Here is a 72,089-nt window from a genome sequence, read left to right on the forward strand (position 1 = left end):
CTTAAACGACGAGATTTGATCCATTCATAGGTAATAAAATCAATAAAGGATTGCAACCAACATTCTCTGAAAGTGAAATAGAGGTCATGGCAGGGTAGCTTGGTTGGGTTAAACTCTAACCGTTAGAGCATCGTCCCAATGCACCAAGGTAGTGGGTTCCATCCCTGGTCAGAGCAAATACAAGAATCCTCCAATAAATGCGTAAATAAGTGGAACAACAAGTCAAAGTTCCTCTCTCTCTCTCAATTAGCATTTTTCTCTTTTATTAGTGTAGGTAGATATTGAAATCAGTACAAAATGTAATGCTTACTGTGGGTTACTTTGTGGGGTTTTTTTCTTCGTTGTTTTGTTTGTTTGTTTGTTTGTTTGTCTTTTTAATTCAAAACATGCTGTGTTGAGTTTTCAAGGCCAGTAGCAGAGTCAGACCAATCAATACGTCCATACTACTCCTTGACTAATGGTCACTTTCCCAGTGTTTGCCTGAGGACTTGTGATCATGTGTGTACACACACACATACACACACACACACACACACACACACACATCCAAAGGGAATCTATCCAAAGGGAATGCACCCAGACACCTGCACCGCTGTCCCTCCTCCCCAAACGGCATGGCTTTCCTGGCCTGACATGTCCGTCCGCTGTGCTTGTTTTCTGAACTTTGTGTGAGTGGCTCCGGAGCAGGAACTCTAACTGTGGACACAGTGACCCAGAAAAAGGAAATGCTCAGTGCTGCGTTTATTGTCCAACATGACCTCAGCCAGAAAGCATTGCGAAAATAATAACATTATGATGATTGGCTGCGGGCCTGTTGCGGGCCAGACACTGGGGTTGAGTTCCTTCTCACCGAGGGCATGCGATTCAAGGTGTGCGTTTGTTATCCCATTTCTCAGGAAGGAAACTGAGGCACGGAGAAGCTGTGATGCGCCGGCCCAGGGTCCCGGGCCCTGTGAACGGCTCAGCAAGGGTGGCATGGTCAGCCACCCGCCCCCGGAGGCCTTTCCGTGACAAGCTTTTTCCACGGGCTCAGAGGCTTCACAGCAAAGTGGCTGTGAAATAGCAGTTCGCTCCAGCTGTGGCAGAACCAGCCCGCGTTGTACCGGGGACCGAGTCCGCCCCTGCCTGGCCTGCACCCACTCTCGGTGGAATCGGAGTTGGTTTACATTTCTAAGGAAGCAATCAAACTCCTCTTCCCGGGGCCAGCGGGTTCCAGAAGGCCTGAATTAAGCTGCGAGGTCTAATTTGGGGACATTCTTACTACACTAAATTTCTTCCAGAACATTTGGTCCTTGGGGATTTCCCCAACTTGCCAACCATTAGATAGAAAATTCCATCTCCCTCTCCCTGGTTGCTTCATCGTAGCCAATGTTTTTTCCCTGGACCTTACCTAGGAGTAGAGTTTCTCCTTGGGCTACTTTGGCAAATCCTTGCTATCCAGAGTGATGGAGGGGGTTTTGTGTGTTTGTTTAACAAATAGAACTACAGGTCACATCCCTGGTGAAGCCACCACGTCTAACCCATGACACTGGTAACTTGTTCAGTGGACTCAAAATGAGAGGATAGAGGGGACCCCATGAATCAATTCTCTTCAAATTAGAAAATTTAGAGGTTTTATAGTCGCCATCCAGATTACAACATACCTACTGCCCCCCTGGAGTGCCAAGGAAATTAGTCAGGCCTTAAATTAAACTTTAACCTTGTTTCGAATTAAAAATACAACTTGCCACATTAGTTTCATATGTTTCTATTTCCTGGCCTCAAAAAACACTAACAGCTCTTGACTAACAGTTGAAATCCTACTTAGCACTCAATAAACCACACAACTTCCCTAAAGCCAGGCGAGCCTGCTCGAAGGGGTCCCTTTGCTTCCACAATGCTTTGCAAAATTCTAGAGGCCTGTTCCTCCCTCCCTTCCCAGCCCCCTCGCCCCGCCCCAAGTAGGTCTTGACTATACCTAGTTGCATTGAATTAATGCTAAAGTATTCATTGAAGTATAAAATGCATACAGACAGGTGCACAATAGTAAGTGTTTCTGAAGGTTCACAAATTGAAAGAGGATATATCCAGCACCTCATAAGGCCTGCACTGTGACCCTGCCTCCTCAAATGACGTGACTTCCTGACTTTTAACGCTGTACATTAGCTTCGCTTGGTTTTTGAACTTCGTATAAATGGAATCCCAGTGTGAACTCTCTTGGTTTGGCTTATTGTACTAAACGTCATTCTTGTGAGATTTAACCATGCCGTTTTGTGTGGCACTGGTTGGTTTACTCTCTTTTGCTGCTCAGCATTCCATTCTGACTGTGCAGTTATTTATTTATCCACTCTGTTGATGGGCATTTGGGTTGTTTCTAATTGGGGGCTCTTATGAATAGAGTTGCTATGGGCATTCTTTGATAACTCTTTCTATTAAGTATTTACACAGGAGTACAATTGTTCAGGTTTAGTGAATACTGCCAAACTGTTTTTAAGATCATTGACGAGTTGATTCTAAAATGTAAAGGGCCACAGAATATTCAAGACAATCTTGAACAAAGCTGGAGGTCTAACACTACTACATATTATAAAACTATAATGATTAAGGTCAGGTGTTTGGGCACAAATAGTGCATTAGATTGAAAGAGAGAATTCAGAAACAGATTCAATAAATATAGGTTACTTGATTTATGATGTAGGTGACAATTGTAATGCAGAGGGAGAAAGAGTGATGTTTTCAATAAATGGTGCCAGATCAATTGGATAAACACACACACAAAAAGTCACCCCACATTAAAATCAATTCCAGATGGATTATATTGTAGATCTAAATGTTAAAAGTAAAACAGCATGACTTGGTGTAAAAAAAAAAAAAAAAAAAAAAAAAAATTTAAGTATATACATATATATATATATATATATATATATATATATATATATATATATATATATATAATATACTCACACAGAGAGAGAGAGAAACATATGTATATGAATATTACTTAGGGCATGCAAAATTTCATTTAAATAGTATAGAAAAAAACACTAACCATAAAAGAAAAATTTGCTCTAGCTTGTTTGGCCCAGTGGATAGAGCGTCGGCCTGTGGACTGAAGGGTCCCAGGTTTGATTCTGGTCAAGGGCACAAGCCCAGGTTGCAAGCTGGATCCCCACTTCGGGGCATGCAGGAGGCAGCCAATCAATGATTCTCTCTCATCATTGATGTTTCTATCTCTCTCTCCCTCTCCCTTCCTCCCTGAAGTCAATAAAAAATAAGAAAAATGGGATAAATTGGATATTTTAAAAATATAAATAATAAACATTTTAATATTTTAAAATAAAAAACTGTTCCTCAAAAGACACTGCTAAGTGATTGAAAACACAGAGCACAGACAGAGAAAAGGTATTTGCAAAAACACATCTAACAAATGACTTATAAACAGAATATATAAAACTCCTACACACCAGTTACAAAGAGATAGACAACCCAACAGAAAAAAAATGTGCACTTCTCTCTCTCTCTCTCTCTCTCTCTCTCTCTCTCTCTCTCACACACACACACACACACACACACACACACACACACTATGCACATATGAAAGGTGCATAAGGGAAATACAAATTAAAGCTACCATGGACAGGCAGGAGAATGACTTCAGTGAAGAAGTCAGGTAGTACCCAGTGTAGGCAAGAAGGTGGAGTAGCCAGCCCTCATACGCTGCTGGGTGGTGAATATTGATACGGCCACTGCATGTTCTTAAACAGGATCTGCCCCAATTTTTCTCTCTCCCCACCTCCCAGGGGAATGGACAGCAGTGGGAGGATGGTGGCTGGGACACCTCCACAGTTAACACCAAGCACGCACACACCTCTATTTATTCATTTTCTTCTTTCTACTCATTCACCCACACCCCACGCACTCCCTGAGCCATTGTCTCCCCTGGGCCCATTTGCTAACACCTGTGCACACCATTGGGCATAAGACTCATTCCTGGCCAGGCTGGCCTCACAGCTCCTAGGGAAACAAATGATAGATACTATGCTATAAACGACGAAGACCCCAGGCTTCCTCACTGTTCTTAAATATGTTCTCAAACTGAATTCCTAGAATTCAAGGTTAGGCTTGAATACTAGGAATGCAAGTTGCAAAATTCGGGTTCAAGTTGTAAAATGTATTTGTTGGCCGTTTTTATTTCTTCTTTTGTAATTGGCAATTCACATGTTTTGTCCAACTGGCCATTGAAGTTTTCTTGGAAAGAAGGCTCTATGTGGCAAAGATATTAACACTTTTCACTTATTACATACATTGCAAATATTTTCCCCAATATTTGTTCTTTTCCTCTTTAATTTTACTGTGGGGTTCCCCACCTCCAGCCCCCCCCCCCCCGCCCTCCTCCGCGCGCACACACACGAATTTTAAATGTTTGTATAGTAGAATCTGTCCATCTGTTAAAACTACTGCATTTTTCAAAGTTCTTCAGAAAGCTCTTTCCATTTCAAACTTATAAAACTGGTTATACTTTTTTCTATATGGTTTCCTTTGTCATTTTTTAATATTTAAATTGCTGGGAGTTTATTTTTCATAAGGTGTGAGGTATATGGTGTGTGTGTGTTTGGGTGTGTGTGTGTATAAATATTTTTTCCTGAATGGTAGTCAGGTGTTCCAGCACCATTTATTGAAGAACCTTTATGTCCCCTACGTGTTGGTGTATTTTTAGATGGTATAGTTGAACAGTGAGACTTGGTATCAGAGAGATCTCCCTGGCTGTCTAGGTTGGCAGGTTGACCAGACAGGAGGTATGGACCAACAGGAGGTTCGGTTGTTGCAACAGGGGGAAGAAAGGTGAATGCCTGAATTACCACAGGCTCATGTGAGGTGAGGAGGGAGGACGGACAACCCTCATCTCTCCCCTCTGCTCCACTATGCTCACCTCATCTGGCTGCCTTTCCCAGGCCGTGAACTTCACCCACTGTCAAGATAGGAAAGCCTCATAGTACATCTCAGAGAATCTGGAATCCGGTCATTGCCTTTATATCCTGACACACCCCAACCTCCCCCCACCCTACCCCCCGACACACACACACCCCACACACACACACCCGCCATCAGCCTTGTGATCTCAAGCAAGTACTTTGGTATTTCTGCTCCTCGGTTCTTCCCCCCCCAACCCCCCCCCTCACCCCCCCCGTGAAGTGGAGATGATAGTGGCATCTCTGGCAGAGCATAACAAGGAGAATTTACGGAACTAACGCATAGGAGTCTTTATGCTGTGCCTGTGAGGAGTCGCTAAAAAAGGGCAGTGGTGGGGAAGGATTCCAAATCACAGGCTTGAAGGCACTGGTCTAGAAAATTATTTATTTAGGGAGCCTCTAGTTTTTTTGTTGTTGTTGTTTGTTTGTTTGTTTTAAATCCTCACTTGAGGATATTTTTCCATTGATTTTTAGAGACAGTGGAAAAAAGAGGGAAAGTCAGAGAAATACTGATATATTTGGTTGCCTCCTGCACTCGCCCCAACCAGAGCTCAAGCCAGGCAGGAGCCTGCAACCGAGGTACATGGCCTGCAAACTAGGAATATGCCCTTGACCAGAATCAAATCCAGAACCTTTCAGTCTCTAGGCTTCCAGTCTGACGCTCTATTCACTGAGCCAAACCGGCTAGGGCAGGAATCTTTATTCTCTAAGATGTACTTAGGCAATATGGCCTAAGAGCTAAGAACTGCCATTAGTAAAATAAATTAATATACTAACCAATGATGTATTGTATTCCCCTTCACCCCACTCTACTTTTAAACATTGTTGTTGTTGTTGTTGTTTTTGTTGTTGTTGTTGTTTAGGAAAAGTTTTGGTCAAAAGTGGAGCCACTGGTATCTTTCTTTCCTTCTCCTGGGTTTTGGAGAATGAGGTAATAGCTACAATTGATTGACTCCATCATGGGCACAGTGCTAAGCCCTTTAAGAATGAGCTCAGTTAATACAGCCTCTGTAATAACTTTCAGGTTGTGATTATCACCCCCAATGAGGAAAGAAAGTCCCCCAGCAATGAGAAAGCAACTCGCACGCAGCCACCATGACTAGGACCTAGATCCAGCCTCGGGTCTCTGAGGTTCCAACACCGGAGCTCTGAACCCAACACACAGATGAACACACAGATGTTGAGTTGGTATTTTGGAGGCTTGGGGAGTCCAGGCTGGCAGCTGGGAGAAATTACTTTCTGAAGGATTTCGCGCCTTCTATTTATTTGTAAAGTGGTCAAGCCTGGAAGGACTTCAGAAGTCTCCTAACCCGGCTTCCTCACTGCACAGAAGGAGAACCTGGAGCCCAGAACAAAGAGCTGTGCCCGAGCCGACTACACACTGAGCCCCCTGTGAGTCCTGGGTCTCCTCACCCTGGCAGTGCTGGTAATCCCCACCCAGCCCCAAGGTCAAAGGTCCCGGGATGGAGGGGAGTCACGCTCGGTGCTGCACAGCCTGAACAGTGATAAAGACATCCTCCGGCCTAAGGAAGCTTACAAATCAGCAAGGGGGAGGACTCAGGCCTACAAACGACAAACACCAGGAATAAACAGGGGAAAGCAGGGGATCTTTGAAGGTTCCACCCCTCTGGCCAGAATCAGAGAAGACTGCTTGGAGGAGGTGCAGGAGAGCTGGGTGTGCAGGAGCAATGACAGGGAGCACATTCAAGTGAAGAAGGCGCCCCTGGAAAGGACTATTAACAAAAATAGCATTTATTCAGTTTGGAACACGCAGATTCTATGCTCAATGGTGTATATGCATTAACTCCTTTAAATCCCACATCGGCCCTAAAGTGGCTAGAATAATTATCCCCATTTCAAAGAATGAGAAATCAAGACACATAATAGACAAGTGACTTGTCCCCGACGCTCACTGGAGAAGTCCCTTCAGCTGTGGCATTCAGACTTGTGGGTCTAACCACTACTACCCTCACCAACCACGGTTAGCTCCCAGCTGCTCCACTGGAATTCAATTCTGGTAAGTAAGCTTTGACCTTAACAGAAATGAATGTCAAGGACAAAACACTCCCCAGACGACCCACCACGGCCCCGGAATTGCTACCTCAGACACGCCTGCTCCCTGTTATTCAGTGCTCCTCTTCTCACCGTCCTCCCCCACCTTCGTTCCAGAACTCTCCAATCCACCGTGCCCCTTCTTCAGCCGCTTCCCACACAGAGAGGGCTGATGGTGGAAAGTCAGAGGGCCGGACTCCAATGTGGCAGCCATCCACTCACCTGGGCTAGAGTTAGAGGTGACAGTGAGATGCCCTCAAGCTCTAGGGCAAAGATGTGCAAAACTGAAAAGAGAAAGAGTCGCCCAGAACCAAGCTAAACCTGACTTAAGATGGAGGAATCTAAAGAAGGAATGTGTCCCTCAGAAATGGCCAGAGGCAAGAAGAGAAGAAATGTCTTGACCCAGAACGCCAAAAAAGCAGTCACTTTTCATTCATTCATTCATTCATTCATTCATTCATTCAACAAATAGTTCCTGAGCCTCCACGGTATGCCAGGCACTGTTGTAGGTATGAGGACATAGAGTGAATGAAACGTAAGATTCCTTTTTTTTTTTTTTTTTTTTTTTCCCTAACAGGCTTGGCTCAGTGGATAGAATGTCGGCCTGTGGACTCAAGGGTCCCAGGTTCAATTTTGGTCAAGGGCACATACCTTGGTTGCAGTAACATCCCCGGTAGGAAGTGTGCAGGAGGCAGCTGATTGATGATTCTCTCCCATCAGTGTTTCTAACTCTCTATCCCTCTCCCTTCCTCTCTGTAAAAAAAAAAAATCAATAAAATATATGAGGTGTTTTTTGTTTTGTTTTTTGCCAAAACCGGTTTGGCTCAGTGGATAGAGCATTGGCCTGAGGACTGAAAGGTCCCCAGGTCAAGGGCATGTATCTTAGCTGTGGGCGCATCCCCAGTGGGGGTTGTGCAAGAGGCAGCTGATCAATGATTCTCTCTCATCAATGTTTCTAATTCTCTATCCCTTTCTCTTCCTCTCTGTTAAAAATCAATAAAATACATTTTTTAAAAGAGAGAGAGAGAGAGAGAGAGAGAGAGAAGCAGCCTTTAAAATATATATATATATATATGTGTGTGTGTGTGTGTGTGTGTGTGTGTGTGTGTGTGTGTTTAAAAGATTCCTGTTTTTTGTGGCTTATATACAAGGGAGGAAGTCAGACAACAAAAAAAGATAACTGAAAAATAAATGACACTGCAGTGGGTGACAAGTGATTCAAGGAAAATAAAGCCAATAAGAGGAGTAGAGATTTCCAGGTTTGGGAAGGGAGGGTTGCAATAGTTTAAAGGCTGGTTATGCGGAGAAGCTGGTACTTGAGCCAAGGCTTGAAATGAGAGAATCTGCCATGTGGATGTCTGAGGAGGATAGTCCCCTGATGAGGCGATTACAGATGCAAAAGACCGGAGGTGGGAAGTGCCAGGCGTGTTGAAGAAGCCTGGTGCTAGAAGGGTGTTTGCAAGTGGGGAGTGGGAGATGAGGAAGGAAGCAGGGAGCTAGCCATCTAGGGCCTTGTAGGTCACTGCAAAGACTTGGTGAGACATAGAGGTAAATCCCAGCACTGTTCAGGGAAACAGGGTCCTCAACAATGGAGTGTGGGCCTTCCATCCGCTCCCGGTGGCAGAATGGGTGCACCCAGCTGTCAGGGACTGAATCATTTAAAGAGAAACAGACCGTGACTGACCTCCTGCTTGGATTCCAGGCCCACAAGGGGGGCAATCAGTCCTTCTGGTCATACCCTTGCTTCTCACGGAAAGGTCTGCAAGAGGGAGAGGATGCTGGAAACTGGAGCACTGTCCTCTCTGTGACACTTCTACTTTTCATCGTAAATCAGTATATAATATGATGTGGCATGGCATGGCATGGCATGGCATGGTATGATATGGCATAAACCAATATATATATAAAAGGCTAAGTGACCATCCCACCGTCCAGTACATTTGATGTGCACTGACCACCAGGGGGCAGTCGCTCAACGCAAGGGCTACCAAGCTGCGGTGACTTGGCAGCAGCGGTTCTCTGGTGATGCACCTGGAACCAGAGAGGAGGGAGCCCCATTCCCCACAAGGTCGCCCAATTCGACCTTTCGCCAGGGGTTACATTGTTGCTGGGACACTGTCAGCCCCGAATCTGGTTTACTGCCGAGCTGTGGTGACTTGGCAGCGGCAGTTCTTGGGTGACGCGCATCCCGGAACCAGAGAGGAGGGAGGTGGCCCCGCTTCCTTCCAGTGTGCACAAATCCATGCACCAGGCCACTAGTATAATATGATATAATATACATCCATGCCTCAGAGTTTATACAGTGTGACTCCAGCCTCCAGAGCTAAAGCAGCCCTGGGTGGGAGGACTAAGCCAGTCCCTAAGCCTGCCCAGCCCCTGGACTAGGCCCCAAGGCCACAGTATCTTCTCCTCCACAGCTTTCCCACCATGTGAGGTCATTCAACAGCCAGTCAGCTGCCCATCCCTTGGACTATTCTGACCTCACCACTCAACTTTTGATCCAAACCACTGCGCCTCATCCAGCCTCAGTTTACTCAACTATAAGATGGGCATTCTACTTCCAACCTCCAAGGTTGCCTGTGGAAACATCTGACAGCCACCAGGTATCTGGTTTCTGGTCTCACCCTTCCTTCCCTGAGACAGACCCTCGCTCCTCCTTTGTCTGACCATCCCCAGCAGGGCCTCCCCGGCCTCCCAGCAATCCTCCTCAGCCACCTGGCACATTGCATGCAGAGACCTTTCTGAAGCATAGGCCTGGTCATGCCCCTTGCCCGAATAAAACCAAACCCCCTGAGCATGCATCTGGGAGCCCCTGCTCTCTGATCCTGACCTAGAAACAGACTGTTCATCCTTTCCCCGGGGCTGTGCAGCCTCGCCTTTGCCTTTGAGCATCTGCCTCTGGTTAGAATGCCCTCCTCTTCTCCACCCGAGGAACTGCCAGGCATCCTTCGTGTTCTAGAGCCACGGCCTCCTCCCCCTAGAAGCCTTCCCAGACCCTGTCTGCCAGGCCAGTTCTCCCTCCTGTCTGCCCACAGCACCCCCTGCTTTCTTCTCTCATAGCACTTACTACTACACTGTCTTTAACCACTTGGGTGTGGTTTTTTTCCTACTAAAACATGAGCTCCTTGCCCTGGTCAGTGTGCTCAATGGTTAGAGCATCACCCCCCCCCCACACACACACACACACACACACACACACACACTCAACAAAGAGTCATGGGTTTGATTCCCAGTCAAGGGCACATACGTGAGTTGCAGGTTTGATCTCCGGTCCTGGTTGGGGCACATGTGGGAGGCAACTGATCAATGTGTCTCACTCACATCAATGTTTCTCTCCTTCTCCTCCACTGTCTCTAAAAAAAAAAAAAAAAAAAAAAAAAAAAAAAAATCCATGGAAAAAATATCCTCAGGTGAGGATTAACAAAAATAAAAATAAAATAAAACATGAGCTCCTTGAGGACAAAGGGGAATCATTTTCTCAAATGCCATATTTCATCATTTTATGAACCACGAAGAAAAAAGGTGCTGCCAATTACACCATGACACATTGCCTCCTTATCACTGGGAATTTCCATTTAGCAAAAGGGCTCTTCTGAACTTACTTAGAAACAGCTTTTGAGATCATTTCTCGCTCTGTGCATATTATATATATTTAAGTAGGGAATCAATCGATTAAGGCAAGAACATTTCATGACTAGCAACCCCAAAGGCAATTATAAAAGCCATCGATTATTATGCCTATCTCCATTTTAAAGATGTTAAAATAGGGGGGAGATGGGGGAGAGTATCTGAAAGTCAAGGAAACACAGATGATTGGCCTGCAGAAGCTGCTGAATCACTTCCTGCCGGCTTGCTATGGGTTTTATGACCTGCCCTGGGCCACTTCTACATTGCCCTGGTGTCTCACAGGTTCAAGACTTCCGGAGGGACAGGTTGGTACCAAGCCCAGGGCAGTAGAGGCTCATTCAGAAACTCCCCTAGAGGCAGGGCAGTAGTACGGGCCTCCTTGGAGTAAGTCCTGGTTCCCTGGTGGGCGGGAGGGCCAGGAATGGGGTGTTGTAGGATAGGTAGGAGGTGAATAGGAAGTCCTTCAAAACGGGGGATGTTCGGCAAAGTCGGCTGAAACTATGAGCTTTGGAGCACAAAGCCTTAGGCCTTGGAAGGATGTTTTTATTTCTGTGTAAACTTTTGGACCCCATGTCCAGAAACAGCAATGAATATTGTGCTCTGTGCTCTGTCTCCAGCTGCCCCACTGTCCCTCGGTACGGGCTGAAAAGGGAACTCTGTATTTTTGGAAAGCAAGAAACAGGGAAACAGTTATAACCTAGGGAAAATAATTACGCGTTCAGGCCAGAAATGCCCCACGGTGTCTCCATGTGAATGCAATTTTGTTTGAGCGAGTTGAACTAAATTTAATGTGGCTGATCTTGAATTTGCAACACACACCATTGCTTAGTGTTATATTTTAAGCTTAGATAATTTGGGGCAGCCATTCTCAAGCTTCTAACAGTAGGTTACCTTGAGCCTCACTCTGCGCACAGAGGAATTTGTCCAAGCTCAAGGGGGCTCGGGGGTTCGGCCAGCCCAGATGCTTGACAACACACAGACTGGAAGAGGCAGGAGCAGGAGGCCTGCCTGTGTCCTGGGAGGAGCCTTGCACTCAGAGGCTGGGGCATCACATACCTGCTAGGTGAATGGGGCTTCTGTGACATGGGACAGCATGACCCCTGTGCCCCAGACATCAGTGATAGAACACCATCCCTTAACAACTATATGAGTTCCTGGGCCCCCTGCAGTGCCTGGAGTTAACCCTTTGGTTGCTGGATTGAAGGGAGCACCAGGGGACTCCAAGGGAGGAACCAGTGGAGTGGGGTGCGGGGATTCACTCAGGACAGTTGCTATTTATTTACCAACCTCTACAATATTGATACAGCATGATAACAGCCCATTTGACCACACCCAGTATATACCATATAAATGCCCATGGGCAAAGATTAAATGAGATCATATAAGATGAATGCCTGAGTGAATGGCGTTGTCAAATCCATTGTTTATGAGTCATGGATATTCTCATTAGGTAATTTTTTTTTTTTTTTGTCATCCAATAAATATTTATAAGACATCTAAAATGTGCCTGTTTTTGTATGTCAGGTGCTGAGACTAAAGGCTGATTTAGAACTTCCTTCTTCAAAGAGTCCCCCTGGGGGTAATAAGTGATGGGCAGGAAGGGCATCCCCAGTGGAGGGAACAGGATAAGCAAAGGTACAGAGGCAAAAACAAAAGAAAGCAAAAGCAAGCAAACAAAAGAATCCAAGAAAGCAAGCCAACAGAAAGAAGCTTCCCTTGTTCTGGAAGCTTGTGGTCAGTGCAAAGTGAGAGGTTGGAAGCAGCAAGAGATGGGGCTTGTGCCCTAGCCTGTTTGGCTCAGTGGATAGAGCATTGGCCTGCGGATTGAAAGGTCCCAGGTTCGATTCCAGTCAAGGGCACATGCCCAGGTTGCGGGCTCGATCCCCAGTAGGGGCATGCAGAAGGCAGCTGATCAATGATTCCCTCTCATCATGGATGCTTCTCTCTCTCTCCCATTCCCTTTCTCTCTGAAATCAATAAAAAAAAATAAAAATTTAAAAAATACAGATAGGGCTCATGGAAGCCCAAGTGATGGCCTCTCTTGTGAGAGTTGAAACTGCTCCGCAGGACAGTGAAGGATGGGCAGCAGCAAGACATTTCTGCACTAAAATAGCCACTCCAGCGGCTCATGGATAATGGTTTCCCAGGGCCAGGAGTGGACTCAGGGCCACTCTAGAGAGCCGTTGCACTAATCCAGGCAACTAATAACGTGGCAAAATGTGAATCGGTAGAAGAAATTGAAAATATAAAGTGGGGGGGGTTTTTTGCTTGTTTAAGTGAGTGAGAAAGAGATAAATTGTACCAAAACCATGACTCTAGGGTTGAAGAGAGAGTGACATGCTGAAGAAATATTTAGAAGTAGGACTGGGAAGTTACCTAAATGAGAGTGGTGAGGGAGAAAGAGTAGTCAGGAGGAACTCTGAGGTTTCTGGGTTGAGTGACTCAGAGGTGACAGGGTCACTAAGATCAGAAACTGAGGGTCAAGAGCATGTTTAGGGGAAGACACTGGGGGTGTGTTAAGCTGAAGGACTCTCTAGATTAGGGGTGTCGAACTCAATCAGAGAAGGGGCCAAAATCTAAAATCCAGCCTAAATCGCGGGCCGAATGGTTTACTGAACAGTCATAAACTGACAATGTCATAAACTGACAGCGGAGTGCAGTGATGACAGCGCGGTGCGGGCCACATTGCAAGGCCTGGCGGGCTGGATTTGGCCCGTGGGGCCTTGTGTTTGACACATGTGCTCTAGATTCTAGAATTGAGGGTCTAGTGGAGGTGTGTATCAGGCAGGTTTTCCTCCTATCCTCACTGGTTTTCCTCTGGAATTAGAAAGATAATTCTGCAGATTCCAATTACTTTACCATAATCTTTGCCTTAATGAGCAGATTCCTTATAGTTTAAAAAGTGTAAAGATCCTACCCAGCATATCATTTATTTCCTTTGTTATTGAGAGTTAGCCTACAGACAGAAAAGGACATACATCCCAAGTATATAGCTCAATGAGCATGGTCCACACACCAATAATAATCATAAAACATGTAAAAAATCTTTCAGAACCCTCTTTAAGAACTTTCATTTCAGAAGGATGGACTTTGAGCAGTCATGGATTTGACAACGCCATGAAACCCAACCACCCTAATTACATGGAATACAAGACCCCTGAGACTGGCTCCTGCCCACTTCTCCTCCCTCATCCAATGGCGCCGCCACCTCCATCCCCTTCCCCAAGTCAGCCCTGGCCTCAGGGAGCCTCAGTCTCCCAGGTCCCCACTGCTCACCCGTCCGACCAAACCCACCACGCTCCTCACGCCTTTCCCCACTTGCTCACAGGTCCAGCCTGCAAATGGCCTCCTGGGCTTCCTCTTCTGTGGGGCCTTCCTCAATTACTCTCTTACCTTCCGTCTCTATTGCACCCTGTTTCAGTGGCTGCTTCTTTTTTTATTTCTAAACTCTGTAACAGCAGTTACATGGCAGCTTCTCCAGACTGAGCTTGAGTTTTAACTATCTTTGGAGCTGATTGCCATTTGAGCACTCAAAATGTCTGCAAGGAAGGAAAGAAGGAAAGAGGAGGGGGGGGAGAAAGGAGGGAGGAAAGGAGAGAGGGAGGAAGGAAGGAAGGGAGGGAAGAAGGAAGGAAGGAAGAACAGAAGGAAGGGAGGAAGGAAGAAAGGAAGGAAGGAAGGAAGGAAGGAAGGAAGGAAGGAAGGAAGGAAGAGAGGGAGGGAGGAAGAAAGAGAGGGAGGGAGGAAGGGAGAAAAGGAGGGAGGATGGATACCTCAGAGAATTCACTTTTATCTCAGCTCCTGAGCCCGGCAAAATTTTGTTTGCTATGAAAAAACAGGAATCAGAAACCCAGGCTTGCTTGTGTCTGAATTCCACAACCAGCCATGGACCACGGGCAAGTCAGCCAGCCTCTCCAGGCCTGATTTCTTCCACTTTTCACATGCCCGTGATCCCTAAGCCAAGAGTTTAGCATTATAATAAACAGTCCGCTAACGATCTCATTCTTCTATTTCCACCATCTCTCATTTGGTCTCCACTCATGTGAATACAGACTGATGCAAAACATATTGCTTTTCATTTTCACAGTCTGAAATGTAAATCTGAGAGACAGAGAGGGGGAGAAATGAGAGATGCTGGATTCTTTCTGCACATAATACAATGAAGTTAAATAAAATGGGGTTTTAATTGTTCTGCAAGGGAGCAAGAGCAATGGCTCAGTTAGGGACACCACAGTGGCCCTCTCCCTCGCTCTGCACTCTGCGGGGCACTGAGCTGTGTACCTCCTCAGGGGCAGCCTGGCTAACCGCCCCACATCAGTCATTGTCTTTAATGAGGCCCCTCCACTCAGACCCCATTTTCTTGTACACAATTCATTTCATTAAGCGGCTGCAGCTGCAATTAGGAGTGGGAGAATCCAGCATGTGTTTGGGTTCGAGATGTGTCTTGTGTGATTTTTCAAATACTTTGGGTTTGGCAGAAGCCAAGACGCATTCTGTCAAGTTCTTGTTCCCCTTCATTTTTTTAAGCCCATGTGTATTCTCGAGAAATGTGGTCCATCTGATTCTCATTCATTTTCCCTTAACTCAACAAAAAAGTTGTCTCGGAAGAGCTAGAAAATACCCAAGCAGCAAATCCAGTCTCTTTCATGGAAGCCTTCTTAGAATCTTCCTCTCAAACCCCCCTCACTCCGTCCCCTCCCCAGTTTGACCATCTCCATACAAAGCCAAGCATTTTCTTTGTTGTCTTTGCACTAGCTCTGGGATGGCCCTCACTTTGACCCTTTCCTCTGCCTTTGGACTCCTTTTCTCCATGGCAGAACTGTAAATAAGGTCGCCCCCCTCTTACCCACAGTTTGTTACCTACAGTCAACAGCTGTCCAAAAACGTTGAAACTCTAGATATAAGCGCTTCCTAAGTTTTAAATTGCACACGTTCAGAATAGTGTGATGAAATCTCGTGATGTTGTGCTTTTCACACAGAGACCTGGCTCGTCCCTTTCACTGTACATGCTCCCCGCCTATTAGTGAACAGCTAGTAGCCATGGAGGTTATCACATCCACTACCCTGGCATCTCCATGCTTGTCTTCAAACCACCCTCACTTTGCTTATGAATGGCCCCGATGGCCACGAGTAGTGATGCCAGCAATTCGGATATACCAACGAGAAGCCGGAAAGTACTTCCTTTAAGTGAAAAGGTGACAGTTCCCAGTTAATAAGGACTTGGTGGGATGGGGGAGGGGGGGCGGGGAGGCGGGCGGGTGGAATCTCATGCTGAGGCTGCCAAGATCTACGGTCAGAATGAAATCGTAAGGAAGGAAAAGAATTTGTACTAGTTTTGCTGTCACGCATCCATCTGCGAAAGCCACAGCCACAGTGTGTGATGAGTGCTCAGTTACCATGGAAAAGGCATCATTACGTTTGTGGGTGGAGGACGTGAGCAGAGTATGTGTTCTGATTGGCAGAAACGTGTGGCCTCAGAGGGCACCAAGCCTTTACGGAGACTTCAGCAAGGGATCCCCCGAAACCAGTGACGCCAAGACACCAAGCTACTCGCTGCCAGTAGGGGCAGTTATACAGACTCCGGAGAAGGTTTGGACTGAGAGATACAAAAGTTACTGGAGAGGCTGTGTCTGGCAACGAAGAAGCCACCGTCGTATTCCCAGAAAAGTTAAAGACGTTGGTTAGGTCCTCACTGTGTTTTCAGGCAGCCCCTGGGGGGTCTCGGAAGGTGCTCCCCTAGATAAGGAGGGACTTCTGTAACCCCCACGGTCCTCGGAGCTCCTGCTATCCTTCACCTGCAGCCCTCGCCAGCCTTCCTCCCATCCTGCTCTGTGCCGCAGTCCTCTGTTGAGCCAGGTTAGCCGAGCCCTCGCTGACGTCTGCTTTCATGTTAAGCCCTTGACCTTAATGAAAGGTCTTGACAAGAAATGACAGGCAAAAATTGGCCTTTGTGGGAAAGCTGTTGCCCAACACGTTCATTATCGTGTCTATCAATGTCCCTACGTGGGCCCCCAGGTGATGAGTGAACTGGAGGCTTAGGGACCCGGAAAGACAGAGGCCGTCTTCCTCTGGGTGGATGAGCGCTCCAGAACGCCGCTGCTTACGCCGCTGCTTCCCCTTCTGTCTTGGCTGCCAGGAAGCAAAGAAGCAGTTGATGTCCGGTCATAGCAACTGTAGTGCAAGCTAGCTTCCTTCTTTCCTTTCCTTTTTCAGGGACTTGGCTTTCTATTTCTCTGTTATTAATGTTATAAGGGAAAAGAAAACCCACCCTTCACTGTCAGTCGCTTCAAAGTCTCTGTAGAACAGCAGAGCAAAATGAAAATAATCAGAAAGAAGCTACCCAAGATAGTTTCATCTGCAGGACAGACCTAATAGTCAGCAGTAACGGGGAAAAGTGTTGCTTTTCATCTTAGATGTTTCATAAACTGTTTGAATTGTTCACCCTGTGCATGCATGAGTTAATACAAAAATCAATCAATTTTTAAAACTTAAAAATTAGTTAATTACACTTAATTGTTCTTTTTCATTATTATTTCTAATTCTGACTGCCCCAGGAACACAGCCTCTGTCATTCCTAGTCTTCCCTGACTCTCCCTTCTCATAGCAGAGCCCTTTGTACATAACTGGAATTCACAAGCGTCTGTTAAGTAGATGAGAAACAGGCCCAAGTGAATTGAGAAGTCAAAGACAGAGCCGCTGGCTTTGGATCGTGAGACAATTTTGGATTCAAAGCCCAGCTCTGGCTGGCCCACAGTCCTGAGATCCGGTTACTTGGATCCATCAGAGCTTCAGTTTCTTCCTCTGTAAAATGGGACTGTTTCAGGGTTGTTTTGAGGATTAACTCAGAGACAAGATGCTTATAAATTCCCTCCCCTTTTCTTATGAATATTCCTGGACAGAAAACAAACAACAGAAACATTGTATGTTTTAAACAGGTAACTGACCACTGGAACTGAACTGCAGGGGTGCACAGTGTATGCTCTTCAGAACCACAGAAATGGGAGAAAAAAGAAAAAAAAGAAAATCCAGGCCAAAAGTTCTCTTCCAAGGGGTGGGGTAACCCTTTCCTGGTCATAGAATCTTAGCCATGCAGGTGGAAGAGAGTGGGCTGGAGAACTAAATGTAACACAGAAGTGATGGAAGAAGGAAGGACGCTGGTTCTCCACATCTAACTCACTCTAGAGTTGCAGTAGAATGTTTTAAAATATATTTTATTGATTTTTTTTTACAGAGAGGAAGGGAGAGAGATAGAGAGTTAGAAACATCAATGAGAGAGAAACATCGATCAGCTCCCTCCTGCACCCTCCCCCCCACACCTCGCCACGGGGATGTGCCCACAACCAAGGTACATGCCCTTGACCAGAATCGAACCTGGGACCTTTCAGTCTGCAAGCCAATGCTCTACCCACCGAGCCAAACCGGTTAGGGCAGTAGAATGGCTTTTATCAAAATGAAATGTGAGTACCCTGGGATGCAAGACGACTTTATGCGGCACACGGCGAAGCAAGTATTATTTCCCTTGTTATGCATTTATTGAATTATGGTTTGAGCTAGCACATCCAAATTGTGATATTGCACATTATTGTTAAGTATGTCTTAAAATGTCTTGAGAATGAGTAGATTTAAAGAAAAACATCAACCATTTTGGGACTAGTAGAACACGTCCATGTCAAAAAAGGAAATGCGGTTCTCGAGTCACCGGAAGTGTGGGAAATACAACTTTAACATGTGGGTCTTGAGAACTATTTGTCGTAAGGGGAATCATGACACTGGGCCCCTCAAGTTTATCCCTAAATGACTTTTCCAAAGATTCACCAATCACACCTACACATTCCACTCTGGCCCCACTGGCTTTCACACCAGTCCACTACCACAGCTTGCATTCTTTCACTTCATATCTTGATCTGCCCGGGTACCCCTCCTCTGCCCTCCCTCAAGCAGAATTAACCCTCTCCCTTCGGAGCTCCTTGTGCACCCCACTTGCTATGATGACGCTTGGCACCTTACACTGGAATTTTTTAGGGTTATGTCTCCTAGGCAATACCTTATTTATCTCTATGCCTTGAGCCTTTAGCCTAGGGCATTAAATAACTTTAAAAAAGTGAAATAACTTTAAAATACCATTGAGGTCATGCTAACCCAAGGGCATAAATACTTGTTTTAATCACTGCGGACTAGAGGACACACACACACAAAAAAAAAAAACATGGCTTTTCTCTCCCCACTACACTCCTGGTATACTCCAACGAGGCCAGCTCCACCTGGCATAAGCTTTCCTGGACTTTGCATCCTCTTTCTTAGACTGCGATTATTTTTACAATTATTTAATCAATGTATTTCTACTGGCAATAGACTGTCAGCCCCCTGTGGGTAGGATCACATCTATCTTTGTTCACCTCTGGTGTTCCCAATGCTTAGCACCAAGACAGACACACAGCTGGTCTGGCGCTCCCTAAACATCAGCCATGTAAATGAATGAATGAACACACACACACACACACACACACACACACACACACACACATGCACACACACACACAGTTGGTCTTCTGGCACTTACATTGTTATAGAGATCATTGAGGGGGCAGATGGTTGACACAGAGACCAGTGTAAACTCTCTTGTTTGTTTTCCAGGCAGATTACAGCAGAACACGACACTTGCCAACCAGAAGAGGAGAAATTCAAAATGGTAAAAGAAGCATTCTCACTCACTGGGCTCAAACAACACAAAGCCAAAATAATTTTTTTTTAAGTATACTCCAGCAAAAGAGTATTTCTCTAGCAAGTTTGGTTCAATGGATAGAGTGTCAGCCTGTGGACTGAAGGGTTCCGGGTTTGACTCCGGGCAAGGGCATATACCTCGGTTGTAGATTTGATCTCCAGCCCTGGTCAGGGCCTGTGCCAGAGGCAACCAATCGATGTATCTCTCTCACATCCATGTTTCTGTGTGTGTGTGTGTGTGTGTGTGTGTGTGTGTCCTCCTCTCTTCCATTCTCTCTAAAACTCAATGGGAAAATATCCCCAGGTGAGGATTAACAACAACAATAAGAGTATTGACAGAGTCCTTTCAAGGATTTTCCCAGCCATCAAGAGGACTAGAACATTAGGGACTAGAACTTTAAGAGAACTGAGGAGACCAGAGAATATATCAAATAGTACATACACTGACAGCTCAGAGCTGAGAGAACACCAGACCACAGGAAGAAAGAGGAAGAAAGAATCAGTGTAACATTAAAACAAAGGCAAAGCCACTCTAAGAGCTGCTTTTGTCTAGCCAGACAACAGATTTTCTAAAAGGACCATATGAGCTCAATGTGCAGCAGAGTTGCAGGCAGAATGAAGAAGAAACGGCTCAGCTTTGAGAGCTAGCAAGTCCACTGCTTTTTTCATTGCTTAGGTTGAGACTATCTAGGCTAAGGCTGTGCGGACAAAGTCAAGAACAGATCCAACCATCCAGATGCATCCCGATACTTCTGAGCCACGAGGGACTTGCTCCACCCCCTCCTTCACATTAGGGCTAAAGAGCCCGACAAGCAGACGAAGCCAATGATTAAGACCAGCTCTCCGTTGAGTTCCAGGAGTGCCCAGTCTGCAGGTCGGGCCTTCCAGCTGCGGGGAAGGGCTCGCCACCCTGCCCATCCTTGTTCTGTGGCAACACAAGACCAAACAGCAAGCCTCCGCAACCAGCATACCAAACCAAGTCCCTTGGCAGCGAGCTTAGCTTTCAGATCAGTTCTTTGGCATCACGTTTTAGCTCATCTATGGTCTATTATCTCTCGGTGGTTTTCTATCCCTCATGCATTCCTGAGGCATTCGCAAATGGTGCCAACTTGGAAAATAAGCAGTGTGCCTCTTGCTTCTTTGTTGAAACATCTCCTGGTTTCAGGCAACCTACAATGATCATGCCAGTTAAATACACCAGATAAGAGTCACTGGCTGGTCCCTGAGCGCCTCAAAGGCAGGGAACACTTTTCTTTTCCTTGTTAATCCTCACCTGAGGACATTTTTTCCATTGATTTTTAGAGAGAGTGAAAGGGAGGGAGGAGGAGGCAAGAGAGAGAGAAAGAGACATCAATGTGAAAGAGACAGATAGACTGGTTGCCTCCTGCACACGTCCCAACCAGGGGCAGGGTGCAAATCCGCAACTGAGATACGTGCCCTTGACCAGGAATCAAACCCACAACCCTCCAGTCTGTGGTCTGATGCTCTAACCACTGAGCCCAACCGATCAGGACAGGAACCACTTTTCACTTATCTGTGGGGTCCCAGTGCCAAGGCTTGCATCTGGTTTATAGTAGGACAGCAAAAGGCTGTTCAGCTATCATACAGAAACCTGTTGGTGTATGGGATAATGCCACCCAACCAGGGCACATATCTCGGTTGTGGGTTCATTCCCCAGTTGGGGCACATCTGGGAGGCAACCACAACCAATAGATGCTTCTTTCTCTCTCACATTGATTTCTCTCCCTTCCTCTCTCCCCACCACTTTTCCCTCTGAAAATCAATAAAAACATACCCTTGGGTGAGGATTTAAAAAATAATAATCATCCTTGGCCCAGAGTTTACAAAGATGCCTAACCTCTGTGGGCATCAATATTCTCACCTATAGAGTACCATGAATACCCACCACCTTAGAGAATAGCTATGAGGACGGAATGTGGTGACAATGTGCATAGCGATGTCCCATCCATCATAGCCCTCACAATGGCCAGGTCCTCCATCAAAGCTGATGCAAGGAAAGGATGAAGTAAGTCAACGTATAAGTTGGTCCTTTCCTAGGAGACAAGCAAGCAAGCAAGAAAAGGGACCAACAAATGTGATTACCCACCCTGCGAGTGGGCGGTCAGACTTTCCTTTGCTATTTCTTGTCAGAGCTCGGAGCCCTGTTTCATCGCCAGCCCATCCTCATCCCAACTTCTGCTTCATCTCCCAGTGAAGTCATAACGCTGGGCCAGCTCCCTGTCTATTGACACAGAGAGCCTGTGAGTCACAAATTCAACAGAATGACTTTGCTGCAGGGTGATTGACTGGAAAATGTTCCCTCATCTGAAAAACTTTTTTCAAGCAAATGGACATGCTTATTTTTGCAACATGGAGTGGAGGCTCTTTATTTATTTGACGTTGGTCTCTGCGACATTCCAGCTGGCCCAGGGAGGGCTCCCAACGCTCACGGTTTGCCTTCTGAAGTTACATATATTTTTCCTCCTTGGGCTCCTTCTCCCTTCCTGCCCACTTATTATATCTAAAGCAAACAGTCCCAGCACAATAGTTAGATTGCACTTGAGTTTGGTGTTTACTTGACATTTACCCACTGGCCGTGCTGGACAGCTCAGTCATTCCAGAACGCAGCTCGGCCAGCAAGCATTGTGTTCCGCATGTGCTGGACCCCAGCAGCACAGATCCTGAAACAGCTAGATGGAGCCCTGGGACGTTATTTGTGCTGCTAGGTTTCACGCTGACGCCTGAATTGGTGCGTGTTAGTGGGGAGGTGGCGTCAGTATCTTCAGTTTTCCCAGGAAACATCTTCCTTCACCACACATGGCAGGAGTGTTATGCTGACACCACTCTTTCCTCCTTTGAATCCAACTCACACACAGCCACAGTCTTCATTCTAAAACAGATCTCCTCGAGTCCCTGGTGCTATATCTCAGCACAGAGCACAGATCACCAATTTGATGAGCTGAGTCCCAGTTCTTCTACTTCCTCCTCTGTATAATAGACTTACTAATACGGACCTCACAGGATCCTTGTAGGCATGACATATGCAAAAAACATAGAGGAGGAGGAAGGTCAACTTAGAGAGTCTTGAACACGCTGGTCTGCCTCCCCTCCTGAGGTCCATGACTCCGGCTTCAGGAGGGAAAAGGGGTCGGGAAGGGCAGATTGGAGGGGTTCCTGTGTCAGTTCCATGCAGGAAGGAGGCTTGGACGTGGCTGGGGCCCAGGACACATACTTCATAGCCCCAGCTCTGCCCATGTGTGGTATGGGAAAGTCACCCCCACTCCTGAGACCTCCATTTCCATTTGTGCAAAGTGGAAGCCTCCAGTTACAGTCCAACATTGAGTCAGGAGGAAGTCCAAAAATTGCCTAGCCCCAAAGGTGATGTATGCAGATGCCACTATTCAAAAGGCCTACCAGCCCGGCCAGCATGGCTCAGTGGTTGAGCATCACCCTATGAACCAGGAAGTCACGGTTCAATTCCCGGTCAGGACACATAGAGGGGTTGTGGGTTTAACCCCCAGTGTGGGCTATGCAGGAGGCAGCCGATCAATGATTCTCTCTTATCATTGAGATTTCTATCTCTTTCTCTCTCTTCCTCTCTGAAATCAGTAAATATATATATATATTCCTATATAATAAAAGACTAATATGCAAATTAACTGAACTGTGGAATGACCAGTCGCTATGATGCACACTGACCACCAGGAGGCAGACATTCAATGCAGGAGCTGCCCCCTGATGGTGAGTGTGCTCAGCCAGAAACCCTGAGCAGGGCTCAAGGCTGGTGAGCGCAGGCTTAGGCCCACAGGGCATCAGTCAGACATTCCCCTGAGGGCTCCTAGACAACCAGATACCACAGGCTGGGCTGAAAAACCCCCTCCCCCTGAGTGCATGAATTTCGTGCACTGAGCCTCTAGTAAAAATATAATATCTATGTATTAACATGGATGTCTACAGTACATTGATATTGAAAATAAACTTTACAAAACTGTGAAATGGTAATTGGTATTTTAAAAACTAATTTTTTAAAAAAATATATTTTATTGATTTTTACAGAGAGGAAGAGAGAGGGATAGAGAGATAGAAACATTGATGAGAGAAACATCAATCAGCTGCCTCTTGCACACCCCCTACTGGGAATATGCCCGAAACCAAGGTACATGCCCTTGACCGGAATCAAACCTGGGACCTTTCAGTCCGCAGGCTGATGCTCTATCCACTGAGCCAAACCGGTTTCAGCTAAAAACAAATTTCAACATTTTCATATATCCATGAAAATTTGTACCTGGATTGCTAGAGTGTGGAAAATAAGCAAGCATTAATTTTTGAAAACAAAAACAACTTTATTTTTTTAAAATATATTTTATTGATTTTTTTACAGAGAGGAAGGGAGAGGATAGAAAGCTAGAAACATCGATGAGAGAGAAACATCAATCAGCTGCCTCCTGAACACCCCCCACTGGGGATGTGCCCGCAACCAAGACACATGCCCTTGACCGGAATTGAACCCAGGACCCTTCAGTCCACAAACCAATGCTCCATCCACTGAGCCAAACTGATTTTCGACTGAAACAACTTTAAAAAGTAACGTAATAAAGGAATCACAGGATTTTGTTTAAGCATGGTGTACTAAACAAATGTGTGTGTTTTTTTAATTGATTTTGGAGAGAAAGAAAGGGAGGGAGGGAAAGCCAGCCAGGGCACAAATGTGTTTTCTGGTGCTCATTTAAAACCCCAATCAAGGGATTGTAAGAAAACTGAAAAGGCAAAACTGACCAGGACAGAGTGGGAGCTGGAAATCAGATGGACAAATTGTCCATAAACTCAGGTCAGAGAAAGTGAGAAATGAAGCGACTGATTTTAAAGTGCCAGACCCTTGGAAGTCTCAGGAAGTGGAGACACACGTTACTAAGAAAGCAAGGTACATATGGCAATGAAAACAAGATTATCGATTGAAAATCTATATAAGCGGCAGTTGAAAAATTTATCCATCCATCCACCCATCAATCCATCCACCCATCCATTCATCCATCCATCCATCCATCCACCCACTTAGGCGCTAAGACTCCTGGGAAGCCTGGTGCAGCTGGGTGACTGCTTTTCCCCTCAACGTGGGCAGAAAATCACTCCAGAGGTTTACTCTCTGGAGAAGTTGATGGAAGAACTCTGGGAGCAGGGGAGCCTGCACAGCTGAGGACAGGGGCAAACAAGGACTGCTGAAAGCTGCATGGGACATGGTGATGCTGCCTTCCCTGGGAACTCTGGCTGCCTCACTTACTGAGCTGCACAACCCTGGGCCTGCCACTTAACCACTCTACACTGTAGTTAACTGTAGCATGAGGTTCACTTACTTTATTTTATTTTATTTTTATTTTTTAGTGGAAGTTTATTGGGAGAAGCCAGTCCTGGAAAAGGTGCAGCTGGGGTTCCAAAGGTAGGCCAGTGTCCATAAGCCACGTGGGCACAGGGGAGTATATCCCCTGCCATAGGAGCCAGGAGCCCAGTGCATCAGAGTGTGTGTGTGTGTGTGTGTGTGTGTGTGTGTGTGTGTGTGTGAGGTTCACTTATTAAACAAATATCTATTGCATACCTCTTATGTACCGGCAAACCACAGTATGTTTTGGAATAAGAGTAAAGCAGGCAGGGTCTCTGCCCCTTGAAGCCCGCATTCTAGTGCACCCCTGGCAGCACCAGCCTCAGAGGCGAAAGGAGTTAGTGCATATAAAGTACTTAGTACACTGCTTGGTTCAGCGTCTGACAGTCATGATGTTAACTATTAACCCGAATGTCCATCCTTCCTCAGCTTCCTGAAGGGAGAACACAATAAGTCCTTCCAGTACTCTCCCAGGAAAGACGAGGTTAGAACATGGCCGCAACAGTCAACCAGCATCTAACTCTTCCATGGTGACCTTGACTTTGAAATGGCCTTTCTATCCAACCTAACTCTTGACTGGCTTAGGAAGGGATTAGGTCACTGGCCGTTGTTCTAGACTTGACACAACCAAAAAGAAAAGGCTTTGGCAAGTCCTGGCACGAACCCGGGAAGTGTGATTCCCACGTAAATGTACGCCTCGCCCTACTGAAAAGTATCTCAGGGAGGTTTTCACTGAGCCTGGTCCTTGGTTGTTGCATCTGCAGGTGGGAAGGGGCAAAGAAAACACTGTGAGAAAACATTTTTGTCTTCAGATCCAGAATTGAATCAGCTCCCAAGGTGTGGTGCTGCAGAATGGTTTTCAGATTTATCAAACTGGGATAACCAAGTCAGGTTTCCTTGCTGGAGGGGAGAAACTAATGATGGCAGCTTTCACATCCTAGATCTCACTGAATCCTCAAAACAGCTTTGTAAGGTGAGGACATTCTTAGCCCCAATTTACAGACAGGGAAAGTAGAGAGCAGCTAGAAGACATACCTTGCCCAAGGTCATCTGGCGAGTAAGAGGTAGCACAGGGCCTGGAATCCAAATTTAGGGGTGGCTGTCTCAGCCATCTCCCCCAGAGTCTCTGCACTACTTTTTGTTATTTTGTTTAAAGTATTACATGTCTCCTTCCCTCCCCACCCCCCACTGACCCACTCCCATACCAGTCAGCAAGACCCCACAACCCCAATGTCTGTGTCCATTGGTTATGCTAGCATGCATGCACACAAGTCCTTTGGTTGATCTCTATCTCTGCCTACTTTCATCCAAGCCATTCCTTCATCTCCCATAATCCAGTGAATTCTGCCAAGACCCTCCCTTCACTGAGCTGTAGCTAAAGTGTGCAAACAATTCAACTCAGATAGTGACACTGTAATCTACACTCAGCCTAAAGATAGTGTCTTGACTTTAAAGAAACCCAAAAGAGTTTCTATTTCCATGGAAACCCGAGTTTGTTGAATGAAACACAGAACACTGAAATTCAACAGTTCTGTATTTCCCATAAATACATCACTCGGAGAGCTTTGCTGGGCGAAAGCAGCAACCAGAAAAACTCATCAGTAACAGACAACACAGACTGAGTACTGACGAGTAGATGACCTTCTCGAATCCCTATTACAATGCTGGGAATGCCGCTAAGATTAGGTAACTATTCCAGGGCTTCCTCTTCTAAGATATTTCTGTTAACCCCCTGATACAGCTGCCTCTAGATTTGAATGATCCACTTTGAAAACAGCATCAAGCACAATAGGAGATGTGTGGGTGCCGCAGAAACTTATTTTGGCCTTTTTTTTTTTTTTTTTCCACATTAACACTGGCCCTCCCTCCCAGCACTCTCCCCACCAGTCGGTCCATTAAAATGATTAACAAACACAATGTTTGTGAAGAAGAGGCAACCGCAGGGTAATCAAATGCATTGTTATTTTTTTTTAAGTCATTTCCCTAGCTCAGAGTACATAATGTCAAATTGGCAAAAATACCCTATCTTCTTGTGCTGCCCACAAACTGAGAAGAAAATTAAACACAGGATTGTTTGTTTCTTGTTTGCATTTCTCAGGGTGTGAAGCATTCCTTTTCAAACCTCAAAATCCCTACACTTTCCATAGTGCAATCATTTCACCTCCATTCTGACTGAAACCAAGGTACAGTGTTTTTCCCAGAAGGGCCACATTGTACTAATCTACAAATCTGAGGGACGAAGGCTGCTAAATTAAGAAAATAGTATCTTTGAGAATATGCTGTCTTGGTTCTCCTTTTGATTCTAATCCTTTTTGGGAAAGAGTTTACTAGGCCAGGAAATCAAGGAGAAAAGTCCAGCAACAGGTTTTTCCTACTGACTTGCCTTCTTTGCTAGGTCATTTACTTTTAAATGCTCTATTTATTTTCAAATGCATAGAGTATCAGAGTATTCTTCTTGTGGCCTTAAAAACAACCATACTAAAAGAAAAAAACAATCAGATTAAATAAAAGGCTAAATGCTTGGCCTGGCCAGGTAGCTCAGTTGGTTAGAGCATTATCCTGATATATCAAAGTTCCCAGTCAGATCCTCAGTCAGGTCACATAGTAGCAACAACCAATGAATGCATAAATAAGTGGAACAACAAATTGCTCGCTCTCTCTCAATCTCTCTCTCTCTCTTTCTCTCTCCCTCCCCCTTATTCTCTCTCTAAAGATCAATCAATCAAAATTTAAAAAGAAAAGCAATTGGTAATTAAAATGAGAGTTTTTAAAACAATGGTAAATGCTAGACCCTAATTTCTTTCAAGAGAAATACTACTACTACATATTTTGCTTTCAAAACATATCACTATGTACTATATTACATTAAAAATAAACAACCTGAAAAGAGGGTTTTTGTTGTTTGTTTTGGGGGGGTTATATTGTTGTTGCTTGTATCTTCTTAATATACAGGCTGAGGATACTGGAAAGTTGAATCTAACACACTGCTGTCAGAATAGTTCAAAAGTTTTTAAGATAATCCCATTAAGTCTGGAACTTATTTTTTAAATAGCTTCAAGAATGCATTGGGCCTAAATTGGGGGGGGGGGGGGGGGGGGGGAAACGGGGAGTTAAGAACATAACTTAAATGATCAAACCTAAAGGTTCACGAAAAGAGATTTTAATTACGTTTCTGAGAATCAACTTTTTAATGTCTGTGACTCATTTTCTGCTCTAAAAACTTCAATCCCCAATGTTTGGGTTTTAAAGGCAATGGATTTGGCTACAGAAAAGAGTGGACTCTTTCTCCATTTGGTTTTGGTTTGCCTTTTGGTTATTTTTGTTTGTGTTTTCAAGTTGGTTTTATTACAATGCCTTGGCCAGGCCGTTCTCTCACTTTTGTCCAACTGTTCTGAGAGGCCAGAGTTATGAAGGCCTTTATTTTTGGTCGCCTCCATAGAGCTTTTCAAAGAAGGAAAAGGATCGGATGGAGAAAGGAAAGGAAGGGAAAATAGTACCAAACTCGAAACCAGAGAGAAACGTTATGGACAAGCAGGGCTCCCGGGTGAATCGTTTACCCAGGCAGTTTTGCTCACTTCATTCTACAATGAATACTTAACTGGGCACCGGTCCCGAAGAGGCCACAGTGGAACACAAGCCACACACACAAGTAATCAGATAATAGCAGTCCACTGGGCAAATGGCATGGCCGAGTCACCGCGAGGCTTTAGTTGAGCTCAGAGGAAACAGGACGAACCTGGATGGGAACTAACAGCCCAGGGGACCATTCAGAGGGGCTCTGGGGTTGGAGAATGGGGAGGGCCCCGGAGGGGAAAAGAGGCATTTCAGACAGGAGAAACAGCCAGTGAAAATACACAGTGTGTGTTCAGAGACTTGAGAGAACATCCTGTTAACGTTTAAGGGAGGGTGGGGCCAGTCCCCAGAGATGATCCTGTAGCCTGGGAAGAGGTTGGTACATCAGGCTCAGGAGTGGGGTCCTGCTCCCTCAGCCTGAGGGGAACTGGCAGCAGGGAGGTGAGCAGAAGGGAGCTGGTGCGCCAAGTGGATGGCATCTAGCGGGGAAATTCCAGTGGGACTATGGGGAAGGTGAAAGGGAGAGGCAACAGTTTGAAAGTTACAGCAATAATTAAAAGCTACCCATAAGGATAGCTTGAAACAAGGCAGCCCAACTGGTAATAGGAGAGAGACAGACAGAGACTTAGGAATGGAAACTATTGAACTTCCTGGATGCCTGAGTGCCCAATTCAAAAAAAAATGAGGGAGGAATCAAGGGAAACCTAGGTTTGTAGCTTGGGAAGCGGGGAAAGAATGAGGAAATAATGTGGGGAAAACTATGAGAAGAGTCTGGGTGACAGGAGGTTCCTGACAAGAATGGGGATTGATGAGAACCGAAAGGGAAGACGGGCTTCCTGCTGACAGACTGTTCAAAAAGGAAAAGCACATTCTTCATTCATTCAACAAACACAGAGCATGACCATGTGCTGGGCAGGCCCTGGATTAGGACTTGGGGATACCTACTCCTGTCCTCATGAAGCTTAAGGTTCCCCAGGGAACACTGAGATAGTAACACCCCACCACATGCTGAGTGTCAAGTCCTGTGCTAAATACCAGGCTCTCAAGATCGCACCTATCCTCCTCATCCCTTTAAGACGTAGGTACTGTTCACATCCCCATTTCATGGAAGAACAGATAGGCGGAGAGAGGTTAAGCAACTGGCCCAGCTAGAAAGCAGCAGAGCCAGGACACAGACCCAAGAAATCTGGTGCTCCCGCCCACTTTCTTAACCTCTGCACAAGACCAGGCCTTCAGAGAGCTGAGGTTTCCAAGGAGATGCGAGTGGAGGCTGAGGGAACCCCTCTCACTCTCACGGTTATTCATCAGGAGGTATTTCACTTCAAAAACAATTTGGATGCTTCAAGTTATCTCTTATTCTCTCCTCAATAAAAGCTTCTCCCCCCCCCTACTCCTCAATAAAATAAAACAAAACAAAATAAAATAAAAGCAGCTCCTTCTATGTCCTGTGGAGACAGCTGCCCAGATCCAGGGCCCAGTTCTGGTGCAGCCCTCACAGAGACCTTGATGCAGCTTCCTCCATCTATTACACCCCTGCACGGCTCCATATTAATCCCCCAGCACTATTGGGTCTCCATCACACCTCCTGCCTACGAATGCCGTTTGTACTGGAAAAAAAAAAAAAATCTATAATTCCAAGGACGTTAATAATTAACTTCCATACCACAAAACTTGTCATGTCGGTTTGCTGAAATAAAGTCACCAGTAAGTATTTAATTCTTCTTGAAAGGGTGTCTTCTATTATTATTATTTTAGAAGTACAATTTAGTCATCAAAGGTTTACTCATCCTCATGTTTATAAATTATACAGGGCAGGAACTTAACTCTTCTGGACCTACCTGTTCTGGAGAGAGGGAGGGTCATAACCCTGTTGTCACACCAGGCACTTGCCTTGAAAGGAGATGATTTGTGGACGCGAAGTTCCTTACCTCTTTTAGAAATCTGAGGTGAACAGAGAGATTTCCCTTTATGATGCAATCAGAAGGCTCACCAAAGGAGGACTGGCTTTCTTCCTCCAAAAAACGATTGGGAAATTCACGTTTGTCTTTTTAAGTTGAGTTACAGAATCTTGTCTTGATTATATGACATAATAATAGTGGCTTTCCAATTCATCTGGGTAATATGGTGTGTGTTTGTATGTGTTGGTTTTGTTTTTTTTTTTGTTTGTTTTTTTTTTCATTGTGGTGGTTTTGTTAAAGGGCAAGAGCTACCATTACCTTACTTGGAAAAATGAAAACAAAGCAGAGAAAAACCGTAGGAACTGGCTACCTAAGTTGGAAACTTCCAGTCCTGACTTACATGTCTACATCCTGAGGGTGATGGCTGCCCATCAAGGGCTCATCCAAGTTCATTGGGGTTTAGGAACCTTGGCCTTCATGAAAAAGTGGATAATTTTTCCACATAACCCTGAAGTCCTAGCATCCCAAGTACTGTTTTGTCTTCACAGAGATGGGGAGTGGGGGGTAACAGGTGTTTCCTTTCTTGAGTCCTCCTTTTGAAAGGGGCAGTATCTTCAGAGTTAAAGTAACTGGCCTGCTCCTGTGGGGTGGGGTTGAACCCCACTAGGCCATGGGAGGGAGGGGCAGGATTTTCCTGTCAAAGTAAGGCCGCCCGCCCCTTTCGCCACCTTCAGGGCCCTTAGCCAAAGCCCAGTCAGAAGACGGAAGGCATCTTCCAGGGAGTCCGATTCTCTGGACTTAGGACCAGAGAATTTGGGGAGGGACGCATCCCAAGAATGCCCCTGAGGTCGGTAAGGAGTGGAAAAACCAGGGATAACACATACTCAGAGGACACCTCATAGGGACCATCATCTCGGGACTCAGACAGGTGACAACGGCTTAAAGCGGTAGGCAGCTAGAGCTCGGTGGAGGTGAGTGCACACCCTGCCCAGGGACGGGGCTCCGATGCTTTTCCAAGCCCCCCCCCCCCCTCTCTTCGCTCTTGTCTCCCCGGCCCACACCGGGCGGCCTGAGCGGCAGCGATTCCCAGCGAGGGTGTCGGGCGGAGCCCTAGGCAGCGCGCCTGAATCCAAGCTAAACACCTCGCAGGCGGACGTTCAGCAAGCGATATCCAACACCACACTCACGTTTATTTTAATTAAAAAAAAAAAAAGCACTCTTTGCCGACCAGATGAAGGCAAAAACATTTCCCGGCTGGAAAACTACTGATCGCAAACCAAGGGGGGACTCGGGGTGGGGAGGCAGAGCTGTAAGACTGAACTGACGATCGCCGTTTCCTCTTCTCTTCCCGGTGGAGAGGCGGCAGCCGCCAGCGCGGTGCGCCCTTTTGGAGACTGGGGTCCCCCCACCCCCCGCCCCGCAGCGCCCCACTTCCTGGCCAGCTCCCCCGCGGAGAGGTAGGCGCACCGCGTACCGCTCCGAGCCGGAGCCCGGGGAGCGAGTCGCCGTTTGACCTTCCTCTCGCCACTTCACCTCTTTGTGACTCAGGGTTCTCACCCATCAAGTGGGAAGGAGAGTGCGTGGCTTGTCCAGTGCTCAGATTCCCTGGCAAATCGTGAGCCTTCCTCGCTCCTTCAAATGTCAGAACCTGTACTCCTTACCCGGTTCCGGGCTCTTCACGCCCTTCCCAGGAGAGGGACACCCCCCTCCACCACCATCACCACTATAACCACCCCCACCACCCCGGTTCTCTCAGGCCCCCAGTCTTCCTTGCAAGGTGCTGGGCAGCACCCGCCTCCTCCCGACACCCCCCAGCCCCCCCTCCCCCACCCGGCAGGAGAGCCCACGAAGAGCCGTGCGAGGCCAGGCCAAGCTCCCTCCCGCACCCGCGCTCGGGGCCGGGGGGAGCCCGGCTCCCGCGTGCGTCCTGGAGGGACGGAACGCTGGATGGATGAGTCACGCGGATAATCGCGCTTTCAGGGCGCAGACAGCGGCCAGCGCGTAACCCACCCCCTCGACCCCACCCCACCCCCACCGGCCTTCTCAGCCGCAGGATTCGAACCCAGGGACTGCCCCTGGCCTCGCGGCGACCAGACCGGAGGCCGGACCGGCGCCCGGCACCCGGCAGAGCCCCACGCCAGGCCCTCCGCCGCCGGCGTCAGCGTGGCTCCCGCCCGCCAGCTGCCGGGCTGGCGTCACGGCCCGGCCGAGCCCCGCCCGCGCCCCTCCCTCCCTTCCCCCGCCCCCACGTGCGCCGAGTTTGTTTATCTAGCTGCCATGGCAACGCGCGGGGGGCCGCCGGAGGGCGGGGAGAGAATGGGAGGGGCGGGGCCTGCCGGCGCGCTGCCGCTCGCCGCCAGTAGGAGGCGGGGGGAAGGGCGGGAGAGCCCAAAGTTATAAGTAAGGAGTGCGCCGCGGCCGCCGGCAGTTCTCCTGCCCGACCGACCGGACGAGCGCCGCTGCGGGCGCGCCGCGGGGAGCAGAGGCGGTGGCGGGCGGCGGCGGCGGCCCCGGGAGCCGCCAAGTGCCCCTCCCCGCCCCTCCGGCCCCCCACCCACCCAGCCGCCGGCGGCCAGCGCCCATGGCCGCGCGCGCCTCGCGCAGCCCCCCGGACTCCGCGCCCCGCGCCGCCGCCCAGTCCGCAGCCCCGCGCCGCCGCGGCCAGGCTCACCTGGCGGCGCCGCCCGCCCGCCGCCCCGGCCCCAGCCCCAGCGCTCCCGGCGGCGGCCACAGCGACAGCGGCGGGGGACTCTGCTGAGCCGAAGACAGCAGCCCGGCCACCGGACCGACTTGACTCGCCTTGCTGATTTTTCCCATTTTTTTTTAAATAAGAGTTGACGACTTTTTGAGAACTTTTGTATACAAAGGAACTTTCAAAAAAAAAAAACAAAAAACAGGCAAATACCGTTTCAATTTCATCCAAAGAAGAAGAAGGATCTCGGGCCAATTTGGGGTTCTGGTGTTGACTTCGTTTCTAAGTCTTTTTTCCCCTCCCTCTTCGTTGACTTTGGGGTTCGGGTATCCCCCATTGCTTCGGCCACCCGAGGACCTTCTGGGCACCCCCCCACATTAATGAGGTAAGGTGCAGCGCAGGGCGAAGGGATGTTGGGGTGCGTGGTCGGGGGGGCGGGGGGGACACGCCGGAGTGACGATCGAAAAGAGTGGGGGCCCTGACTTTTTGCTGCCTCTGTGCGCGCCCCGCCCGGCCCACAGGCAGCCACCTGGCGAGTCTGACATGGCTGTCAGCGACGCGCTGCTCCCGTCCTTCTCCACGTTCGCGGCCGGCCCGGCGGGAAGGGAGAAGACACTGCGTCCGGCAGGTGCCCCGAATAACGTGAGTGTTGCCCTTGACCATGGGGGTAAGCCAGGGCTGGAGGTGGGGGGGGGGGGGGTCTGTGAGTAGGGTGGGGACGGGCGGAGCCCTGGGTCACCGAGGACCAACCACCCCGGGGTCCGGGGCGGCGGGAACCCTGCCCGGGCTCCCGCAGCCTCCTTCCCGGGACGGCGCCCGAGCCCTCGGCTCGGCCGGACGCGCGTGTGGTCTGGACGCGGCGGGGCCGCGGGAGGCGCACCCCGGGGTGCAGGCGGCAGGGCAGGCGCGCGGGCCACCGGGCGGGAGGAGGTGGCTGTGTCCGCAGACGCAGACCGGGCCCGGGAGCTGCTGGGCGCGTAGGCGGCCCCGTGGCCAGGACACACCGGGAGAGCCTGGCTGTCCCAATTTCTGGGGCGGCGGGAGCGTCCCGGGGATCTGGCGGGGGAGGGACTCGGGCTGGCGAGCCCAGGCGCTGGCTCACACGCCATAGGGCAGACACCACCTCTCATCCCCTCCGTATGGACGCCCCGCGCCTCTCCTCGGACCCGGGTGCGGGTGGAGATGGCAGCCCCGGCGCGGGAGCTCCTCCCGGGCGCTGCCTGCCTGGTGGCTGCTGGCTCCCCGTGCCCGGGCGCCCTAGGCGCGCCGCCGGGGCTGCCCGCAGGTCGGGTGGCGGCCGCTGGAGCCCGGCGCTGACGGCCCCTCTCCCGCCCTGTCCCCGCAGCGCTGGCGGGAGGAGCTCTCCCACATGAAGCGGCTTCCTCCTCTGCTTCCCGGCCGCCAGTACGACCTGGCCGCCGCGGCGACCGTGGCCACCGACCTGGACAGCGGCGGAGTGGGCTCGGCTTGCGGCGGCGGCGGCAGCAACCCGGCGCTCCTTCCCCCCCGGAGAGAGACGGAGGAGTTCAACGATCTCCTAGACCTGGACTTTATCCTCTCCAACTCGCTGTCCCATCAGGAGTCCGTGGCCGCCACCGTGTCCTCGTCCACCTCGGCCTCCTCGTCGTCCTCCCCGTCGAGCAGCGGCCCGGCCAGCGCGCCCTCCACCTGCAGCTTCAGCTACCCGATCCGGCCCGAGGGGGGCCCGGGCGTGGCGCCCGGCGGCGGCCCCGGCGGCGGCGGCCTCCTCTACGGCCGCGAGTCCGCGCCCCCTCCTCCTCCCACGGCTCCTTTCAACCTGGCGGACATCAACGACGTGAGCCCCTCGGGCGGCTTCGTGGCCGAGCTCCTGCGGCCCGAGTTGGACCCGGTGTACATCCCGCCGCAGCAGCCGCCTCCGCCGCCGCCAGGGGGCGGGCTGATGGGCAAGTTCGTGCTGAAGGCGGCCCTGAGCGCCCCCGGCAGCGAGTACGGCAGCCCGTCCGGGGTCATCAGCGTGGGCAAAGGCAGCCCGAACGGCAGCCACCCGGTGGTGGTGGCGGCGCCCTACAGCGGCGGGCCGCCGCGCATGTGCCCCAAGATTAAGCAGGAGGCCGTCTCCTCGTGCACGGTCGGCCACTTGGGCACGGGACCTCCGCTCAGCAACGGCCACCGGCCGCCCACGGGGCACCACGACTTCCCCCTGGGGCGCCAGCTCCCCAACAGGACTACCCCGACCCTGGGGGCCGAGGAACTGCTGGGCAGCAGGGACTGCCATCCTGCCCTGCCGCTGCCCCCGGGCTTCCACCCCCACCCGGGGCCCAACTACCCACCCTTCCTGCCGGACCAGATGCAGCCGCAGGTCCCAATCCATCATTACCCAGGTCAGTTCTTGGGCGGGGCGGGGGGGGGGGGGGGGGGGTTCTTGTTGGGGCTGTGGGGGAGCAATGCGTGTGCCAGGGCCCACGGGATGAGGCTGACCATCCCCTCCCCCCCTCCCTTCTTTACCCCTAGATCTCATGCCACCCGGGTCCTGCATGCCAGAGGAGCCCAAACCTAAGAGGGGGAGAAGGTCATGGCCCCGGAAAAGGACCGCCACTCACACTTGTGATTATGCGGATTGCGGCAAAACCTACACGAAGAGTTCTCATCTCAAAGCACACCTGCGAACCCACACAGGTAGGGGGGGCAGACGTGGTGGGAAGGAGTGAGGGGGGGGGCGGTTTACAGTCTATCGCCTCCATTTCCTGGATCCCGGGAGAGCAGCAAACCCGGGCGGGCGCCTGCTTTTTTGCCCAGGAGCCTTTTGCTTGATGGATGGTATCAGTGCTTGAATGTGCGGTTTTGTCAGGCCTTTGGAAGGCGGGGAGATTCCAGGCTGAGCATGGGCTTCTCCTCGCAAAATATTGCCCTTGTAATCAAGAAATTATACTTTGCAGTGGATGGGATTTCTTTTAATCCTTTTTTTTTCTTTTTTTTACTTTCTAGACAATTCTTATTAGCTGTTCCCTTTTTAGATTCACCCTATTTTTAGTTCTAGTCTTAATAATGGGGTTTTATTTACATTTCACGATCGTAATGGTTCCGATGGCTAGCACCCTGGTTTAGGAGGAACTTCCAGGTCAGCGTCACGTAGGTACACAAGGTCATGGAGTTGTACTTATTCAGGAAAATAACAGAAATGAGGGTACAGAAAAAGTAGCCTCCTGTGGCTTTTCAGAACAATGTAGTGGGATGAGGCTATTATAACTTGGCTTGGGCGAGGAGAGACACACTAGCAGACATAACTTTCAGATTCATTTCTACCACTGTGATATCTTGACTGGAAAAGAATGAAAATGGTAGCCCTCTAGAAGTGTAGGTTTAGGTGGATTTGTGTGTTTTCACTGCTCAACTATCTAGCTAATGCCTCCTTAAATTTAAAAAAAAAAAAAAAAAAAAAAAAAAAAAAAAAGCAAAAAGAATATACATAACGCATTCTTATAATCTGAACATTAATATGGTGTTCAGTGGTATAAAGACATTCCTGGGTCCTGTCATAGTGGGGTACATGGGGCGTTGGTTTTAATATTTGGGCTCCAATTTTTCAAATGGCCAATTCTTGGTCGTCATTGTTTTTATTGCATCTCTGTTTTTATTACTGAGATCAAATTCGATCTGCTTTCTGTTTCAGTGGACTTATCCTGGATTGCTATGTCTTCTTGGATAATTGACCCCCTTATCATTATACAACACCCCTCTTTATCCCTGATAATTACCCTTGTTCTGAAGTCTGCTTTCTCTGAAATTACTATAGCTACTCCAGCTTTCTTTTAACTAGTGTTAGCATGGTATATGTTTCTTCAACCCTGTCGTTTTTGTTGTTCTTGTTTGTTTGTTTTTAGAAATCTCATTTTTAAAATTAAATTTATCGGTGTGACATTGGTTAATACAATGGCATAGGTTTCAGGTGTGCCCATCATCTGCCTGTTTTTCATCCTTTAGCAATGGCTTTAACGGCTTTTATTTATTTCCTGTTACAGGTGAGAAACCTTACCACTGTGACTGGGAAGGCTGTGGGTGGAAGTTTGCCCGCTCAGATGAACTGACCAGGCACTACCGAAAACACACTGGGCACCGCCCCTTCCAGTGCCAGAAGTGCGACCGGGCATTCTCTAGGTCGGACCACCTCGCCTTACACATGAAGAGGCACTTTTAAATCCCCAAACAGTGGACGGGACCCATACTGCCAAAAGAGAATTCAGTATTTTTTTTTCCCTTTACGCGGTCTTCCCAATTGAGGGGAGGAGCCCAGCTGGAAAGCACTACAATCATGGTCAAGTTCCCAGCAAGTCAACTTGTGAATGGATAATCAGGAGAGACGGGGAGGAAGCCCAAAGACAAATCAATGAACAGATGGGGTCTGTGACTGGATCTTCTATCATTCCAATTCTAAACCCGACTTGAATATTCTTGGACTTACAAAACGCCAAGGGGGTGACTGGAAGCTGTGGATATCAGGGTATAAATTAGATCCGTGAGTTGGGAGGGGGGGTGGGGGAGGGAAGACCAGTATTCCCTTGAATTGTGTTCCGATGCAATATACATATAAAGATCACCTTGTATTCTCTTTGCCTTCTAAAAAAGCCATTATTATGATATTACAAGAAGAGGAAGAAATTCAGGTACAGAAAATGTGTTTAAATAGCCTAAACGATGGTGCTTGGTGAGTCTTGGTTCTAAAGGTACCAAATGAGGAAGCCAAAGTTCTCAAACTGCTGCATACTCTGACAAGGAAAATCTATTTTTGTCTTCCGATCTATATGTATGACCTAAGTCAGGTAAATACACCTGGTTTACTTTTAACATTTTTATGCAGACAGTCTGTTATGCACTGTGGTTTCAGATGTGCAATAATTTGTACAATGGTTTATTCCCAAGTATGCCTTAAGCAGAACAAATGTGTTTTTCTATATAGTTCCTTGCCTTAATAAATATGTAATATAAATTTAAGCAAACTTCTATTTTGTATATTTGTAAACTACAAAGTAAAAATGAACATTTTGTGGAGTTTGTATTTTGCATACTCAAGGTGAGAATTAAGTTTTAAATAAACCTATAATATTTTATCTGAACACTTGCTTTTTGTTTTGTTTTCCTCCCTGAAAAGGGAGGTAACAGAAATGTCGATTTAAACACGGTTGGGTAGGACATGAGAAAAAGCACACTAAAAAGCCAAATTTTATCTCAGCAACCGATTTAAAAGAAGACTTTAAAAGACGACTTTGCTTGTCAATCAATGCAATCCATGGGGTAGGGCTGAAAGTGCTGAGCTTAATGGAGCTCCCAGAACTAAATTGACCCATTTCAGGTTGCTTTTCCCAATGTACGTAAAAGTACGTGGAAGCAGTTCCCTTACCTGAGTGTGAATTTCCCGGGAAAAAGAGCCCAATCAATCATTCTTCAATTTACTCGGTTTAATATGAAAGTATCCACAATATAAACACACATTCCAGGTTCACATTTTAGGAGATCCTTATGGTTTTTCTTTAAAATGAAATGAGAATATAAAAATCTGTCTCCTAGAGGCCTGGCCTTGCAGTCAGAACAATTTGTAACAAAAGAAACTTCCCCCAGCAGAGAACCCTAAGAACATAGTTCCACAGTGCCCTCCTGAGGATTGAATGCCTCATGGATGCTTAGTGTGTGTCACAGATAGTACTTCTAGCTATAACCCTAAAGAAGCCGGCATCAACGTTTGCAGCGGATTGTTTTAAAACAGCATCAGTCCTCTGAAGATAGCTAGCCCTTTTATTTGAACAGACCGAAACCAGAGAATTCACAAATTTTTCAAAGTCACAAAACTAAATGTAAAGTAAAAGTAAATTTTTAAGAAGTGCTTTTGTAAAAGCTTATTTCTGGAGTGATTAAAGCTTTAAAACTGCTCTGAGACTGTTTGGAGGTAGGTCCCTATGAGTTTAAAGTTCGTTTGTGGCGGTCACCGAAAAAGGAAAAAGCATTGGTGACCTGTGGTGACACTATATATTTGTAAGGGTGATGTGGGTGACTGATTCACATCAAGTGGATGGAAGCTGACTGGCATTTTCTTTCGACGGCTTATTCACCACCCACGATATCCAGTGTGTGCACTGTGGGTGCATTTTATAAAGGGAATCAAAAATAGCAATTCATAAGAGACTCGTGGTGGACAAACACAAAGTATTTCCCTTGGCTTTTTAAGAGTCCGGCATAACAGAGGAACATGGCATGTGTCTTAGCTTAAAAGAAAACAGGTGCACCAACAGGATGGAATTTTATGTGGCCAAGAACATATTCAAGGCATACTTAATGACATGGAAAAATGCTCATGGTATGTTAAGTGGAAAAAGCAGGATATAAGACTATAAACAGTATGATTCCAATTGGATAAGTTTAAATGCATGTGCCTTGAAGGAGAGAGAGAAATAATACAATAGAAAAGAGTTGCCCTAGCTGGTTTGACTCAGTGGCTGGAGTGTCAGCCTCCATACTGAAGGGGTCTCAGGTTTGATACTGGTCCAGGGCTCACCATGTGGGTCATACAAGAGGTGGCCAATTCCTATCTCTCTTCCTCTCTAAAACCAGTAAACATATCCTTGGGTGAGGATTAAATTTAAAAATATAAATAGATACATAGATAGATACTAGTTTTCTCAGTTTAAACTTTCTGTAGTTTTCAAATATCCTAAAATAAGTATCTATTTTAAATGGAGAAACTTTTTTTTAAAAGAATGCAGGTCCAAGGATTCAGGCTTTAATTTTAAAAGCAATTCAAGCTATTTCAACAAGAAGCCTGCCTTCGAGCACGCTTTTCTTCGTATCACATTGTGATCATTGCACTTGAAATCGGCCTTTCTCTTAAACAAAGCCTCCACACACGGTGGATGGCTGAAAAGTGTTTATTGGGTGGTTGTTAGCATCTTCCTATTTGCTAAGTGCCTCTTATCTCAAGTAGAAGAGACATTCATAAAATATCAAATAGAAGCATGACGCAGATCATGAGATTTCCCACCTTACGTCAAAGATGCCATAATTTCGGTGCCTTCATTTGGTTTGGTTTCATTTATTAGATCTAAATGGAATTGATGCTTTATTAGTGATTTTGCTAGCATCAATTTAATGTCAGCCAAACATTATCACCTGTCAAATTAATGTTGTCAATTGTAATTCTACTGGTTTTATCATTATAATTATATTTCTTGTAATCTTATATTGATAGTTCAATAAAATTCATGAGCATAAGAAAATATCAAGACATTTTAAATATACTCAAATTTTTCTGATATCTTAGGGAGATAGCACTTGCATTGACTTTATCTAACCTGAAAAAGAGCTTAAATATTTAAAATGAAGGAAGAAGAGCCGCAGCCAGGTAGCTCAGTTGGTTAGAGCATCATCCCGATAAACCAAGGTTGCCATTTTGATTCCAGGTCAAGACACATACAAGAATCAACTAATGAATGCACAAATAAATGGAACTACAAACCAATGTCTCTCTCTCTCTCTCTCTCTCTCTCTCTCTCTCTCTCTCTCTTTCTCTCTCTCCCCCTGCCTCCTTCTCTAAATCAATATTTTTTTAATTTTTAAATAAGTGAGGAAGATTTTTCAAAAATGTCATATGGCAAAACTATTTGACATGCACAGATAGCTACAACTATTTAGTGTCTTGTCAGTCCTGAGCTCCTGGGTATACTGTCGTTACTGCATTACAGAGCCGCTCATACTGTATACTAAAGAGTATCTAATATTTTCGATGGCCACTTATCACATTTTCCTTATACGCTTTAATTTCATATGTCCTCCATTTTACCTTGTGCACACAAAGAAAATAATGTTTCCTACGCACCAACACATTTTCAGTCTTTCTCTTTTCCAGCAAAATATTTTTTTCTACCTAAAAAAATGCTTGACTCTTACATCCCTGTTATGGTTGGGTAACACAGGGACTGTCACCATCTCACGTCGGGGAATCATTCCTTTCAAAAACTGTCCCACATTACAAGATCTGTATATTAAATAACCATTGTCACCCCAAGAAATGTCATAAAAAGAAAAATTGTTCCAATTTTCAGAAACATGCAATGTTATTTTACATGTGGAGATTGACAATTTTTACATAGAATGTCTTTACATATTAGAAAGCCATGGTGAGGGAGTCCTTATGCTATGAAAGCAAGTCCCCAGAGACAATATTAAAACAGGCAGTGATGTTACCTGTTGTGCTTGGAGATATGGGAGGATCTTCATTTAGCAGCCATGTCAGCCACCTGTTCTGTCATATGTCTGGCTTCTGACGCTTCATCTCAGCACAACACTGCACATCCACAAGTGAATTTACAGTCTCTATTCTCTCTCTTCCTACTCCTTCCCCCTTCTCTCTCTCTCATATACCCATAGTCATCCAGTCCTACACAAACCTGTTTTTAAATTTTATGTAATATTTTTACCATCTTATTTATTATGTATTTTACTTTATGTAGTTATTTTTATTTCCTCATGATTTTTAACACCTTTTAGAGGCTCTTGCAGAGTGACATGCTTTTCTAGTCTAACTCAATCTATGTCCACTTCCTAAAGTTTATGAAATACTCCTTGTTCACGTGCAAAGTCGTTCAATAATATTTCATGTAAAACCACCAAGCACTCTACATACTGAATGCTGTGGAAAACAGATCTACCTGTGGACACGCCAAGGACCTGCTGTTACAGTGGGTAGGACCCTTTTCCCTTCTTCACATTACGTGAAACCAAAATGAAAGTTGAAAGCAAACACATTTTGGAAGCTTTTGCCTTGAGTAGGAGAGAAGTGTAAATCCTTGAATCCTTTTGAAGTGCCTAGAGCTTCAATGCCCTGGTCCCAGTCAAAACACAGGGAAAACCAACTGCTAAAATAGCGTAAACCCAGAAATCTTTCTTTCAGGCTGATATCAGGGCTGCCATAGCCAGAAATAAAAATAACTACACAAATAAAATCCATAATAAATAAGATGGTAAAATAATACATAAAATCTAAAAACAGAGATAGGAGGGCCTGTGGGGTAGTAGCATCAACCCAGCTGCTTCTCTGGTCTCACGCATGTTGAGAGTTTATCTTTTTTTATTGTTTTCCATGATGTCACAGATATAATCACTTTTTCAAGTCGCTTCGGTCTTCTGGTATCCCGGATGAGTCAGCATGTTACAACCAGCCCTCCCAAGTGTCTTTCTCCACTTGCTCTTAAAGGGAAAGAGGGAAATAAATAGAAATCTAACTTAACAACAACTACAAAAAGTAAATGCACATTCCAGGACCCAGGATCTGTTAGTTTGAAAGCATCCACATTCACTGAACCGAACATTTTTCACTAATGCGACACAATGATTATGATACCCAAGACTGTGAGAACCAGATGCCATCATTTTATGTGTCTCTTCATGTCTATGTTGCATGTTATCATCTAATCTGAGTAAGAGACCAGAGAAGTAGCTATTTATTGAGAGAGAGAGAGAGAGAGAGAGCGCCTCAGGTAGAGGTTTGACAATCTAAAATCAATTAGGACAAACCATCAAATCTGTCCAGTCCAGGGCATCTGGGGCTAGGAGGTTGAGTGGGGTTATACTATGTATCTTACCGATGATATTTGACCCTATAGTACAATAATTGGCACTGAATCAACCTATTACTGAATGGCTGCCAGATCGCCATGACACCAAGCCAATGTATTCAGATGCCATATTCACATGCTCGCTTAAAAGTTAAAGTGGGTAAATAACTTCACAGAAAAATTGCAGGAGACCTAGACACACTGAAAGCCAAGGAGATACGTGAATCACTGCAAACCACAAAGCAGAGCCTCTCAGACATGACAAATGGACATCCCTGGTCAGAACCGAGTCACTTACTTGTACTCAACTCTGTGAGGTCTGTGAAGCACCTACTATCTCCATCACCTCAATGAATCCTCACAACAAAAGGTTCGAGTGGCCCTAGCCGGTTTAGCTCAGTGGATAGAGCATCAGCCTGCGGACTGAAGGGTCCTGGATTCAATTCTGGTCAATGGCACATACCTGGGTTGTGGGCTCGATCCCCAGTAGGGCATGGAGGAGGCAGCAGATAGAAAATTCTCATCATTGATATTTCTATCTCTCCTTCTCCCTCTCTGAAATCAAAATACATATATATATCAAAAAACATATATATATATATTAAAACACACACACACACACACATTTATATATATATTTGATGTGCAATCAAACTGGTGACCTCTCAGTGCATGGGACCATGCGCAACCAACTGGCCAGGGCTCTTCTAACACTGTTGTCTTCAGTGTGCTGGGTAGGTAGGCCTACAGGCTAAACGAACACACCCCAATGCAAAAGGATTTGCTAATATCCAGGTTTTTTCAGGAAACCTGTTTAAGACCCAGACTTTCTGTTTCCCACTGAGAGTGCTCTGTCCCTTGTCAAGGCAGACTGACCCGGAATCCCAGGTTTCATTCAGCGACTTCTTGAGCTGGTCGCTGTGTCATGCACTGGTCTACACTTTCAGTTTGATGGGGAAGAAAAAGCTCCTGTTTCTGTCCTGCTTCTGGCTGAGCACACAGTTCTCCAGGTCAATCAAACAGATCAGGTCAAGCCCCGCCCCTACTTCCCCATCGTCCCCAGCGCACAGTGAATGAATGGATTTAACCTCCTCCAGTTGTGGCCTCCAGATATTTGCCCTGTATCTTCTGCTTAAATATCCAACCATTCCTTAAATGGATGGGCTGTGCTAAAGGAGATTATATATATATATATATTGATAGGGAGGAAGAGAGAGAGATAGAGAGCTAGAAACATCAATGAGAGAGAATCATCCATCAGCTGCCTCTTGCACACACCTTACTGGGGATGTGCTTGCAACCAAGGTACATGCCCTTGACCCGAATCAAACCCGGGATCCTTCAGTCCACAGGCCGATGCTCTATCCATTGAGCCAAACCGGTTTCAGCGCTGAAGTTCTCTTGACTCCCTTACACACCTTGCCTGTTTCAGCCTTTGAGTTTTTGCTTGCAGGTGTTGGTCTCTGCTGCTTCTGGAAAGATCCATATTCTCCTGACAAGCTTCTATATAGCCTTCAAAATCTGGCTCTTAAAAAGCCCCTTCCATTCCCCTTGATCTAAATCTCTTTTAAATCCTTAGCCTTAGATATTACAAGATTTTACGGATCTGGCTCCTCAAAAAAAAAAAAAAAAAAAAAATTGAACTGGGGGGAGGGGTAAGGGAAGGAGGGCAGGGAGCTTTCTTTTTTTGCCCTTGAATTCCCATAGTTAATGGATTTAATTGAATAAATAAAACATTTATTTAGTCCCAAATCCTGGCATCTCTTTCAGGTGATTCCCTGCGTTGATTCTGGGAAGAACCTTGTTCATTTGGGTTTATTTTCTTTTCTATTTTGGGGGAGGCAACTACGTTTCTGTTAACTCACAGCGAGCAGTTAGGGAGCCTCTGGGCATGGCCTTCAGGAAGCCAGAATTTGGAAAAAGGAAATATTTTATCCTTCTTCTTGGGAAACCATGTGCCTTCTTTCAAGGGCAAAAATATAAGTATATTGTGAATGTATGACAATTAAACTTCTTGTTTGAAAAAGAAAAAAAAAAACACTTTGACAGCTTAAAGGGGGCATTTTCCACTCTAGGTTCCCGGATGGGCCAGTCTGCCCAAATGAGGCCATCAGTCACATCTAGTTGGCCCAAGGTTGCATCTGATCAGGATCTGAATGCCAACTAGTGCCTAGTTCTCACTCATGGTGGTTCTATCCTGAGAACTCAAGGGACACATGCCCAGGTTGTGGGCTTGATCCCCAGGGTGGGGCGTGCAGGAGGCAGCCAATCAATGATTCTCACTCACCATTGATGTTTTTCTATCTCTCCCTCCTCCTTTCTCTCTGAAATCAATAAATATATATAATAAAAATAATCAACCAATAAATACATAAATAAATGGAACAATGAATCTCTCTCTCCACTTTCTCTCTAAAATCAGTAAATATAAATTTAAAAAATAAATAAAAACACCATGCAAAAAAAGGTGGTTTAAAAAAATTCTATACTCGCCGAAACCGGTTTGGCTCAATGGATAGAGCATCGGCTTGGGGACTGAAAGGTCCCGGGTTCAATTCCGGTCAAGGGCATGTACCTTGGTTGCGGACATATCCCCGGTAGGGGATGTGCAAGAGGCAGCTGATCGATGACTCTCTCTCATCGATGTTTCTAACTCTCTATCTCTCTCCCTTCCTCTCTGTAAAAATCAATAAAATATATTTTAAATAAATAAATAAATAAATAAATAAATTCTATATTCAATGTGACATTGTGCTCTGACGTCCAAGAACTTATTTCATTGTACTCTCTAGTGCTTTCCGTAGTGCTGTGTTACCAGCCACCTAAGACAGGTACTGGCCACTGTGGCCCTCCGTAGAGAACACAGGAGCCATTCCATAAAAGTGTTAAAATATGATCCTGGCATTGTTCTGCTTTCTTTTTTCATGCAGTTCCATTCAAACAAATAAAATCTGCTCAAGTACCTGCTTTTCCAGCCTCTGTGCAAAGGGGTGAGGGGAACTGAAGATAAATACATTTATATAAACATGAGTGTCCACAGATACGGTTTCCTGGTACATTTGCTCCGCAAGGGGTATAAGACATAACTTCAGTGAACACCAGTATCCTGGCCCCAGTAAAAACTGTTTACCTGTTGGAAAGGTGATGGCATAGTTCTTGGAGAGGCTCAGCCACATTAACTCCAACCACATATACCATATTTTTTTTTTCTCCCTACCATTTTCTTGATGGCTCATTATTTTACATACATCCAACTTGGTTATCAGGTACATGTTAAAGCATGTCAAACGCGTTATTCAGGTTTAGCGGTGAAGGCTTTGCCTTATTCAACAAAATATCACAGACCTCTGTTGGAATGAATGATTCTGGCAAAGGGGAGCTCAAGCAGCAAACCAAGGCCCCGTGCTTAGGTTGCTGTGACTTCCTGATTGCACCTCTAGTCCAGGGCACAGCCTGGTTTTGTTCCAGGTACAGGGGACTTTAGAGCGAGGGAGCACAGATGATTTCATAGGGCTCTGCGGGTGCCCAAGCTTGTAGAAACAGGAGGCTTTGCCTAAGGGATTCTTTTCATTAAAGACTTTGTTAGGCAAAGTCGCTCAGGCCTCCGCGTCTGATTTGCAATTTGTGCCTTTGTGAAAGGATTAGAAGATGGCTATTGTTTCATGCTGGGATCTCAATTTGCATGAGGGAAACACGCAGGTGACCTCTTCCAGGTTTAGAGTTCTCCTTTTTTTTTTTCTTTCTTTCTTCACTTTCGTGTCCTGATATACAATCGACACTGTATGTTAAAAATTGGATAACACGGCTTGGCCGAATGTTTGCACTGATTAAGAAAATGCGATAGATTGGTTTTCACTCTCAGTGGTGGAGTCCACCCAGCCAGTCAACTGACAAATTGCACATAGGCATAGGTATACACACGTTTCATTTATTTCCTTAATTAGAATGTGGGGCACTTAAAAAAAAAAAAAAAAAGTCTCATCAGACAAAAAGAACTACAAAAGGAATTGAAGCCTGGCTCGGTGATTAAATGTCAACCCATATGAACCAGGAGGTCATAGTTCAATTCCCAGTCAGGGCACATGCCCAGGTTTTGGGCTTGACCCCCAGGGTGCAATGTGCAGGAGGCAGCCCATTAATGATTCTCTCATCATTGATGTTTCTATCTCTCTCTCCCTCTCCCTTCCTCTCTGAAATCAATTAAAAAAATATATTGTTTTTAAAGACTGAAAGAAAAAAGAATCCTCTGGCTGCCTCAGAACACAGTTTGAACACTTCCGTCCAATGTCTTTCTTTATAAATAAAGGTCTGAGAAAACTTATTTTAGGTTTGTGATAACAATACTCTCGGCTGTACATGATATTTAACTACCTGTCCCTTGGTCAACAATTTTCAACTAACATTTGCTTTGACAGCGTTCCCAGGTTGGCAACATAAAACCTGGAATGGAAACTGCGTGAGGAGGGACAATTTCTTGGATTTGTGGGTTTAGGACTCGGGGTTGATTTGTTTGTTTGTTTTCTTTTTAGCTCTTCAATTGCCCACGCCTTTATTGTCATTTGACCACGGGAAAGTATTTCTTGCGGGTCGGGGTGTATGAGTGTACTTGGAACTTGGACTTGGGAGGTGCTGGATTGAGTGAGCTGGAGGTGGATGGAAAGCATCCACATTCATTGATCGCCTGCGGTCAGTCAGCTAAGAATTTTGCTAGAGGTTAGGGAATTTGCTCATACCCATTTTGCAATGGAGAAGACAAAGGCCTGGAGGACTCAAGTCACGTGCCCAAGGTCACACTGCTGTGATCAGGACCCAGATCTACATAAGCTCAGCCTCTTCCTGCCACGTCACTCTGCCTCCCAGTTAAAGCAGGCTAACTCCATTTGGGGGATTATCTGCTCCTCACCTCCTTAGAATGCTTTAAAAAAAAAAAAAAAAAATCTAAACAGGACTTCTGTTTGGTGCACAGGAAGCTGTTAGACGAGATTAACTTAACCCACCCCTCTCTCTCATAAAAACAAAAGTAATCTCTGTCGCTCTATTAAGAATGTGCCGCATTCCTCCGTGCTCTGCTTCTGCATCACAGCACCCGCAGAGCCTCTATAAAATCAAGAGTAAATAAGCCCTTGCTTTTCCTCCCTGGCATTCCATTTACTGGTTCCAAAGCACTTGACACACATATTCAATTAGGACAAAGACGAGCTGCCCTTTTGATAGTTTGGCCCATTGGAAGTAAGCCGAAAAGAGTATAAGTATCTTTTGCTGAAGATCACCCACTCTGAGGCCCCTCCAATGGAGAGCACAGAAGAGGAAGTTGGCCAAAAGGAGTGGGTGCCTTACCTTGCCCCCTACCCCCCAACTCAGCCTCTTTTTTTCTTTTCTTTTCTTTCTCCTCTTTCTTTTCTCTTTATAGAGAGTGGTGCTTTGAGCCTACTTTCTCAGCCCCCTGGGAAACACTGCCACTTTGCCCATCTCCCAGGCTGCCCTGCCCACACGCTCCCTAATACTCTCAATATCTAAAGAGAATCTGTTTTCCCTTAAATGGCATCTCAACCTAAAATAGATCTGGGCATGTGCCGGGGGCATGAACAAATGACTCAGATCTCAGAAGCGGGGAAGGCTCCTCAGAGCCTGGGAGCATGGTCTGGGAGCCAGTCAGCACGCAGGAAACAAACACATGGCAGAGCTCCGAGGAGTTCCTGTGGACGCTCACCTGAAGCTTCCTTTGCACAAACGAGAAAGCTGAGGCCCCAGTCTCCCATGGTGATGCTGCTGCAGGCCGTCAGCCTCAGCCTGCACATGGGGTCATAGATGAACTTTCTAAGCAAGACCCAGGGATTTGGTTCTTATCCAATTCTTTCTACCTAGCAATAGGGCCATTGGCTACGTAAGCCCTAGCATGGCCTTAGAATGAGCTGCCATGCTCTATTAAAATGATCTGGTAAACATTAATAAATGAGAGCCAGCGTTTACTAAGGTTTACTACATGCTGTCCCCATGCTCGGTATTTTATATGCATTTTCCTCACTTAGTCCCCATATGAGGAAGAAAATATTATTCTCTTCATTTTAAGGATGGGGAATCTGAAGCAAAGTGTTTAGGTAACCTGCCTTAAGTCACAAAACCAGTGAGTGGTGAAGCTGGGATTTAAACCAGTGCCGTGTTCTTGAGCCATATACTCTTTACACACAGAAGAATTTTGGACATTAGCAGGAATGCCTGTATAGCATGATACAACTTGGTAAAACCTATCTGCTTGTGTGTTTGGGGGTATATTTGCACTGGGGAAATTCTAGAAGGACCACTCCATGTCAATTCCTTGGAGCAGACTTCCCTGATCATGTGGAAAGAGCCGTTCCCCACCCCACCCCTGTTATTCTGTATTTTTTAGGAGTTAGTAATAAACTCTCCTTTCTTCTCTTGCTTGATTTTTCCTCGTGGCACTTATTACCTGAGATGCAATGCATACGGTGTCCATTTATAGTCTGGCTCATCTCTAGAATGAGGGGTAGGGCAATGTCTAATATGTAGTAGGTGCTCAACAAACGGTTGTGGACTTGAATGTAGCCAACTTTTTTTAAAAAAATTATTTTACAGAGAGAGAGGAAGGGAGAGGGAAAAAGAGAGAGAGGAACATTGATTTGTTGGCTGACTGTCCAGGGATTGAACCTACAACCTTGGTGTATCCAGATGACACTTGAACCAACTGAGCTAGTTACCTGGCCAGGGTGCAATACTTAATACTGAGTCACCACACACACACACACACACACACACACACACACACACACACACTTTCGCATATGGCGGATGCTTTCAAACAGGAACAATTTAAATTTTCACTACTTCAGCCGAAACCGGTTTGGCTCAGTGGTAGATCGTCGGTCTGCGGACTGAAAGGTCCCAGGTTTGATTTCGGTCAGGGGCATGTACGTTGGTTGCGGGCACGTCCCCGGTAGTGGTGTGCAAGAGGCAGTCTGGTTGATGTTTCTCTCTCATTGACATTTCAAGCTCTCTATCTCTCTCCCTTCCTCTCTGTAAAAACATCAATAAAAAAATATATTAAAAAATAAATAAATAAATTTTCACTACTTCAATAGATTGGATTTTTTAAATATTACATCTGAAATCTCTGAGTTAAAAAAATATCCACATAAGGATCAGGAACCTAAAACAGCCCACTTGAAAATTCAGAACGTAGACCTCGTAGATGCTGGACGTACACCTTCTCGAGAGCAGAAAGTTCTTTTTATGCAGGAAAGGAGACCAGAGGACGTCTACTTAGATAAACGTGCTTTGAGTCAAAAGAGGCTCATTCATGGTTCAACTGCGGGTCCATTTTGTGCCCTCAGCACCCTCCTGGGGGATTCCAAAAGATAACCCTTCCCGTCAAGAGACTCAACCGAACAACAGCTAAAGACAATGGTCTGCAGATGAAGGCATTGAAAGTTTTGAGATGAATGAATGACCGCCTATCTGGCTAATGTGCGAATGAAAGGGACATTTGAAATGAACTGATAGGAGTTAGTAATAATAAACTCTCCTTTCTTCTCTTAAAAAAGGGATTAGGCCTCCTGTGAATGGGAGTCTTGTCTTCAAGTCCTATGGCCTTGACCTTCCCTTGTATTGTTCTACTCACTTTCAACCAAAGGTGACAGTTTGAGATTTTTTTTTCCTTCTCCACCGCGTCCTTCCGATGGGCGATGTTTGCCCCGTCCACAGCTACAAGAACCATGTACCAGTCAGGAGCCAAGTATTCTTTTTTTTTTTTATTAATATATTTTATTGATTTTTAAAAATATTTTTTATTGATTCTTTACAGAGAGGAAGGAAGAGAGATAGAGAGCTAGAAACATCGATGAGAGAGAAACATCGATCAGCCGCCTCCTGCACACCCCCCACTGGGGATATGCCCACAATCAAGGTATATGCCCTTGACCGGAATCGAACCCGGGACCCTTCAGTCCGCAGGCTGACGCTCTATCCACTGAGCCAAACCGGTTTCAGCGAAGCCAAGTATTCTTGCATTCCATGCTGAGGAGGGGGCTGCCTTGGCAAGCTTCCTCCCTCCTTCTCCACACAGAACTGAGCGAGCTCCTATATAAAATTCATAAATTCTTGGCAAGAAAGAAATCCTCCCATTGGAAGGAGCAGATGTTCTACGAGTAACTTTTGCCATTCTACTCTGTTCCTAATATCATAGTTTTAAAGTGTGGGGGGATGTTAACATTTTTTTTTTAAATGTCAACATGTTCTGGGCAGCTTTTCCGTCTCCATCTGTGGCATACACATCACCAGTCCCCCCACACCGCCCCTTTCTAAATTTCCAGAGACTAGTGGGGAATTGGAAAGATATTAAAATCTTTCCAAAGCGGAAAGTTCAATTCAACAAGTATGCTAATGTATAACCTAATGCAGAGAGCAAGGCACTGTTTTCCCGCCCAGCTGTAAATCTCCGAAACACTCTTTCCCTTCTCCGCTCAGAACTTGGAGGGGTCTCACAAGACTTTTAACAAGGTCATTACGACCAATTAACATGCAGGGGTGGTTCCTGGGAGCAGCATTCCATGAGAGCAACCTATTCATAAAAGTCTCTTTCTAAAAACCCTTCAATCCCGAATTCAAATCCAAGAGGCCACTAGACCATTTTCACTTCGTTATCACCTCGTTAAACTGCCCACCTTAAAGGCCTGTGTCCCAGGTGACCGCAGGGAAGGGTCAAGGTCAGTGGATGCCACATACCTCGCCTGGGAGGAACGTTAGAAAGCGGTGACTTCATCTCAGTTGGTCCGAGGAGGGGTCCCCCCCCCCCAACACACACACACACACCCCTCCCAGGACAGCTATGCCCACTTGCCGCTGCTTTGGCGAGGGCCAGAGCGCCTGTGGCCGTGGCCTGGCCTGGCCCCAGACACGCCTGATCACACTTGAGTTCAAAGTCAGATTTCAGTGAGCGGGCTGGGTGGGGTGGGGTGTGGAATCCGCAGGGCAGGGGAGAGGTGGCAGCGCGGGCGGGGTGGAGAAGTAGCGGACCGACATTCAAACGCGCCGGGGATCCTCCCGGAGTCCCGGCTGGGCGGCTCGAGGGCCGGCTTCCCCTCCTCCCCTCGGTGGAAGCCAGACGATCCCAAATCCCCAGATGTAGGGACGAAGGGACCCAGTGCTGGCACAGCCAGGTCCACCCCGCAAGACCCGGTCTCTGGAGCCTTTGGGTGCCCGAGTGGAGTGGTGAGTGTGAGTGAGCGCGCACAGGGCGGGGCGCGGTGGGGAGGGGGCACCCAGGCGCAGAGCCCACCCGGGCCCGCGCACCTACCACTGGGGCGGGGGGTGTCCGCGCAGGCCCCGTGCGGCCCGATCCGGTCTCCCCGGTGTCCTCGCGGGGAGGAGGCTGGTCAGAGATCCGGGTTCGAGTGGGAGGCTGGGGCGGGGCGGGAGCGGCGGCCCACGGGCGCCCGGAGCGGAGGCGGGCGCGGGGCTGCCCGCGGTCTGCAGTGCCCCCCGCCGGCCGGCCGGGCACAGGACGGCTCCCGCCACAGGTCCCAGGGCGCGTGCCCCCTTTCTTTCTGCGGAGGAGGCTGACCCGGGGTTAACAGAATTGAAATCAGGTCCAAGACCGGTTTGGCTCAGTGGATAGAGCATCAGCCTGCGGACTGAAGGGTCCCAGATTCGATTCCGGTCAAGGGCATGTACCTTGGTTGCGGGCACATCCTCAGTAGGGGGTGTGCAGGAGGCAGCTGGTCAATGTTTCTCTTTCATTGTTTCTGACTCTCTACCCCTCTCTCTTCCTCTCTGTAAAAAATCAATAAAAATATATTTTTTTAAAAAATCAGGTCCAAGGGCAGTCGCACCCTGACTCTGTCACATCCTGGCCTCCTGTTCCTGGGAGCTCTAAAGGGGACAATATCGCCGAAACTGGTTTGGCTCAATGGATAGAGCGTCGGCTTGGGGACTGAAGGGCCCCGGGTTCGATCCGGTCAAGGGCATGTACCTTGGTTGCGGGCATATCCCCAGTAGGGGGTGTGCAAGAGGCAGCTGATCGATGACTCTCTCTCATCGATGTTTCTAACTCTCTCTCTCTCTCTCCCTTCCTCTCTGTACAAAATCAATAAAATATATATTTTAAAATAAATAAATAAATAAATAAATAAATAAATAAATAAATAAATAAAATAAAGGGGACAATATCCCCGACGAAGTGAGTGAAATAAAGTGAGAGCATGCACGCAAGTGCATGGTGTGGAGTAGGTACCCAGTACATGGCGGGCGTCATTAGTACCATGGGTATTATAGAATTAGTTGGCTACACCTCGGGTGGGGGGGGTCTCACCAAAGGCTTTGCTCCTCTGTGGAAGGGTGAGGTGCAGACGAGGAGGGCTGGCTTCTGCCTCTCCTCTGAAGGGGAGGACCTAAGCACCCGGCCTCCATCCAGCCTTGCTGTTCGTCCATCTCTACCTGTAACTGCGCACTCAGCCGTCCCCTGATTGAACCAACATCCTCATGCAAAATAGGAATAGTTATACCCGCCTCTGAGTGGAGGCAAGAGAAGAGCTGCTGCTGTGTACTAAGGGCAAGCCTAACCCTCTCGCCCCTTCCCCAGCCAGCAGGGTTCCGAACCCTTGTGCCTGTAGCACAGGGTAGGTGCTTTGCAAGGCCCAGGCCCTGCACACAGGCAGTCAGCAGGCCCCAGTTCCTTTACCTCAGAGCACACAGTAGGACAGTGTTTCCCAACCTTCTCTCATGATGAGAATCACCTGGTGGAGTTGTTAAAACACAGATTCCTGAATCCCAACTAAGAAGTGCTAAACTAGAATTTTTGGGAACATATAGGTAAAATTGTATACCTAACTAGTGCTCTAAGACAGATTTTATATACAGAGCACTAAGTTAGGTATGCAATTTTACCTATATGTTCTCAAAAATTCTAGTTCAGCACTTCTTAGTTGGGATTCAGGAATCTGTGTTTTAACAACTCCACCAGGTGATTCTCATCATGAGAGAAGGTTGGGAAACACTGCAGTAGGAGCTCCACACAAGTGCCGCCCAGCCCCAGCAATTGGTAGCCATTGGCTGAGCGCTCTTTGTCCCAGTCTCAGACCTGTGCTTTTTGGGCTGCAGGAGGCTTCTCGCTCATATCCCCGAAAAACCCTCTCTCACAGAGGCCTCAGGTCCTTTCTGGAAATTAGAAGTGTTCGAAATACTAAGGGGAGGGGAGAAGGGGGCTGGGTGAGGAAGATGAGGGGATTGAGCAAAACAACAACCACCAAAAACCTTATAGATAGACAACACTGTGCTCATTAACAGAGAAAGGAAGGGGTGGGGAGGTAGGAGAGAGAAAAGCGGAGATAAATGGCAATGGAAGGAGCACCAGCCCAGTGGCTCAGTCAGTTAGTCAGCTGGAGCCTTGTCACCCGACACACACACCCCACACACACACCAAAAAGGTTGCCAGTTCATTCTGGTCAGGGCACAAGATCAAGCCTGCAACCTTGGAATATCAGGGAGACACTAACAAACTACACTATCGTACCTGGCCAGGGCTAGTTACCGCTTCTTTAAAAACTGAGGCAGCATAGCTGGTGTGGCTCAGTGGTTGAGCATCAACTCATGAACAAGGAGGTCACCATTCAATTCCAGGTCAGGGCACAAACTCCGATTTCAGGCTTGATCCCCAGCGTGGGTGTGTAGGAGGCAGCCGATCAATGATTCTCTCTCATCATTGATGTTTCCATCCCTTTCTCCCTCTCCCTTCCTCTCTGAAATCAATTTTAAAAAATATTTTTAAAATCTGAGGCAATAGCACTCCTCATCTGAAGATGTCATGGGCAATGTAGGATCCTGTAGGGGGTACTATAAATACATAACTTTTGCTTAATGCTTCTATTTCTATTTTGTTAAGTTATTTTGTTCATTAGATTCCACCTATGGTGAGATTATATGGTGTTTGTCTTTCTCTAACTGTCTTATTTCACTTACCATAATATCCACCAGGTCTGTCCACATTGTCACAAAGGTAGGATTTCCTTCTTTTTTAAATCATTGACTAGTATTGCATTGTACGTGTGACATTTTCTTTATCCATTCATTGGAGGGCACTGGCTATTTCTATATCTTGGCTATTGTGAATAATGCTGCAGTGAACATGGGAGTGAAGATACCTCTTTAAGAGTCTGATTTTAATTATTTTTCATGTATTTCAAGAAGTGGGATTGCAGAATCCTATGGTAGCTCTAGTTTTAATGTTTTTGAAGAACCTTTATACTGTTTTCTTTGAGGCTGCACCGCTTTACATTATGCTCGACAGTATATGAGGGTTTCAATTTCTTCACCTCCTTACCAACACTTGTTATCTTTTGTGAGGTGATATCTCATTGTGGTTTTGATTTGTATATATCTGATGAGTATTGATGTTGAACACCTTTTCATATACCTAGCAGCCATTTTATGTCTTCTTTGGAGAGATGTCTATTCAATTCCTTTGCCTCTTAACAAATTGGAATAGATGGGTTTGTTGTTTTTGTTTTGTTTTTGCTATTGAGTTGTATGACTTCCTTGTCTATTTTAGGTATCAACACCTTATTAGATAAATGGTTTGCAAAGATTTTTCTGCCTTTGCACTTTGTGGATTGTTTCCTTTCCTGTGCAGAAGATTTTTATGATGCAGTCATGATATCCTTCTTTGTGTCTATTTTGACTAAGCTTTTAGTGTCAGTCATATCCAACTTATTGCTAAGACCAAGGTCTAGAAGATTTTCCCCTATGATTTGTTCTAGGGGGTTATGATTTCAGGTCTAACATTCATGTCTTTAATTCATTTTGAGTTTATTTTTGTGTATGTGTAAGATAGGGGTCCCGTTTCATTCTTTTGTGTGTGGATATTTGATTTTCTCAACACCAGAAGAGACTATTTGAAGAGACTATTCTTTAACCTATTGTGTATTGTTGGTATCCTTTCTGAATATCAGTTAACTGTAAATGTATGGACTTATTTCTGGGTTCTCTATTCCGTTCTATTGGTTTTATGTCTGCTTTAATGCCAGTAGCATACTGTTTTAATTATTAGCTTTGTAATACATTTTGAAATCAGGAAGTATGATGTCTCCAGCTTTATTCTTCTTTCTGAAGATCACTTTGGCTATTATGAATCTTTTGTGGTTTCATATAAATTTTAAAGTTGTTGTTGTTTTTTTAATGAAGTTGTTTTTCTATGCCTGTAAAAATTCCACTGGGATTTTGATGGGGCTAGCATTGCATCTATAGATCACTTTGGGTTGTATGGACATTTAAACAATATTAAAATCTTCTAATCCATGAACATGGGATGTCTTTTATATCTTCTTTAATTTCTTTCATTAATGTTTTATAGTTTTCAGTGTAGAAGTCTTTCATGTTCTTTGTTAATTTTTAAGTATTTTTTTCTTTTGTTGCTTTTGTAAATGGAATTGTCGTGTGTTTGTTTGGTTTTTTTTTTCTTGTTTTTTAATCCTCATCAGAGGACATTTTTTCCATTGATTTTTAGAGAGAGTAGAAAGGACAAGGAGAGACAGAGAAACACTGATGTGAGAGAGGTACATCAATTGGATGCCTCCTGCATGCCCCTGACCAGGACTAGGAGCCTGCAACCAAAGTATATGGCCTTGATGGGAATCGAAACTGAGATCCATTAGTCCACAGGCTGATGCTCTAGCTACTGAGCCAAACCGGCTAGGTCTGGAATTGTTTTCTTAACTTTTCTTTCATTGTTACTGTATAGAACACGGTTGACTTTTGTATTCTGCCACTTTACTGAATTTGTTTACTAGTTCCAATAGTTTTTGGTGGAGTCTTTAGAGATTTCTATTTATAAGACCATGTCATCTGCATTTAACTTTTTTCTTTCAGATTTGGATGATTTTACTCCCTTTTCTTGCATAATCTCTCTGACTAAGACTTCCAGTACTATGTCACATAGAAATGACAGGAGTGGGCACCCTTTTCTTATTACTGATCTTAGAGGAAAAGCTTGCAGTTTTTCACCATTGAGTATATTAGCTGTAGGCTTGTCATATATGGCTTTTATTTTTATTTTTTTTATATACAGCTTTTATTATGTTGAAGTACATTCTTTCTATACCTAGCATGGTGAATGTCTTTATCACCAAAAAGGGAATTTATAATTCCCAGGGACAATATACCTACATTAAAAAAGAGACCATATTTTGCATATAATTCATGTATGAGATTGTAGAAACAGCTATAAAAGTAATGGCATCATTACAGATGGATTAAAATGGAGTTCATTTCAGTCAGAGAACAGGCTGTGTAAGCTTTTTGCAGGAATTCCATAGACTAAGTCTGCAATTAAAAGGAACCCCCTACGTGTTTTATTAGTGATGTGTTTCAAAACAGTATGCACACAAGGAAAGAAATATGTTGGCATTTATTACCACATTTACCATTTTATAACTTGTCTTTCCAAACACTGCTGCCTTGCTACATCTCATTGTTTTGCCTGATCCTGGATTTCTAGCAACCTCTCTGGGCATTTTTAGATGATGCGAACAAGTGTTTACTGAAGATTGATTCCAAGTTCCCCTTTCCTAGGCTTCAGACCTCCTCTTGATAAATGATTGACAGGCCATCTTAGTCCCTTTAGCTCAGAAAGAACCATCCAGCTGAGGTCAAAAGTAGAACTGATTTCTAGAGACCATGAAAGAAATGACACTGTTCATTCAGATCCCCTCAGCAGAAGCTTTTAAACAGGATAATCAGTGTCACAAGAATAAATCTCTGAAACAAAAGCAAACACGAAGGTTTCTAAATATGTTTTTACTATTATTATTTTTTAAAGTATATTTTTATTGATTTAAGAGTGGAAGGGAGAGAGAGAGAGAGAGAGAGAGAGAGAGAGAGAGAGAGAGAGAGAGAGAAATGTCAATGATGAGACACAAACACTGATCAGCTGCCTCCTGCATGCCCCAAACTCGGGATAAAGCCCACAACTCAGGCATGTGCCCTGATCAGGAATCAAACCGTGACCTCCTGGTTCATAGGTCAACACTCAACCATTGAGCCATGCTGGCCAGACTGTAAGTATGATCTTATGGGCAAATTGTCTTCTCTAAACCTGTTTCATCACCTATAAGGTGGAGTTAATATTCACATGTCCAGTGTCTTGCAAAGACTCAATGAGGTAATGTCCATGAAAGAAGCCACACACTGCAATATAGCAACCACCTGGCAGTCATACTCACAGTGAGAGCTGGAATCGTACTAGCAATGATAATGACTTCTTCAGCATCTGGGCACTGTGCAGAGCATTTGACACATAGTGTTAGGGGGATTTTATAAACAGGTATGACTGAACGTGGCTTCTGGAATTGCCTGGGTTTCGATCCTGGACCTGTCACATACTATAACCAGGAGCAAAGAATTTAATCTACTTCTACCTTGGTTTCCTGTCTGTAAAATGAGGAAAACAACAGTACCTTCGGCACCGGATTGCTGAGTAACCCAGGTAAAGTACTTAGTGTTACAGTGTCAGGGGCTATATAAGTAAGTGTGGGAGTTATTTGCTCCTCTTAGCTCATTCAACCATCCTAGCAACCTTTGGAGGCTGGGAATGTTATTACTCTCATTTACAGATGGGAGAGCTGAGTGTCAAGGAGACTGAGTGCCTGCCCAAAGTTTCATGGTTAGTTCTCCACAGAGCTTGAACTTGACCTCAAGACCAGCCAACTCCAAATTCCTTGCATGTTGTTAACCAGAGTCATGTTGCACAACTCCAGGGTCCATTATCATTGCATTTTGTGTACAGTCATACCTTGGAGATATTGTGGGTTTGGTTCCAGACTACTGCAATAAAGTGAATATCGTAATAAAGTGAGACACATGACTTTTTAAAAATTTCTCGGTACATATAAAAGTTATGTTTACACCCTACTATTAAGTGTATAATAGCATTGTCTAAAAAAGCAATGTAAATAACTCAATTAAAAATACGAACTATCATTGCCCGGCTGGTATAACTCAGTGGTTGAGTGTTGACCTATGAACCAGGGGATCCTGATTTGATTCCTAGTCAGGGCATATGCCTGGGTTGCAGACTCAATTCCCAGTAGGAAGTGTATAGGAAGCAGCCAATCAATGATTCTCATCATTGATGTTTCTCTCTCTCTCTCTCCCTCCCTCTCCCTTCCTCTATGAAATCAATACAAATATATTTTTTTAAATACTAACCATCATGTGAGCCATCAGTGAGTCATCTTTTTTTCTAGTCATATTTTTATCTTCAATTTGTAAAAAAAAAAAAAAAAAAAAAAAAAAAAAGTGCAATATCTGCAAAACGCAATAAAGCATAGTGCAATAAAACAAGGTAGTCCTGTACAGAGTACCCCCAACAGGATCCTACGTTGCCCATGACATCTGCAGATGAACAATTTGAAGAAGTAACAAGCACTTTTCTGAAAACAAGGTTCACATGGTAATGACTGTGACTCAAAGCAGCCATTTCCTTCCTTTTCTCATTGCTCTCCAACCAATAAAAAATGTTAGTGCTCCTTCCCCATTACATACCCAGATTTATATTTGTACTTATGCCATTTATTTTTGTTTTTATTTATATTATTTGTAAGCCTATATGTGCAGTTATAAAGAGAAATGTGCCCTCACCGATTTGGCTCAGTGGCTAGAGCATCAGCCTGTGGACTGAAGGGTCCCAGGTTTGATTCCAGTCATGGGCATATACCTTGGTTGCAGGCACATTCCTGGTGGGGGTGTGTGTAGGAGGCAGCTGGTCGATATTTCTCATCAATGTTTCTAAATCTCTATCCCTCTCCCTTCCTCTCTGTAAAAAAAAAATAAATAAATATTTTTTTTTTTTTTAAAGAGAGAAATGTATGCACAGGAGTGTGTTTTTTAAATGTGTGCCTTATAATAATTCATGAAACTATACATTTGTGTGGGGGGTTTTGTACCTGAGCTTTCTTTTATGAGGTTGAAAATATCAGAGGCAGAATTCTCCAGTTTCATGTGCATGTGGCTTTTAACTCAGTCAACCAAAGCAGCAGTTAAGGAGTCAGTGGCTATTATTCTTCCAAACCTAATCATGCTGCAGCTGTCGTTTCCTTTCTCACGCCACTGCCGGGAAGGAGAACTTGCAGCCCGACACGAGAGAAATAACAAGGCTTTGGGATGAGGCAGACCTGGGCTAAAGCCTGCTGTCCGCACTTCTTACTTGTTGCCTTCTCCTTAATAGCCGTGCAACGTTGTGCAAACTCCTCAGTCTTGCAGAGATTCAGTTTCCTCATGCATCAAACAGGGATAATGTATTGTTGTAAGGATTAGGTAAGCTTGTGCAATGGTATACAATAGATGCTCAAGTGATGCTATTGCTCTAATTATTTTCATGAGTCAAAGAACAGGTTGGCCAGGTTCTAGGACCTGGAAAGTGTGTGAGTCCGCCACCATGTTGGGTAGTCATTCTGATCGTTCCCACACGCTGCTCTGAGCCCAGTGGTCTTTTTTCCTCCTGTGTCTGCCTTATCCCAGAGGACAGGTCTGAGCAGGGACGTGTTGGGTCATACCTTTGCGTGATAGGAGCATGCGATCCTTTCTTGGAGTGTCCTTCCCTGGGGACATTACATAAGGAACCAATGAGTCACCCTTTCAGTGATGAAGTCAATGAAAAAAAAACTTCTTCATCGACTGTTCCTTCCCCATCTGGGGTTCTGGACTTGAGAGGTGTGAGCTCATTTGTAGAAAGCCTTCCGCTCCCCTGGGTACCCATCTTCAGCCAACACTCTGAGGCCACCTGGGCCTATTTGACACCCCATCTCTCTAAAGACATGTCTGCGTGACCTCCTTCTCCTCCTGGGACATTTGGTAATGTCTGGAGACTATTTTGGTTGTCATAACTGGAAAGATGCTAGTGGCATTCAGTGGGCAGAGACTAGGGATGCTACAGCACATGGGAGAGAGCCTGACAGCAAATAATTATCAGGCCCAGATGCCCGTAGTGCCGCAGTTGAGAAATCTTGACCTAGAGGAAAGCAGACAAGGAGGCTTGTGACCAGAGACCTCTAGGTCCTGCCCTTGGCAGGCACTCTGTTTACAGACAGAATGCTTGGGGCTATGAGAGGTTATAGGACTTACCCCAAGTTACTGGGCTGTCAGCGAGATGGTTTTTTGACTCGAAGGCTCATTAGCTTTCTACTAAATGAATTTATGGTAACCCTTTATTTTACTCATTAATATCAATTTTAGAGAGAGAGGAAGGGAGGGAGAGAGGGAGAGAGAAACATCAATTTGTTGTTCCATTTATTTATGTATTCATTGGTTGATTCTTGTATGTGCCTCGACTGGGGATCGAACCCACAACCTTGTCGTATGGAGATGATGCTCTAACCAACTGAGCTACCTGGCCAGGGCCTTATGTAACCTTTTAAAGTAAGACCTTCAAAGGACCACTTGAGCCACAAGAAGGAGGTGGTGATTTTCAAGTCTTATGAGTTGCTCCAGTGCTTCCACAGTCTCAACTCTGACATGACACAGCGGGCTCCTTAGCCAGGTACACAAGTCCTTTCAAGTTCAGGCCCCACTCAGGTCTCCAACTTCACATCACAACTCCCTCCCGCCTCACGCTTGCTCTCAGCATTTCCTCCACACCCCACGTTCTTACTCACAGCCACACCTTTGTTCACAGTTTGCCAAATGCAGTACTCAGTTTACCGGGTGATTATATCAGACCCCTTTTAAGGGGATGAAAGGATGACCGCTTCCCCCTTGAATACTTGGGTGTTTGTTTTAATATGTATCAGAAGAAAAGAAACTAGCGAGCAACCCTCATGATTTAGTGTGTCTTTTGAAAATGGACACATGTAAGTTTTAGAAATAGTCCGGTTACAGGTGATAGTCAGACGTAGTAAGACTAATAACAGTGGTGTACACAGAGTTGAAGTGTGTCTCTTTAAGCTCTTTCCCTGTCTTTATTTATTTTTAAATTACAGTTTACATTCAATATTATTCTGTATTAGTTTCAAGTGTACAGCACAGGGGTTAGAAAATCATGTACTTTAAAGAGTGGTCCTCCTGATAATTCCAGGACCCACCTGGCCCCATACATAGTTATTACGACATTATTGATTATATTCCCTATATTGTAATTTACATCTCTGTAACTACTTCTTTTTTAAATATATATGTTTTTTATTGATTTCATAGAAGAAGGAAGAGGGAGAGAGAAACATTGATCGGCTCGCTCCTGTATGCCCCCTACTGGAGGTGGAGCTAGCAACCCCAGGCATGTGCCCTAAAGGGGAATGGTACCAGCAACCTTTCGGGTAACTATTCTGTAACCAATTTGTATTTTTAAATCCCTTCACCTTTTTCACCCAACTCCCAAACCCTCCCCCCTCTGTCAACTACCAGTCTGTCCTCTGCATCTATGAGTCTGTCTTTATTTTGTTTGTTCATTTATTTTGTTATTTTAAAATATATTTTATTGATTTTTTTTTCAGAGAGGAGGAGAGAGAGATAGAGAGCTAGAAACATCGATGAGAGAGAAACATCAACCAGCTGCCTCTTGCACACCCCCTACTGGGGATGTGCCTGCAACCAATGTACATGCCCTTGACCGGAATCGAACCTGGGACCTTTCAGTCCGCAGACCGAGCTCTACCACTGAGCCAAACCAGTTTTGGCTATTTTGTTATTTTTAAAAAATATATCTTTCTTGATTTCAGAGAGGAAAGGAGAGGGAGAGAGAGATAGAAACATCAATGATGAGAGAGAATGATTGAATGGCTGCCTCCTGCATACCCTCCCCGAGGCATGTTCCCTGACTGGGAATCAAACCGTGACCTCCTGGCTCAAAGACGATGCTCAACCACTGAGCCTCACCAGCTGGGCTATTTTGTTCTTTAGATTCTACATATAAGTGAAATCATATGGTATTAGTCTTTCTCTGAGTTATTTCACTTAGCATATGACCCTCTAGGTCCATCCTTGCTGTCACAAAGGATAAGATTTCACTTTTATGGCTGAGTAGTATTCCAGTGTGTCCATGTACCACAGCTTTCTTATCCAATGGTCTATAGATGGGCATCTTCCCCTGTCTTAATGCCTTTCTCTGCTAAGCTCCCAGCCTCTGCCTCCTCACACCCTTGCCTAGCTAGTGCCTGCTCCTGCTCAGAGACCCAGCTCAAGCTCTTGTCCTGCAGAAGCTGCTCTGGCTCCCACTCCCCCTTCCCAGCCCTCGCTGGAGTTGTGTCCTCTGTGGATTCCAGGAGGCAGGACACACAGCTCACTGAACTCTGAGTAGAGCTGCCAAGCACCGACCAAGTAGAGACCCTGAGGAGCTCATTGTTGAAGAGCAGGCACAAGGCTTTGCTTTCCTCTGTGAGGTTCCGGACACCAGTTCAGGCTGTCAACCTCAGCAATAAGCCGGAGCTGCAGAGCAATCCCCCGCCGTGTCTGCATTCACCCTGGACAGGCACACCCGCCCTGCAGCACTGTATCCAGCCTCGTCTGGACAGGTGGCTGCCATGCACTCCAAAGCCTCTGAGCTCGGGCCTGGGAGGCCTCGGCCTGTTTGCATGGGGCCAGGTTTCCTCTCTGCACTGCAGGTTCCCCTCTGTAAAATGGGAGGGGAGAGTACCCCACCTCCTGGGGTGGCTGTGAGTCTTGACCCGGGTGAATGGCTGTGGAAGTACTTTGTAAAACCACAAATCACTTTTGAACAGATGAAGGCGTTGTTATTTTTAAGCTCCTAAATGAGGACAGCGGGTGCTAGGGGTTTTCAGTGTGATGCCGTGTAACTAGAAGAACCGGATCGCACGTCTATGCATCGATACAGCCCTGGGTGCACACGCCCTCGCTGCAGCATGCGGCAGAGAGGCCTCTTTGGGAGCCAGGACACGCACGCACGTCGCTCGAAGAGAACAGAGAGGCCGAGCCTGAGAGGAGGAATATGCAATCACTATCCAGGACGTTTCTCCTCTTCACACCTAAACAGCACTTGCTCCTCTGAGCCAGGCCCTGACAGCGCCCTGGCAGCGCGGAGATAAAGGCTCTGCCTCTGGCCTCAGCAAGCATCTATTCTAGCCGGGAAGACGGGAAGACGACCATGAATCAGCCGAGCAAAGAGGGGACCACAGGAATTCCCAGCGGTAGCCCCAATCCTGGGAATCCAGAGCTCAGCTCACTACAAGGCCAAAGAGAAAGAGAGGTTGTTTTAAGATGGAAGAAATGAAATACTACTTTACGGATCACCTCACACCCGAGTCACCAGTAAAACATCACGTCTTTATCTCTCAGAGGTGGTTTAACATTGCCGAAGTGTTTGGGAAGAGCAACAACTTGACACTGAGAGGTGCAGCTGAGTCGGGGGGGGGGGGGGGGCTCCTGAGGGCAGGGGTTGTGTCCAGTGCTCCCCAGCGTCACCCAGTGTGGAGCAGAGCTCTGCACAGGGATCGAAGGTGCTGACAGATGCAAGGTCAACAGCAGCACAGCTGGGCAACCAGCAAAGGCTCCCTGGCCAAGTCCAGTGCAGGGCCTGGGGGCTGGAGGAGGAGGGAGGGTGCTTGCTGCTGAGAGTCAGGCAGTCAGACTGCAAAGGGGAAGTGGAGAGATGAGGCCTCAGGCAGGACTGTCTCTCACTGGGAGGAGGGTGACGAGGGGCTTCTGCACAGAGGAAGACATCGACGCCAGAGATGAAACCAGCTCTGCTCTGCCAGCAGGTCTCTATAGCACATCCTTGAGTCCACCGTCTGGGTCTTAGCAGACCAAGCCCTGATTTCTCAACTCCCTGTGTTCACATCCTCCCAACTCTTTGAGCTCCTCTAGACCAAGGACCAAGGCACTACCTCCAAATCCCTGGCACAGTGCAAGGACTCAGACGAGTGTCGAAGGAATGGAAGACTGGAACGGGATTGCATATCTAGAGAAGAGCCGTCGGGGACAACAATACAGGCCCCCCAAACCTGGCCTTCTCAGCAGTGACACATGGCTCTAATTTAGATCTCATTCATTTAATGCATCTGAGCAAACAAACACATATTTAAAAACAAAAAACCTGTGTGGCTCAGTGGTTGAGCATCAGCCCATGAACCAAGAGGTCAAGGTTCAATTCCCAGTTAGGGCACATGCCAGGGTTGTGAGCTCAGTTTCCTCAGTGGGGGACATGCAGCTGGTAGTGGATCATGTTTCTCTCTCATTGATTATCCTACTTCTCTTTCCCTCTTCCTTCCTCTTTCTAAAATAAATAAAATAGCTGAAACCAGTTTGGCTCAGTGGGTAGAGTGTTGGTCTGCAGACTGAAAGGTCCCAGGTTCGATTCCGGTCAAGGGCATGTACATTGGTTATGGGTACATCCCCGGTGGAGGGTGTGTAGGAGGCAGCTGGTTGATGTTTCTCTTTTATCGATGTTTCTAGCTCTCTATTCCTCACCCTTCCTCTCTGTAAAAAATCAATAAAATATATTTTAAAATAAATAAATAAATAAATATATATATATATATATATATATATATATATATATATATTTAATACACTTGAGCATTTCTATTAGGCACCTCTGCATTTTCTTGTTAAAATTATTAGTATTAAGAGGGAATATATAAGACATAGAAATATATACTATATATTACATAGAAAATTTGAAATATAATTTTAAAAAAAAAAGAATACCCATAAACCCCCACCCAACTCAGCAACCAGAACATTCCTAGTACTGCCATGCCAGCTGGGTGAGCCTTTCCAGCTCATCCCCTTGCAGACTGGTAGACCATCCCTCAAAGCCACTCTCCAGAATTCTGTTTGTAACTCGCTTTATTTTTTTTATAGGTTTCATTCCAGGTTATATATAAGAAAACAACTCATTATGTCATTTAGTTACTTAGTGCTTCATGAAAAGATGGCCTACTCTATCACTCCTTGTGCAGTTGGCTTTCTTTTCTCATTAGTTCTCTATTATTGCTTGTGGCCGTGACTCATTTGGCTCTCCACTGTGTGAATGCACCGTCATTGTTTTCCATTCCCCTGTCCATGGGCAGCACGTGCGTTTCCGGTGGGTTTCCATGGCTTGCAATGCTGCTGTGGACATTCCGTGTGTATGTGCTGGTACACATGGGCAGGGCTTCATCTAGGGCAGTGGTCGGCAAACTCATTAGTCAACAGAGCCAAATATCAACAGGACAACAATTGAAATTTCTTTTGAGAGCCAAAATTTTTAAACTTAAATGTCTCCTAATGCCACTTCTTCAAAGTAGACTTGCCCAGGCCATGGTATTTTGTGGAAGAGCCACACTCAAGAGGCCAAAGAGCCGCATGTGGCTCGCGAGCCGGAGTTTGCCAACCACGGATCTAGGGAATTTACTGAGAGGTGCAGCACTGGGTTGTAAGGCTTGTGAATGCCTAGAATTCAGAGCTGTCTGTGACCAGGTCCACAGGACTCTCCAGCCTTGCTCCCATGGCCCTTGCCCAGCCCACCCCGCTGTGTGCCATTCCCAGAACTCAGATTTGCCCTCACGTCCTCGTCTCTAGGACTTTGACCACACCTGGAATGCCTTTTCTACTCCTTTTCCATCTCTCTTCTCTCCAAGTCCAGTTTAGAGCCCCACCCCTTGTGATGGCTGGTCTCCTCCGACCTCTGCATGCTTTGTTTGGGGTTAGGGAGGAAATGACCAGGGCTAAGCCCCAGCTCTACAGCCTCCCGCTGTGGTGATTTTATTTTATTTTTTTAATATATTTTATTGATTTTTTACAGAGAGGAAGGGAGAGGGACAGAGAGCTAGAAACATCGATGAGAGAGAAACATCAATCAGCTGCCTCCTGCACACCCCCTACTGGGGATGTGCCCAAAACCAAGGTACATGCCCTTGCCTGGAATCGAACCTGGGACCTTTCAGTCCACAGGCCGATGCTCTATCCACTGAGCCAAACCAGCTAGGTCCCGCTGTAATGATTTTAGAGTTTTGTCTTATTTTTTCATCTCTCTGAATCTCCTATCTGCATCCCTCAAACAGAGAGGAAAATGCGACAACTACTGCATGTGTACTGAGGCCAGGCTTACGTTTCTTACATGCATTCCTCAATTAATACACTGTGTTGCCACGTGATGGTAGGGTCATTCACTTTGGAGTTAGATCATCCTGGGCTCGAGGAGTAAATGAGTCAAGTACATAAAAGACTTAGACAATGCCTGGCCCATGGAAAATGTGCAGTAATTTCTAGCTGTTGTTAATGCTCATGCCTTTATGAAGGAGTCGCTGTTTCTCTTCCCAACTTACAGATAAGGACATGAGACACAGACATTTTATAGCATGCCCCAAGATAGGTAGCCGACTTAGGACCTAAGTCTTAACAAGCCCAAGCCCCTAACTACTTCCCGTAACAGCAGTTTGACGATAAGAGGCTAAAAGGAAAGTATTAACATCAGAAAGTACTTTCTCCTTTTCGGCCTGCTGGATATTTGGTCAAAGCCCTTTGACTTGTGCCTGTATTTTCTCTCTTCAAAAGTGAGAGCTTTCAAAGGGAAAAGCCTGGCCCTTTTTGCAACTGGTACCTTCCGGGGATGGCTAGGGCAGAAGGATGCATGCAAATGATCAAAATAGTTCATCCAGGACAGTGGTCAGCAAACTCATTAGTCAACAGAGCCAAATATCAACAGGATTAACGATTCAAATTTCTTTTTTTTAATATATTTTATTGATTTTTTACAGAGAGGAAGAGAGAGAGAGATAGAGAGCTAGAAACATCCATGAGAGAGAGACACCAATCAGCTGCCTCCTGCACACCCCCCACCGGGGATGTGCCCGCAAACAAGGCACATGCCCCTGATCGGAATCGAACCCGGAACCCTTCAGTCCGTAGGCCTACGCTCTATCCACTGAGCCAAACCGGTTTTGGCTGAAATTTCTTTTGAGAGCCACATTTTTTAAACTTAAACTTCTTCTATTGCCACTTCTTCAAAATAGACTTGCCCAGGCTGTGATATTTTGTGGAAGAGCCACACTCAAGGGGCCAAAGAGCCGTACGTGGCTCTCGAACCGCAGTTTGCCGACCACGGATCCAGGGAAAATCTTTTTGCAAACAGCGCTTGATTCCCTCTGTCTTGCTCTCACCTAAATAGTATTTTTTTTAAAAAAACACAAGTTTATGAAGTAATAAGCCAACACTATAAACATGTTTTCCAATTGACTACCAGCTGTCTGGTGAATCATAAAGCTCCCTGAAATGAGGTAGGAATGAGGCTCATCTCCACGGGGAAAAGCTTAGACTTCAGGTTTTAAAGTGGTCAACTGGTAACCAGAGCCTCGGGCCACTTAAGCCTTTGGAAGAATAAACACCCTTCCCTTTGCCTCCCTGGCCTTTTCATCCGGGCACCACACTCTGTCGTCAATGGGATTTGGTGTTCTTCCAACTTTGCACTCTCCAAGAGGCAAGGATTATTGTCTTTTACTTTTAATTGTGACAAAATACACAGAGCAGACAATTGCCACCTTAACCATTTTTACGTGTACGTGTCATTGGCGCTAAGTATAATACATTCACAGTGTTGTGTAGCCATCAACACTACCCAACTCCAGAACTCTTCATCTTCTACTGAAACTCATCGTACCCATTGAACAGTAACTCTCCGTGTCCCTCTCCTCTCAGCTCCTCGTAACCACCATTCTATGCTCCGTCTCCATGAACTTGAGGTACTTCTGTAAGTACGTCATATCGGGGGAATCACACACGATTGGTCTCTTTGTGGCTGGCTTGTTTCACTTAGCATAATGTCCACAAGTCCATCCATGTGGCAGCATTTCCTTCCTCTTAAAGGCTAACCTGCATCCCATCATATATACAGACCACTTTTTGTTTATCTCTTCATCCATTGATGAGCATTTAGGTTGCACCAGACTTTAGCTACTATAAATAATGCGGCTGTGAACATGGGTGTACAAATAGCTGGTTAAGACCCTGATATCAATTCTTGGGGGTATGTACCCAGAAGTGCAATTATTAATTTGTGTGGTCGTTCTACATCTAATGTTTTAAAGAAACACCATGGCTGGCAGCACACTTTACATTCCCACTGACAGTGCACAAGGGTTGCAATTTCTCAATTCCTGCCAACACTTAATATTTTCCGTTTTGCTTTGATAGTGGCCCTCCCAGTGGATGTGAGGCAGTAAAAAATTGTGGTTTTGAAGATACTAAGTCTTCTACGTGCGACGACTCTTATCCTTTGTCTATGCAATGCACCTCCTCTGGTAGGGGCAGGGCCTCCATGAAGTCAGTGCTAAGATGGGGTTGTACACGGGGAAACCCAGAGGGAGCAGTGAAAGGCTGGGGGAGCCCCCAGGGTGGGAGAAGGAATAGACTTGTCTATGGAGTTCCCTCAAGAGGCAGAGCAAGACTGACCACAAGTCCGACTCCAAGCGAAGGAGACAAGGAAGGAGGCTTGAGAAGAAGCACCCAAATCACCACCCAGTCAAAGAAAGACTCACAACCCTCCCAGGCTCTCCCCATTGAAGCAGTCTCACCTCTCGGAGGCATCCAGGATCTCCCGGGCACAGGGCTGCCTCCATGTGCCTGCCACACTCCGCCAATGGCTGGGAACAGCCCGTGGGAAGTGTGGCCAGGACAAACACGGCGATGGGTTTCAGAGCAGCTCTGGGTCAACTGCGGTCAATGGCTCTCCCTGTCGTTGGGAGTCTACGTGACATGAGGTCATGCTGGGGTCAGCTGGACCCCTAATCCAACATGACTGACAGCCTTATAAAAAGGGGGATTTGGACACAGAGATGCACACAGGGCAATGCCATGTGAAGATGAAGGCAGAGCGGGGTGCTGCTTCTACAAGCCAAGGAATGTCAACGATTACGAGCAAACCACCAGGGGCAGGGAAGAGGCAGAGACCGACTCTCTCTCAGAGCCGGCAGAGGAGCCAGCCCTCGGACACTTTGATCTTGTGCTTCAGCTCTTCAGAACCACAAGACAGTCGTGTCTGTTGTTTGAGCCTCTCCGTTGGCGGTCTTTGGTTCGGCCGCCCTCACAAACTCGCTCTGGAGAAGGAAAAACCAGGGGATCATGGTAATCCGACTGGATATCTGTGGGGTTTTTTTCGGGACCATCTACCCCAGTGCATGACTGCACTAAAGAAAATGATGTTACTAGAAAAGAGGAAAAAAAAAAAAAAGTTGCTTATCAGGAGATTATTCTGATGTGGCAATACACAAATGTTTTCAAACAGCTGGTACCTTGTAAAAGGAGGCCCTTGTAAACAGGATATTCCTGTTGGCATGGAACTGTGTATTTGCTTAAAAAAACAGTGCCCAGTTTCTGCAACATTCAACCAATGCAAACAAGGAAATATAGCCAGAGACATGAGAAAGCGCATGCATTGTAGAAAATCCCCTGGACATGATCGGAGACAGACCCGCTGAGGAGTGACAAAAGATGTCTGGCAAACACAGACGCTTGGCCTTTGAAATGTTTGACATTTTCCTGGAAAAGTCACATGCAGGTACACTGAAAGGGAAAAGCCGTAGAATGTCACAGCGGCAAAGGCGCTTAGAGATAATCTGATTTTACTGGTGGCAGACAAGGAAGCTCAGAGAGGGAAAGGGATTTGCCCAGGGTCACACAGCCTGCAAGTGGCTGTTAGGACTCCCCGACCCAGCTTTTCTGACTCTGAGTCAAGGAGTCCTTCTCTTTCTGCTGTCCTTTCTTCAACTCTTCCACATCTTTCTTTCTTTCTTTCTTTCTTTCTTTCTTTCTTTCTTTCTTTCTTTCTTTCTTTCTTTTTTAATATATATATATATATTTTTTCCTTTAATATATTTTATTGATCTTTTACAGTGAGGAAGGGAGAGGAATAGAGAGCTAGAAACATTGATGGAGAGAAACATCGACCAGTTGCCTCTTACACACCCCCTACTGGGGATGTGCCCGCAACCAAGGTACATGCCCTTGACCGAAATCGAACGTGGGACCTTTCAGTCCCCAGACCGACTCTCTATCCACTGAGCCAAACCGGTTTCGGCTCTTCCACATCTTTCTGTGCCTGGTTCCCTAGTACCGTGGTCGGCAAACTGCGGCTCGAGAGCCACATGTGGTTCTTTGGCTCTTCCACAAAATACCATGGCCTGGGTGAGTCTATTTTGAAGAAGTGGCATTAGGAGAAGTTTAAGTTTAAAAAATTTGGCTCTCAAAAGAAATTTCAATCGTTGTCCTGTTGATATTTGGCTCTGTTGACTAATGAGTTTGCCAACCACTGCCCTAGTGCACCAATTGCCAACCGGTGGTCCGTGGACCACTGGCGGTCCGTGAGGTCCGAAAGGTTGGTGACCGCTACTGAGCTGCCTGGGTGCATTAAAAGCAAAACCTCACTTTCAGCCTGCCTCTCTCACTGCTCCCTGATCCCTGGGATTTCAGCAGGGCTGGCTCTATGCTCTTTCTCACCGACCTGGGAGTGTCTGAGAATTCTTCCAAGTTATGTCAATCCTTCTCCCCCTGACCTTGGTTTATGGCCCCATGGGGAAAAATGAGTGCCCAGCAAAGTCCTCCCTCCCCGGCTCTCCCCATCCCCATGAAGACTGACCCCCTGAGGAGCCCTCTGACCTTGTGATATGTGAAACAGAAGGGGTGAGGGTGGGGGGCAGGTACATCACAGCATAGCACACTGCACCCTCACCACACACAGCCGCAAAGCCCCTGGAGGAGGCGGTGTGGGAAAATGTGCGATGGGGAAGGAGGACGGCCCCGCCCTTGGGTTTGAGCCTTGGCTCTGTCCTAACCTTGGGCAGGTTCCCGAACTTCTCCAAGCTTCCATGTCAGCATCTGAGCGCCGGCTGTTGGGAGGATTTGATGAGATGATGCACATCAAGGGCTCACTCCTGTGCTCACTGCCTTGGCCAGAAGCGTGGTTGCCATGTTGCTGTTTTTATAAGAAGCCTGTCTGTCTGGGTGTCTGATTCCTTCCCGCGACCGTCCAGGACGCTGGGTACTACCAAGACCAAGGCTGGTGTGGTCTGACAGACTGCCCCAGAGTCCCTCTGCCTCAGGCTCGCCTCCCCACTCCTCCTGCCCTGCAGTGTGCTCTGGCTCCGGTGCCAATCTCTCCATGTTCTTCCCTCTGCAAGAAGCTCCTTTGGCTGCCCTTCACTCCTAGGATCAAGTCCAAACTCCGAGGCTTGGCACACGCGTCCATCCTCATCTGTGTACCTGGCAACCCACCATGCTCCAGCCTCACAAATGTGCTCGTCGCTCTCTCAGCACCTGTTGCTTCTTCCCTCCTCAGGTCTTTGCATACACTTCCGGCACCGCCTGGCAGGCCCTTCCTTCTCTTCTTGATCTAGTCGAGTGATTCTCAAAGTGTGCTCCCTGGACCACCTCGGCTGCACCACTGGGGAGCTTGTTAGAAACGCAAATCCCAACCCGGACAGCGTGGCTCAGTGGTTTAGTGTCCACCTATGAACCAGGAGGTCACGGTTCAATTCGTGGTCAGGGCACATGCCCAGGTTGTGGGCTCGATCCCCAGTGAAGGGCATGCAAGACGCAGCTGATCAATGATTCTTTCTTATCATTGATATTTCTATCTGTCTCTTCCTCTCTCTTCCTCTCTGAAATCAATTAAAAAATATTTTTAAAAACAAAATG

General features: G+C 46.3%; 1 protein-coding gene across 1 annotated transcript; it reads left to right on the forward strand.

Moving 5' to 3' along the window:
• The first annotated feature begins 32,616 nt into the window (after positions 1 to 32,616).
• Positions 32,617 to 37,979, forward strand: KLF4 (KLF transcription factor 4). The gene is made up of 5 exons (XM_084898673.1): positions 32,617 to 33,271; positions 33,408 to 33,528; positions 34,232 to 35,249; positions 35,380 to 35,544; positions 36,888 to 37,979. Exons 1-5 carry the CDS (start codon positions 33,267 to 33,269, stop codon positions 37,061 to 37,063), a joined length of 1,485 nt encoding a protein of 494 aa, XP_084754799.1. The 5' UTR covers positions 32,617 to 33,266; the 3' UTR covers positions 37,064 to 37,979.
• Positions 37,980 to 72,089: the final 34,110 nt, after the last annotated feature.

Source organism: Pipistrellus hanaki (assembly GCF_964339955.1).
Source record: "Pipistrellus hanaki genome assembly, chromosome: 11".
Classification (NCBI taxonomy): Eukaryota; Metazoa; Chordata; class Mammalia; order Chiroptera; family Vespertilionidae; genus Pipistrellus; species Pipistrellus hanaki.

Bases quoted from the DNA above. Each gene is read 5' to 3' on its own strand.
- KLF4 (XM_084898673.1), top strand. The intron at 33,529-34,231 runs GTGAGTGTTGCC...CTGTCCCCGCAG, and splicing joins CGGCAGGTGCCCCGAATAAC to CGCTGGCGGGAGGAGCTCTC. The intron at 35,545-36,887 runs GTAGGGGGGGCA...TTCCTGTTACAG, and splicing joins ACACCTGCGAACCCACACAG to GTGAGAAACCTTACCACTGT.